Source organism: Schistocerca serialis, chromosome 2 (genome assembly GCF_023864345.2).
Source record: "Schistocerca serialis cubense isolate TAMUIC-IGC-003099 chromosome 2, iqSchSeri2.2, whole genome shotgun sequence".
Taxonomy (NCBI): Eukaryota; Metazoa; Arthropoda; class Insecta; order Orthoptera; family Acrididae; genus Schistocerca; species Schistocerca serialis.
The window spans coordinates 562,844,596-562,916,684 of record NC_064639.1 but is presented as its reverse complement, the minus strand read 5'-3'; the positions used below and the strand labels follow the sequence as shown (position 1 = coordinate 562,916,684).

Below are 72,089 nucleotides of genomic sequence, written 5' to 3'. Positions count from 1 at the left end.
AACATAGATGCAAATCCACTGTTAACAAATCTTGAAAGCACTACAAAAATGAAATATTTAAGTAGCTTTTTTATCAAAATCATTTACGTACATTCTGGGGTTACTCAAGAATTACAAATTATAAGACAACTCATCTATACTAACACACTGGCAAAAACAGAAATCATAATTATTTAAATCTTTACCTTGGTTACACAAAGACTTCTGCTTCCATGTTCAGCAATATTTACATACCTAAGTTAATCTAACTATTGTTGGCTCCACACACCACACCACAAAAACTGCCTACCCCATCGTCTTTACCTCTCAGACAGCTACCTGCAACTGTGCGCCCAGCGCTCTCTTAACTCTAACAAAGCAGTATAATTGGCTCAGCGGTTGCGCGCAGTCAGCGATCCACATTATCGCCCTGTCAGACATTCATCATTTTTAGTATATTAATTTCATTTTAATTTATTAATATTCTTATCTTATTCTGGTGCCACATACAAGTGTGCCCTTTCACAACCCTCCAGTGGGTTTAAACAAATTTCGCTCATATTTTGAAGTACCTTGTACAACAAATGTGTGGTAAATTTATTTAACTCTATAACATCATTAAACTTGAAAGAACTGACAGTGCTTGGATGCACCAGTATAAACCATAATCTGGTTATATCAGTAAATTGTCTTGTAAACAAGGTTTAGCCGGCGGGTGTCTGCCGAGCGGTTCTAGGCGCTACAGTCTGGAACCGCGCGACCGCCACGGTCGCAGGTTCGAATCCTGCCTCGTGCATGAATGTGTGTGAAGTCCTTAGGTTAGTTAGGTTTAAGTAGTTCTATGTTCTAGGGGCCTGATGACGTCAACAGTTAAGTGCCATGGTGCTCAGAGCCGTTTGAACCATTTGAAATAAGGTTTCTGACAAAGAAATCATGTAAAGCAGAATCAGTATACAACCCTAATCATCAAGATAATCGTATAGGATTGGGCAAGGTAAAGAAAGAGTCACGGCTGAAGCCTATGAGCATGTTGAAGTGACTGCATCATAAAGTGCATTTCTTTTTGTTTTGTACAGGTTCAAAAACTTAGTAGTGACTAGTGTGGATTGCATTCAGTGTACCAATACACCTGAACTCTGTATTATTTTCCTCTGTCATGTGCAGGGACACAAGAGGTACCCAGCAATAAGTGTAGTTGGCGATTATCATAATATCAGTAATGTGATGACCAGCATCATTTAGTCATTTATATTAATATATGAATACCAGTAGTAAATTGCTCCAATACCACGAATAGAGGTAGGAGATTGTGTAATGGAAGGTACAAAGAAGTAGCAAAGGTAAGGTAGTGGAACATGAATATTTCTGCCTGTATCAACATCAAGGAATCTATCTCATCAACCATCCACGGTGGCCGAGCGGTTCTAGGCGCTTCAGTCCGGAACAGCGCTGCTGCTATGGTCGCAGGTTCAAATCCTGCCTCGGGCATGGATGTGTGTGACGTCCTTAAGTTAGTTAGGTTTAAGTAGTTCTAAGTTCTTGGGGGCTGATGACGTCAGATGTTAAGTTCCATAGTGCTCAGAGCCATTTTTTTTATCTCATCAGAATAAGTACAGTAGCCTAATGAAATTAAAGACAGGATGAAGCAACAATTCTTTACATCAGAGTGAACAGGCAAAACTGAATGTGAGCTCTGAATAAGAAAACATCAATAAGTGTGGGATCAGGCCGCCAATTAGACAGTGAATAATCTAACATGACAGAGAACATCACTGGTTCACAATTTTATACTGTTACTCTCAGTGGCCATGTATATGCAATATTACGCTATAATTACGTAAGAAAACCAGCAAGATAGTCAAGAATTGAATGGCTCCAGGTGGCGTAGTACGTGAAATACATGCAAATCTTAATATCTAAAACAGTTGAATAGAAAATGTAACCAGAGGTGCCAAGTTGCTTTCCTACTTACATAAATGCTGATCTTAGTAGCTATAAAATGTTACAGACATCATATTTGTAGTTCAAAGTAACCAGGTTTTACAAAGAAATAATTGCTGACCTTAATAACAAAATGGTGACAAAAATGTTCTTTAAGGCTCACAGTGGCCTGGTTTTACATGAAATAAATGCTGTTCTTAATAGCTAATGTGACAGAAAACGTCTTTCTGGTACATGGTGGCCTACTTTTACATAGCATAAACATCAAAGCTAACTTGGCATGGCTTTCTACAAGAGCAAAGTGCATAAATAGCAATATTATTTAAAACTATGGCCTCTGTATGCCCTGTATGAGTACGTATTAGACAAACAGAATCATAGAGTAAAGAAACAATAATTATAGGTTGTGTATCACCCTTTGGGCTTCATAAAAACTATCTATTAAATGACATGTATCTCTAACAATGTGCATATCTACTGGGAAGGAAATGGGAATGATTGTAAGAGGAGTGTACTTTATACGTAAAAAAAAAAAATAATAATAATAATTAACAGTCAATCTAATTTGTCTTGAGTAAAGAACTGATATGGCCAAAGCAAAGAAAGAATTTGATTATAGTATATGCAAGCATAAAGACAGGAGTACTTTGTGATTAGATACATTTGACATATCACTGTAAATATAGAGATAAATATGATTGTGAATTGCAGAAATAGTGGAACCTGTAAAAGTGATTATTAACCTGAAAAAAGGCAATCATGCATGCTAACATTAGAAGGCAGTATCATAACCAATCTCATAGGGAATGGTGAAGAAAAAAATTCTTTTAGGTGTAAAGCTTCTGTGACAATCTTCCACAAACACCTCCAATCATGTGTCACAAGGTAAGACAGATTTTCCTAGAAAGGACACAACATACACAAAATACACATTAACATCACATAATACTATTATAGAAAAATCATCAGTATCAATATCGTACTCATTACTGGAGTGCAGCACGTGGCATGAACACTCATTAAACATCAATGTTCCATCCTTGTACCACAAAATTGGTGCAGCCCAGGATATGAGCACTCATTTAACAATACTCTTGTACCTAACATAAAATGCAAAAGAAGTATCCTGAATCTTTATAGGCAATCTGCCTAATATACCTAGTACATTAGGAGGAAAATGTTTATAAAAGGTCTGCCTGGAAACAGTATGAATAGGGGTAATGTGGTTTAGAATTCCATATAAGTTGCTTGTGTCATGCTTTGTATGTACTGCATTTTCTGCACTTTTATCTGCTTCTATTTACGAGCATAATATCTCATTTGGATACAATGAGACTCTGGTACGTTGGTTCTGCAAAATATAAAAAAAATTTAAGAATATCTGCTATGGATATGAGTTACATGGTACATTGATTTCTTCAATCTACATAGGTGAAAGCAAGTAAATTAGTGACACCATCAAGTACAAGAAGGGATGTCATCTGCTGGACACATGTCAAAATAAATATTGTCTCTTTCAGTTGTTGTTTACGCCCGTATGAAAACAGAAAAATGTGCAAGGCTTTAGCTTATGGTAAGAGAACCGACCTACAAGATTCTTCATATTGGGCACGTTACCACCTAATTAAAATGCTGAATAATTAAGGAAACATGAAAACAAGGTACCAATAGAATTTGTATAAGCATAGGAAATACTTCAGGACATAAGATTTGCGTTTCATCATATTATTATGTACACTCATATGTAAATCGGAATAAGCATATATGGAAGCTGGCAATAGAAATACGTACATCTGTAAAAAAATTGGCAGTTAGCATAGTTACTGAAAAATAGCAAAAAAAAAAAAAAAAAAAAAAAAAAAAAAAAAAAAAAAAAAGATACCAAGCTGAACGGCGAAAACATAAATTAATAGTAATAGTGTAATGGCTTCAGAATGCAAGACGTCGAAGTGAAGAAATAATTTATGTCGTCAAGATTGGTGCATATCAGCAGTGTAAATAAAGTAGCTGGTTACATAAATTTCGTAGAATAAATGCCGTAAACGTTCCTTCTGAAATTCTTGCTGTTGAAATAAGCTTGAGTATAATTTCGTTCATACTCGAGCCGTATTGTTGGAGCTAAAACTTACCTTATTTTTATTTCAGTAATATCTCATTATTGCTATACGATAGAAACTGAAATTCAGTACATATTCAGGTGTTGCATAGCTACAAAAGACGTAAAAATAGACAAATTCCGTGTATTAGTGTCAAAATCGTGTGTAACGTCGCAGTCTGGGAAAGCAAAATGGTATAAAAATTTATTCACGTAATGGCAGAATCTGCTATGCTGTATCTACATAGCGCAATATAAGTCATGGAGATCTGTGTTTGGCTTGGCATATTTTTGAGATGAATGTAGATGTGCTTAGTTTTGGAAATCGACGTTTTCATATAAATCTGCTCGACAGTTTGGGGCTGGACGTATTCTTCACTGGTGGCTTTATTGTGGACTGATTTGCTGCTGATGATTTGGCGACTAATTTCATAGGATGTGTCCACTACTGTTAAATAAGATTGGCTTCACGAGTTTTGTTTTGTTCGGCGTAGTGCAGCACTGCTTTAACCCAGATAACCCTGACGTCCTTCTGGAAGGAAGACGTCACTCACTGTTGAATTTATTTATCTTTGTAAATAACGCATCGTTGCAACGGACTGTGACACATTGTTATATGAAGTAGGCAGAGTCAGTTGCGCGATGCAACAGTCAATTTGACGGTGTCATTCATAGTGAATGAGAAACTGTGTCTGGAAAATAGGGCCGATTTTACCATGGACGAACTGACTGACCTTGTCATCGATGGGTATGTATATTTTCTTTCATATTGCGCCAATAATTCTGAAATTTGTCATATAATATCTTAAAGAATTAACCTATATTATTTATTGGTTCATATTACGATTGAAAGTTTTCGCCGGTTGTAATTCAATAATGTTTTCAACCGTCCTTCCAGAAGTATGTCAGGGTAATATGTTGTCATTCTGTATTCACAGAAAACGATGTACACTGATGCAACTTTTGGACATGTTAGAATCAAAAGATGAGGAAATACCTAATACTGGTGTGAATGTAACATTACACCCTCCTCTAAATTCAACTGATGACGTAACAGATGAAGATTCGGTTGCTGAAGAAAGTCCAAGTGTAGATAAATTACCAACAAGTCAGCTCAATGCTACTGCACTTTGTGATTTGGCCATTTCTACCAATGGTAATGCTCTGAATGCAACAGGGAAACAATCCTTTACCTCTGATTTTGTTCCAGGACCTTCCAGCATTACAAAAACAGCAACAATACCAACAACAACCACAAATAAACCAGCAAGGCTATCGAAGAATAAAGTTCTAATACAGGATGAGAGATAAATCGTAGTTCGGCTTTTGTCCAGTTGGTAATAGTCCGTCATAGTTGCAAGCGTTGTACAAAAGTATGGAAACAAACACAAAAAAACATTATCATGCCTAACACAGCATAGCATGTCCTTTGGAATTCAATACGGCTTCCAGGTTCAGGTAAAATGATCGAGGTGGATAACAATCACGCACACTACTCTCCAGAGGAGATCGGAAATATATATATACTAATAAATATATATAATACAATATATATATACAGGGTGAGTCACCTAACATTACCGCTGGATATATTTCGTAAACCACATCAAATACTGACGAATCGATTCCACAGACCGAACGTGAGGAGAGGGGCTAGTGTAATTGGTTAACACAAACCATACAAAAATGCACAGAAGTATGTTTTTTAACACAAACCTACGTTTTTTTTAATGGAACCCCGTTAGTTTTGTCAGCACATCTGAACACATGTACAGAAGAGACTGGAACAGCACATTACATCCACATGCTAACACCTTTTTATTGGTCTTTTTCACTGACGCACATGTACATTATCATGAGGGGTCAGGTACACGTACACACGCGGTTTCCGTTTTCAATTACGGTGTGGAATAGAGTTTACCCCGACATGTCTGGCCAATAGATGTTCAATGTGGTGGCCATAATTTGCTGCACACAATTGCAATCTCTGGCGTAATGAATGTCGTACACGCCGCAGTACATCTGGTGTAATGTCGCCGCAGGCTGCCACAATACGTTGATTCATATCCTCTGGGGTTGTAGGCACATCACGGTACACATTCTCCTTTAACGTACCCCACAGAAAGAAGTCCAGAGGTGTAAGATCAGGAGAACGGGATGGCCAATTTATGCGTCCTCCACGTCCTATGAAACGCCCGTCGAACATCCTGTCAAGGGTCAGCCTAGTGTTAATTGCGGAATGTGCAGGTGCACCATCATGCTGATACCACATACGTCGACGCGTTTCCAGTGGAACATTTTCGAGCAACGTTGGCAGATCATTCTGTAGAAACACAATGTATGTTGCAGCTGTTTGGGCCCCTGCAATGAAGTGAGGACCAATGAGGTGGTCGTCAATGATTCCGCACCATACATTTACAGTCCACGGTCGCTGTCGCTCTACCTGTCTGAGACAGCGACGATTGTCCACGGACCAGTAATGCATGTTCCGTAGATTCACTGCCCCGTGGTTTGTGAAACCCACTTCATCGGTAAACAGGTAGAACTGCAACGCATTCTCTGTTAATGCCCATTGACAGAATTGCACTCGATGATTAAAGTCATCACCATGTAATTGCTGATGTAGCGACACATGAAACGGGTGAAAGTGGTGACGATGCAGTATGCGCATGACACTACTTTGACTTAGTCCACCGGCTCTCGCAATGTCCCATGTACTCGTGTGGGTTCATGGCAACAGCAGCTAACACACCAACTGCACCCGCTTCTCCTGTGACGGTATATATATATATATAATATTGAGATCTGTTGACTGTGGTGTCTAGAAGAGATGCGACTATTCAACCCTGTGGTGAACGATGCGAGCTGTGTCAACCTGTCTCCTGGAATACATTATCACCATTCGGAAACAAACATTGCACCATGGGATGGATCTGATCAGCCAAAATGGTCACAAAATTCTTGACAGTAATGCGAGAATGCAGAGTAACCGTGGAGCCCATGGAAAATTGCGATATAGCTGCCTAAATAATCTTCCCCGCCAAGTTTCACTACTGGGACTTAAGCTTGGACACAAGTTAGGTACAGTGAGCAGCAAGCCTCATCCTACCCAATGATTTCTTCAATTGCTCCGCCGTCCAGGTGTTATGGCTTCGAAACGCGTTTTTCGGTTCTGGGCATTTGCATCGCCAATGAGTGGTCTTGGAATTTCATCTCGGCATTCAACCCGCTGCTTACGGAGCTCCGGAGCTCTCTTCGTGTTGTTTTGGTGCTGGCGGGATTTGCGAGTGTGACACACAGTTCTGGTTGAAATTTGCTGCTGTCGTCCTCTTACTTTTTGTCCTACCCTCCTGAATCACCGTTTGCCACTATCACTCAAACGCACACTTCCGTCCGCGTTGTTATTTCGTGGATGGTTATTCAGCGTATTTAATATTGACCATGTTTGAAGAGGGTGTTTGGGACTATGTGGTACCGCTGTCTAGTGTTGAATGTTGATGTATAAAACGTTTTATATGAATAAGTTTGATTTAATATCGTGTACTTACCTTTGCAGATGATCTGTCGAAGCAGTAGTCCGGGTTTCTTACAGTTACTTTAAAGTTTAACTATAAAGTTAAATATTTAATCAAGTTAGTAAGTCATTGGAGTGGTGGTGCTGCTGTATGTCATGATTCCTATTGGAATTGTGTGTGTGTGTTGTTTTTTTTTTTTTTTTTTTTACTTTGTTAATTGTCTTAACGTCGGTTCTTACTGTCAACAGATTTCTTTCGCATTTTTGAATTATTACTTCTGCTTTTCTGCTTGTTGATAATGGTTGAGGATTTAGTTTCTCATTTCATATGTTATTACGTAGGGGTATGACGAGGAAATGTACCAGCAGGCCGTTACATGCCACAATGGTCGACGGTATGGCGACAACTGTAAAGTTTGTGCTGTTTTTTGGGTAGACTGCTGAATATGTCATGTGTTACGTTTGTGGCGAATTTATGAAATGAACCAAAATTATTGCGTCAGTGAGTAGGGACGGGTATATGCGGAGGTGTCGCCATGACAATGTTTGGCATTTTATTCGGAGGGGTCCCTGGTTCGAGAAGTACAGGCTAGCAGTTCGTGATACGATGTTGTTTACATATTATTTTTGCTGTCGCTCATCGATTGTGTTTTATGCTGAAGACACGGGTGTTAGCGATCGTACTGTGTTCTATTGGTTTTCCTTTTGTAGGGAGGTTTTTATTTTCATTGTTTATTAGTATAGCAGATGGCAAATGTTGCTGTGGAAATTTATGAGTCAGCATTTGGGCAGGTGAAGTATGTAAAGAAGAGGGAACTGGATGTTCAAACGTGGCTTTTAAGTTCATGGGTAGACGGACGAAACGAGTATTAGTTGAGTTAATTGAGGAATAGATTGAGGAGAGGTCTACGTTTGTATCCTGATTTATTATAGAGATTTGGAGGCATAGGGGTTTCGGCGCTTGGTTGTGAATTAGAAATTGTCGAACATGTTGGGGAGTGGTTAAATCTGTGGTAACCAGGAGGAAAGCACGAATCCCTGCTTGCAGTCTCGCTGAAATGCTGAAGTGGGTACTGCTGGAGAAAGTTTGCACATACTTTTTGTGGTGTCACCGCCAGACACCACACTTGCTAGTTGGTAGTTTTAAATCGGCCGCGGTCCATTAGTACATGTCGGACCCGCGTGTCGCCACTGTGTGATTGCAGACCGAGCGCCACCACAAGGCAGGTCTCGAGATACGGACTAGCACTCGCCCCAGTTGTACGGACGACTTTGCTAGCGACTACACTGACGAAGCCTCGCTCATTTGCCGAGCAGATAGTTAGAATAGCCTTCAGCTAAGTTCATGGCTACGACCTAGCAAGGCGCCATTAGCCTACATAGCTTGTATCTAAGGAGTCTCACTTATATCGTCAATAGCGATGTACCAAGGATGGATTAAAGTTAAGTATTCCAGAAGCCACGTACTTTTCTTTATACCATTCATTACGTATCCTGTTTCAGACCTCACGCACCCTGCTTTGGCTTAGCGCGTGCCTGTCGGCTTCCTCTCATTGTGTCTAGGCTGTCTTGTCTAGACACAACAATTTTTGGCGACGAGTCAACAAAGGGTCTTGTTCTTTCTAATTGCTTACATTTACTTGTGTCATGGCTTCACCAGATGTACTGTCCGAATTTTATCGCTTGCAGAATCAGCAGACGCAGGCGTTATTGGATGCCCTTGGACAGCTCGTCCAGGGTCAATGTGCACTGCAAAACGATGCGGCCGCCGCCGCTTCACCGCTACCATAGCCACAACTCGCAGTTGCACCGCCTTTTAGGCCCTATGAACCAGCTAAGGAAACATGAACGGAGTGGTCACGCCAGTTTGGATTTCATCTCGCCGCCTACAGAATTCAAGGCACTGAGTGGCAGCCTCATTTATTGGCGTGTGTAGGGGTGCAAACGTACCGTGTGATAGTGAAATTATTTCCCCGACGCGACGTAGCAACTCTGTCCTACGAGGAAATTTTGTCTGCTTTAGATGCCTATTTCAAGGAAACAGTTAATGTAGTTGCAAAAAGGTATACTTTCTTTCGTGCAAAACGTATGGCCGGTCAAACTAATTGGGAGTGGGTTGCAACATTGCAAGGCCTTACAAGGGATTGTGCTTTTGAGTGTGAATGTGGACTCCCTTATTCAGATACAATGGTACGTAATGCAATTGCACAGAACATTTCTGATGTTCGTATACGGGAGCAAATTTTGAAACTAGTTAATCCCTCCCTTCAACAAGTGATAGTCATATTGGATAGACAGGACACGCTTGACTTTGCACAGGAATCATTTGCAACTTCACCAGCTGTGTGTAACATTAACCGGCCCGCCGGGCGCGCTGCACGGCCCGGTAAACTGCCCTCGCACACATCCGCGCAGCTGCCGCCACACTCTAAACCAGGTGTGCCGCGACAGCATACAAATGCAGTGAAATCATGCCCGCGGTGTGCTACTAGACATTCGCATGAAAATTGCCCGTCACGCCAGGCTATTTGCTTTTTCTGTAATAAGAAAGGACATGTTCAAAGTGTTTGCCAGAAAAAGCTCAGATCAGACAATCACAACCATTCCAGGCCCTTTGCTTCGCGCCGGAATCGAACCAAGGACACTCAGGCTCGTGGACCTTCACCCATCGACATTCATGTAGTTAATTCCACTTCGTCCAGTGACACTGTCTCTAACAGTGACTGTCTTCATCCCACAAAAAGTGTGCGACGATGTCGCCGGAAATCACGTCAATTAGCAAGTGATGCTGTACCTGTCTCAGTTCAAATTGCACGAGACAGTCGCTCTTGTCGTCAGCAGGACAATAAACTTTTTGTAGATTTGGACTTTAATGGCACGGTCATACCATTCCAGCTCGATACGAGAGCTGCAGTTTCATTGCTCAATCATGACACGTACACACAACTGGGCAAACCTCCGTTGCGTGCCGCGAATGTTAAGTTACATAGTTATTCAGGAGAGCTTATCCCTGTGTTAGGACAGTGCACTCTTCTTGCAACATACAAGGGACAAACAAAACTTGTGTCATTTTACGTTCTTCGTTCTTCTACTGCAGTGAACTTGTTTGGTTTAGATTTATTTCAGTTGTTTAACATGTCTATAGTAAATCAGGTCCTATCAGTGAATCAGACTGTGCCTTCCGCCAGTGTTTCTCAGCTATGTGAAGAATTTGCAGACATTTTTACACCGGGCCTTGGTTGCGCTACGAACTATGAAGCACATTTGGAACTGAAAGTAAACGCACAACCGAAATTTTTCAGAGCGCGCAATGTTCCCCACGCATTGCGTGATGAGGTCGCACGAACATTACACGATTTGGAATCACAAGGTGTGAGTGAATGTGCACAATGCCTCTTCCCTTTCAGCTCCACTTCATCGCTTACGCCGTACAGGTGTTCCGTTCGTCTGGACGACGGAATGCGAACACGCCTTTCGCCAGTTGAAATCGGCGTTGCTTTCAAATACTTGCCTTACGCCATTCGATCCCCAGAAACCCCTGTTGTTGATGGTAGATGCATCGGATTTCGGGATCGGTGCTGTGCTTGCGCACAGAGATGGGTCGCATGATCGCCCTATTGTCTATGCGTCCAAATTGCTCTCGTCTGTGCAAAGAAATTACTTGCAGATAGAGAAAGAAGCTTTGGCTCTCGTCTTTGGTGTTACTAGGTTCCATGATTTCTTGTATGGTCGTCACTTTACCATCATCACGGACCACAAACCTTTGACGTCGCTTTTTCATCCGCACAAGCCTGTACCTCCACGTACAGCGCAGAAATTCATTCGCTGGTCTATATTCCTCTCGCAGTACCACTACGATATCTTGTATCGGTCCACTGCTAAGCATGGAAACGCTGATGCGTTGTCCCGTTTGCCTGTTGCTGAGGATAGAGCATTCGATTCTTCCGAACTTGCTTGCATGTTCATTGATTCGGAAACCGATGACATGATCGAATCGTTTCCGATGGATTTTCGTCGTGTCGCTACAGCCACAGCTGATGACCCTGTCCTTGCTACCGTTTTGCGTTTTGTTGCTACGCTATGGCCTTTGTCAAAGTCTCGGATCGAGGATCCGTTGGTTCGCCGATTTTCTGCTCACAAGGAGAGACTTTTTGTTCGACGTGGTGTTTTGTTGTTGCGTTCTGATAATGATCAGTCCAGAGTCGTGGTCCCACGTTCGTTACAGTCCTCTGTTTTACGGCTTCTTCACCAAGGACATTGGGGTATAGTGCGAACGAAACAACTTGCTCGTCAGCACTGTACTTGGTTCAGAATCGATGCTGCGATTACGAATATGTGTTCTTCTTGCATGGCGTGTGCCGAACAACAATCCGCACCACCGCGGAAAGTCTTTGCATGGCCAAAAGCCACTTCCCCTTGGCAACGCTTGCACATCGATTTTGCTGGTCCATTCTGGAATGCTCGATGGTTGGTTCTGGTAGATGCCTTCAGTAATTTTCCTTTTATTGTCCGAATGTCTTCTATGACGTCATCTGCCACCATCCAAGCGTTGTCTGCTATCCTTTGCATTGAAGGTCTTCCGCAGACTATTGTTTCCGACAATGGACCACAATTCATGTCCGCAGAATTTGTCTTTCTGCAAGGCCAATGGTATTCAACATCTGACATCTGCGCCGTTTTCGCCTCAGTCAAACGGTGCCGCTGAACGATTGGTCCGGACTTTCAAGTCGCAGATGTTGAAGTTGAAAGAGTCGCATTCTCGGGAGGACGCGTTGTTGCTCTTTTTGTCATCGTAGCGCTCTCAGCCCCGAGGTGGTCGCTCGCCGGCTGAGTTGCTCCACGGTCGTCCTCATCGAACCTTGATGTCTTTGCTGCACCCGCCGCATCAGTTTCCTGTTCAGCGGCAGAATTCTGCTTTTGCTCCAGGCGACATTGTATTCTATCGCAACTATCGGGGTTCACGGCGTTGGCTCGCAGGGCGCATTCTTCGCTGCCTCTGCCGCGCGATGTATTTGGTTTTGGGGGCCTCTGGTGAGGTGCGTCGGCATCTCAATCAGCTGCGCCTCTGTCGTCGCACGGGTTCTGCTGCTCCCTGTCTGCTTTCAGCGACGGTGCCGTCCGGTCAGCACCCTGGGGACCCATCTACTGGCTCGCCTCATCCCCAGGTGTTACCGACGATGCCTTCCATTTTGCCCCATGGAGACGCGCCTGTCCTCCAGCCAGCGCCGCCCGCAGTGGACGCTTCGCTGCAGCCACCAAGCGCCTCCCTGGGTCACGTGCCGCCAATCGCTTCCCGTGACCATCTGTCCTCCGCCATGGAACTCTTGCCTGCTCCGGACCACATGGCGTCTTCGCGCGTCGGGTACCCCTACGCAATGGAGGTTGACCCTTCGGGCCCTCCTGTCTCTTTACGGGCGCATACACCGCATGTTGACATGCACCATGGACTAGGTTTTCAGGCGTTTCCTAGCTCCCCTCGGACCGAATGGCCAGGTGCGGGTGGCACAGCCTCGCCTGTTGTTAGGCTCCCCACCTCATCGCATACGTCAACATGGGGTCCTCCCCAGGGCGGGCGGAAGCCTTATAACACGACCGTTCGCTGCTTTGCGGGGGAGGTATGTGGTGTCACCGCCAGACACCACACTTGCTAGTTGGTAGTTTTAAATCGGCCGCGGTCCATTAGTACATGTCGGACCCGCGTGTCGCCTCTGTGTGATCGCAGACCGAGCGCCACCACAAGGCAGGTCTCGAGATACGGACTAGCACTCGCCCCAGTTGTACGGATGACTTTGCTAGCGACTACACTGACGAAGCCTCGCTCATTTGCCGAGCAGATAGTTAGAATAGCCATCAGCTAAGTTCATGGCTACGACCTAGCAAGGCGCCATTAGCCTACATAGCTTGTATCTAAGGAGTCTCACTTATATCGTCAATAGCGATGTACCAAGGATGGATTAAAGTTAAGTATTCCAGAAGCTACGTACTTTTCTTTATATCATTCATTACGTATCCTGTTTCAGACCTCACGCACCCTGCTTTGGCTTAGCGCGTGCCTGTCGGCTTCCTCTCATTGTGTCTAGGCTGTCTTGTCTAGACACAACACTTTTTGTCGAGTCCACAGCTTGCTAAAGGTTATTGAGAAGATGTATAGGTCAAGGGTTGGAAATTGAATTTTTGGGGCGTGTTGAATTTGGTTCGCTTTCCTTTGTTAGGCTTAATTTGCAGTTTGACTGTAAGAGGTGTTATGAAGGTATTTTTTACGAGGGGAGTGGGGAGGATTAGAGAGGGAGTGTCTTAGGTTATTTTTGTATTGCGTTTTATTTTTTATTTATTTTTCATTTCGATAGTATGGCTCATGTGAAGTTTCCCATATCAGCTTTTGGAGTTGTGTCGTGGCTTGTGGTATCATGGACTTCTGTTGAGCTATGCAGTGAAATGTAATTTCCAATATCGGCTATTGGAACGATGTGTGCTTTCGTAGTATCTGGACATCACTTGAGCTGTATACGCCAAGCGAAATTTCCAATATAAATTTTTTGCAGATTTATTTGGCTTTATATGATATCGTAGAGGTTACTTTTTTATTTGTTTTTATTGAGGTTTCGTGGATTTCTCTAGCTGGATTCCTGATTTAGACTTTTGCTTTGGTATATCTTTAAAGATAAATGGAGGATTTGCGTCATCGAGGTCATTAGAGACGACTTACTAACTTGCAGTGTTTGAAGGATGGGGAAGAAAATCAGCTGTGCCCTTATATTATCTAGTTAATTAACCAGATAATTCGCTCATGCACTGGTAAGGGGTTTTATCATTCTTTACTCGGAACAGCGTGCCGCAAGATACGAGGGGACCTCTGCCGGTTAAGTTCCTCGAACAACGAACAAGAAAAAAGAGAAACACAACTCCCGTGTTAAAAGACAGGCGTCTAAAGCTAGCGAAATGAGGGATGCTCAACTATCGGACCTACCGATAGATGGCTCTAGCGCGTGCCGGCAAGAGGTTATATAATTGAGTGTCCGCCATATCTGAATTTGGCAAAAAAAACGAAGTGTCAAAACACGGATGAAAATGTTTTTCATTCTGCGCCCTCATAAGTATTTTATATTGGATGTTCTAGATATCTACACATCAACATAATAAAGTGTTTCTAATCTAGCGAGAAAAAACAGTGACAGTTCTGCTATGAAATTCCTAATTTCGAGTGTGTTTTGAAAGTTTGACAAGCTGACCTATAAATTGTTTACTATTTTATGAGTGCTTTACTTATTTGCCCGTTTTAAAAACACTATTTAAGATTCAATGGAGGTCAACAAATTACCTTTCTTGCCGAAACTTTTAACTACTGGTATAATTCGGAAAATCAAGTGTGGACAACAGTGAAGACGTCTCTTGAAAAAAATTTGACATCGTTTGCTGAGGGATATCTTTACTGACAACAGAAATTACAACTGAACTATTAAAGTATTACTTACGTATAAACAGAAAAAAATCGTTATTTTTTCTTTATCTGAAGTGATGCATTACCGATCTGCATATATGCTGACACTGTAATTGCAACATGCACTTACGAATTTGGCTCTCCCTTTGATCAGTAATTTAAATGCCATGATTTTATTAACGCCTGTACATGACACGGTGTATTTAAACTGAGTGATATGGTAGAAGCACCAGTTTTTAATGGGGCTTCAGTCTTTGATACGAGACAAGAAATACATTTAAATGAGATAAACACAAAGCCCAACGTTAAGGCTCCTCTTAAATGCATGACTTGTATCATTTGGAAGTTAAGCCTAGTAATAATATTATATTGGACTGATCCATGATGATGTAGGAAGAGAAGGAACTTGTTGAAAATAACCTCGATCACAGCTGTAAATTTTAAGGTTGGCGTGTCTTAAAACTGTAATTTTCCAGTCTGACACCCAAACAATTTTAAAATTGAATTCAAAACATGCCAGTGGACAAAATTAATTACACTTTGACTTACAACCATAGAATTCTATTTCTGTGAATCTTGACATGGTGTCAATCACTGGAATGACTGGTTGTCAGTATACGGCCCAAGCAAAAAACAAACCTGAAAGTGAAAGCTGCAGAAGCTGGCCAGACAGTCACCCCAATGGCTGCTACAATCTGGGTGAGACAAGGGTGACGTTATATTGCAAATTTATTGTAAAAAGTTCCATATTGTCTGAATTTGTCCTATACTGACAGGACAATCTAGTCCAGTCGATTTTCTTATCTGCAAAAGTACACTAGCCAATACCAGTGGCACAAAGGTAGTGCCACATTACAAACTGTCTGGTAACAACAGAAGTATTGGTGGACAATGTACAGTAAATAATATGTAATAATCTGAGAAATTCAAAATTGGTTTGAAGAAATAGGACAGTATTTGGAAAGAGAGTAACATTTTGAAAATAACAAATGACGCAAGTAGAGTTTTCAGTTATGAAAGCTCGCTTAAATTTTTTTCCCCCTCTCTCTTTTCGATTGTCAAGGGAAAAATGTGATAACATAAAAGTGCAAGAAAGTTGTGTACAATGTTGGAAATAATGAAAAAGAAAATCTCACTATGCTTCCTCCTCCATGTGAAGAGTATTCCTGTAATAATAGCTAATAGCATACCAAGAACATGAGGGTGTCACAGTGGAGATTGGTTTTCTGGTACAGACACCTGATACAACTATTCCACAACAAAACGTACTTTCAATAGGTGTGGTACCAGTGCACTCCCATAGGATAACAGAATATTATGTCCTCCAGGAATCACATTGGGTACACCACATACAGCATAAACTGTACAGCAACTACAATGCTTTGTGAGCAAGTAATAACAGTCAGTATCTTTAATTTTAACATAACTCTTGACTCCCATAATTATCTGCTTATACGTGTGCTTGTACTACAGGTTATTGGTAAAGCAAATACTGATTGAATACATCTTCACACTTTTAATACTTAGCAGAAATTCTGAAAAAAGTAAATTGTTTTATTACTGTATCACCTCTATGGCGAATTAAGAGGTACTGACTGGTTTCTTTGAACATTTAATAGATGCCTTCTTTTTTACCTGCTATTGATAAAGAGCCATTCCAAGTTCTCTACAGAACAATCTCTCGCATTTTTCATGAGGTTTGTTATTCTGTACACTAATATTTTTCTTCTAAATTGTAAATAATGCATTCAGACAGTGCTGGTATTAAAGGTAATTCATGAAATAAGTTATATTGAAACCATAAAATTAAAGGTTCCACATGGCACATGAAAAGTACCTTGCTACACACATGTATGTACAGATTCCAAAATGTCTGTGAATTTGAGTTACAAGCTTTTTTAAATAGAAATATGAAGATCACAATACTTTGGGTCTGCAATAACTCAAACGTAAAATACTTTAGTTCCCTATGGGAAACTTTGTTCTTTACGTGACTCGTGCAACTGCTTTCACTCTTAATGGAAAACTAAATGGTTTATGTTAAAGTTAACTAGCAAAAAGTGTAACCATTGTTACATAATTTCTGTGAAGTAAGATTCCTTAATGTTATTTGCTTCCTTTGTCATCATAACTCGATAATTGCAGTTCTGTATGGGACATATGAACTAACAAAATGAAATGCTTTTATTATTATGACCAAACAAAATCTTTTTAACATGTAGTACACAGTTCAAATCAGCAAAAAGTGTAACCATATAATTAAGGTAAATGTTGATGAAAATTAGGCATGTAACATGAATACTGAAATTTCCTAGATATCCATGTGTACCTGTAATCACTGTATTCTGTACTTTGTAGTGCTAGAAAGATAATTCTATATGATTATTTGCATTATCTTCCCCCCCCCCCCCACCCCCCTTAACACAGGAAAATATAATAGAAAGACATCCTAACAAAATAAGGACAAAATTCAGAAAATTAGGTTTTGCCTGACTCAGGTCCCCTTATTCTACAATGGTTGTAAAGTAATAAGAATGCTTATGATCAACTGGAACATTGTGTTCATTATAGGAAGTATTTAAACAAGAATTAACAGAGTAACAATTTTATTGCTCTTATGTTGCAGAGTATCCACAAACATTACTGTTTGAAACATAGGGCCACTGCATACTTCATTAGATCACACCCATCCTGTGATTAAACTGTTTTCTTAAAGTGAAAAATTCAAGTTAACATAGTTATTGAGGGACATATTTTCTCATCCTGAAAGCCATCTGTCAAATAAGTCTCAGAACATTTTTTTCATTAATTTCACAAAAATCACCCGTTTTTAATGCAAGTGCATATTTTGTAACACCAAACATCTTAAAATAAGCTTGTATAATAAACAACTATAATTTTGTTACAATATCTACACAGGATGTAAAGACTTAATTTTACTTCAATGTGATTCATCTTTTGAAGTTCATCATTACACAACAACAAATCTATGGACAAAATAGTTTTGAAAAATCTGTCAAAATGTCACACCCATCTGCATGGAATGTCCCATTACATAATTTTTCCAATTTGAGCACTATACATGATTAAACAATATGAGTTTATTTAACTTCTGCCTTATACTTGATTTGTTGTTTAAAATTTTCTCAGCAGGCTTTTTTTCCACATGTTTTTAAGCGTATGCAGGAGTATAGGGATGCAATCTTACAAACAAGTTGAGTCTGATGTAAGTCCTCAATCCTAATTTAACGGTAATCATGACCAAGAGCAGGAAATGGGTAATCTACAAATTTATTTTTAACACAATGCAAAATCTTGGCCTGCATATGTTTCTGTCACATATCCCCAGCAGTCACAAACATCTGAAACAGTTTCTGAGTATTCTACAACAGAGTACACACAGTCACTTGTTTTAACCAGTTTTCCCCGTTTAACAAAATTTACAAATACATTTTTATTGGCCATATTGGGAAAAGCATAGAGAGAATCACATTGTAATGCAGATTTAACTACTGTGAAGACAGTCTTTGCATGTGATCTGTCTTTAAAGGCGCAATGACACATACCCTGCAATATAATAGAGTATGTTTTACTTGTGAAATGAGAACTTAATCTTATCATCAAGAAGTGCACACCACTCCTCTACTTCATTTTCTGCAGCACTTTCATCACTTTCTACTACATGCTTTCTTGCATGAAAATCATAAACAGGTGGCAAACAACACACATTAAAATTTGAGCAATTCCCATTCATTGCAGTGACACTTACCCAAGAGCAACTTTCTCATGGCACATTTGAGCTGGTATGCATTTGTATTGTTGTTCCAACCACATCTGGACCGAATGCAGGGGAAAAAAAGCTCTATGTGGTCTTGTGACAGTTTATATGTTAGCAAATACTTCAAAGGAGATTCAACACGAAGCATACTTGTCAGAGCTATGTGCCTTACTGATTGCACATTGAAAATTATCCCAAAAGCAAAAGTATTTCTTGCATGGAGCAGCAATGGAACACCAATGATTTTTAAGCTTTTGATATAATTTTCAGTGTGTCTGAAAATACCAACATGTTGACTGGGTGTTCTGTGATGTCCTTAGGTTAGTTAGGTTTAAGTAGTTCTAAGTTCTAGGGGACTGATGACCATAGATGTTAAGTTCCATAGTGCTCAGAGCCATTTGAACCATTTTTTTTTATTTAATTTTTTTTTAAATACCAAGCCAATAAGATTTGTTGTTAAGTCTCAGGGGGCTCTTATACCCTTTACCTAATGGATTTCTGGAGTTCAGAACATCAAAAATCCTATCAATATTATACAAAAATTCTACTGTTGCTTCACTTCCTTTAATATTTGGATCACCAACCCTCCTCAAAAACTCTATACTATCTGCCACACTAGAACTCAGTCTGTGGAGCTAATGAAACATTCATTTTGCTATTAACATAACTTATATGTTGTCCTAATAGTTTGTTGGCAAATGTCATACCTTCTTCTTGTTGTACCTTGTTCAATTGCTCAACGAAATGCCATCTAATAATGCCAGTTGGAGATGATGTACCTTGTTCAATTGCTCAACGAAATGCCATCTAATAATGGCAGTTGGAGACTCAATAGCAGATATTTCTGCTAGAGCATTTCTGGCAAACTTAATCATATGACATGTCCAAGATACAATAAACATTGTAGCTCTTAAAATCACCCTTGGAAAAATTTAAAGTACAGCCAAGTGTAAGTAAAGATCTTATATTTACCTTGCAGCCATCACATGTAACACACCAAACCCTAATGCCAGAACTATGCAGCCTCTCTAAAGCGGATTTTATCAGTGTGGCCTGATTATTCGCCTGTACACCGTTGATAAAGAAATATGCAATCGGGCATATAAATTTGCCTTTAATAGAGACAAGCATGAAAACCAGAGCCTCAGATGCCTCTATTACTTCTTTTGACTGAGGCACTTCCCCACCAAACTCTAAAAAACCTGTGTATTGCTTAGTTCCTTGGTCCCAAACTACTTGTTTCCTAAGTGCCACACTGTCTACAATTAGACATGAATCGTTGAACTGGTCCCTTACAATTGGGTTCGAATCAACATACTTAAAAACATCTTTTAAGAAGCCAATTTCACAGTCGACACTTGCCCCCCTTTTGGAAATCAATGATTTATGGGTCAGAGGCATTGATTTTTGCAGGTATTCATATGCTGCTGGTGAATAAAAGTACACAGTCATCGCAAACATTTTCACATTTGTTGTGTATCTATTACCCTTTGACAAGAGAGAGTTGTCCACTAAATTGCACACTAATTCCACTTGTGTTCCTTTCTGATGATTGAGGAAGTCATGTAACTTCTCAGGAAGATGCCCCTTCTCCTTCAATGAACTTATGATGTCATCCATGGAAAACACTTCCTGCTCTCTTCTTCGAAGTTTTTCATGGACACACTTCAGTTTACGTTTTAATTCGTGCACAATGTCTGAGAAAAAATTGCAAGTTTCGGTCGCCTTGTCTTCCATTTCTACTTTCAACTGTATACCACAATCAATTACTTGAGAACCAACTGCACTCTGAAATGAAGAAATAATTTCGTTATATATTATTGAAATAACTCAAGGCTTGATGAAAAAATATTATAAGAAAACTTTGGGGGTGTGAAAACATCCTTATACTAACGATTTCGACACAATTCGTAGCTTCTGCATTGGATAAATGGGACATGCTTTCCACAGAAGAATTCTCATTGACAACATTCTCCACGCAATCAGTAGCTTCTGCAGAGGGCAAATCAAGCACGGATTCCAGGACAGAACGCTACAAACAAAAATATGGAACTGTATTACAACATTGCTTAGACCTATGTAGCCAATTTGTGTCCGTACGAAATAAATTCACAAAAGTCAAAACCACACACATAGCAAGGAAATTAATTAGCTACCTCAAATGGGGAAGCATTGTTGTCACTCAAAATCCTACCATATCGTCGTGGCTGTTTATTTGGTGGAATCAAATGTGTCGGAAAGTCAAAAATTGATGGCACTGCTTCGGGTCTGAGACGTTTCTTCCACGTTCCAGGGCTCACTACGTAATCATCTTGTCGTAAAAGGTTTCCGCAAAGAAAACTGCAAGACGTAGGTTTAAAATCTTTCCGCTTCACGGAAGTAATCCACTTCTTTAGCAGCTCTGGGTGCTTTAGAGGAAACCTGTTCAAAAACATCGAATTATCAAATGCACAAAGTCTGTATTGTTGTCGTATTGTATCGGTAGTCCTATTACCTGTGAAATGGTAAGTCACTTTCCTTACTCCATCGCTTCGTACAATTGAAAGCGGAACAAGAAATCACCATTTCGATAATCCTTAATTTCTTATACACCGTACAGACCGAGAGAAACTTCTTGGCAAATTCAAATATGGCGGGCAATACATACGATAGTAATCAGCTGGTAGAGCCATCTATCGGTAGGTCCGGTAGTTGAGCATCCCTCATTTCGCTAGCTTTAGACGCCTGTTGTTAAAAGTGGGAAACACAGACCGACAGCAGCGCCTCAAGTGGTATCGAGATGAACTAAAATATGTAAACAGTGCGGGTTGCATCCCCCCCCTAGTTTACTTACATAAGTTACATTGTAGGTTTTTATTTTTCTTTTAAGTCTGTTACCTTATTTTTCTCGGCCTGCGATGTAATTATTTAGGCTGGAATCATAATGAAATAATTGAAACACAGCTATAGCACACTTTACTACAGCAGAGAGAAACTTATTCAGTAATATTTTCGGTCTATTTTTGACGTTTGCGTCTGACAGACAAGAAAACATGATAGGAACAGCGACTGTCAGGTGCAAACGTCAAAAATAGACTTTTAAATTGACATGCTTATATTGTTAACTATCAACATGTAAAAGCTCCAGCATGTTTTATGGCTCATAAGAACTAGATGCAACACTTGAAAATGAGAGTAAGTTGAAACAAGCTTGTAGTGTAAATAATTGAAGCAAAAGAAAAATAACATTGTAACAGCTAAACTGGACTACAAATATTCCTGAGTAATGTCATAATTTTTACATGATACAAGCTGCTGGACCAACGGAGAAAAAAAGCCTATTATTAAGAGAATAAGCAACAGTTAAAGAGGTTCAATTAAGAAATATTTATCACAGTATTAATTCATGAAGAATTGTAAAATTTGTTACAACTGTGTTGCAGGACTATAAGTTCTGAGTACGTGCCCAGCAAACTTGCACTACTGACCATTAATTTCTTGAAAAGGTTCCTACATCTTCCTACTGTAAATGCTTCAACATAAAAAAGAAGACATCAATACCAAGTACCAAAAGCAGGAAAGGTGGATGAAAACAGTGAAATGAAAACAGTGAAATGAAAACAAAACTTACTTTTTATTTCTCAAGCTCACAAGAAAAAATTTCTTTTAACTGTTATAAAGCTTTAAACCGTTTACTGAATTTGTCTTTAACAATATCAAGTCTTTTATTACTGATGGTGTGTTTCCAATCTTTCACATACTTGTAAATCAATAGAGGTACACATTGTCTTAAGATACACTGTCCAGAAAAACAGGCCTTGCAAAATATTATTTCCTCTGGGAACTTAAACAGTGAATAGAATGTATTCTTCAATTGTTCCTGGTGTCCACATTTATCTAAGAATGCATACAACTGACTATGAACATTTGCTACAAAGGACATTAAGCTGTCACTGGCATACAATAATTTTGAGTTTAAAGCATCATATTCTTTGAAACTTGTAAATGAATGATGCTCTGTGGGTGTTGGTGAGAACAGAGTTGTTTTACAGTCACAACAGTTGGTTTCAAGTGTTACACCCATCTTTCGTAGGATGTAACCAGCTACATACGCTAGTGCTTGTCTGTCATTTCTTACATCAGCCCCACCACTACCAGCAGCAGCTTCATTATCAGCAAGGGCACAATATAAAGCACTTTGATCTATAATGGTACGGTCTGTTGTGGAGTCAAGAACGTTGTCATCACTAGCTCCCAAAAATTGTCTTAAATTGCTTAATGGCATGCATCTATAATCCTCACAATAACCAAGTGACTTTGTAGGTAAGCACATGTTGTTGACTATAACTGTTTTCAATGCTGCTTTTAACTGAAAGCAAGTTGGGTTGGTGTTTGCAACACCATGCTGCCTCACACAACAAAATACATTCTCCACTGGGTCTTGATTGAAAGCCCTCACATTTAAAAAATTAAAGCCATTTTTTAAAAATCTGTTCCAAATGAACATCACTGATGTTATTGTAGTTTGCCACCCACTTATGAAACTGAACATATTTGTCTTATCTCTCCCTATGCCTAGCTCCGACACTTTCAAATTTTCCATTTCCTTTAATAGACTGTACCACATTTCAATATGTGGAGACTCTGCAGAAAGGGCACACTTATAAGACTTGCCATCTTGTGGATAACAATAGGAACTGTTCAGTGAATCAAATAAACAATCCATCTTTTCAACAAATTCTGCAGTGTATATTGGCTCAGCAGGTAAGATATTATATGAAACATTAGTTTCAATAACTGCAGCAACTGTATGACTAAGCTGGGCTGCAGTTACCATGACTTTCATTTTAGTAAAAGAACCCTTTAATTCAAAATGATTCCTATGTAGTTCTGGCACTGTCTTAAACATCTTCTGCTGACCCAGAAGAAAAGCCCTGTGAATATATTCAAAACTGGCCTCTTTTTTAAACCAAAACTGTATTTTATTTCCTAGCAGAGCATTTCTAGTATTTTTAATAGATGTGGGACATCATAAATGACTGCAATAGGTTCATCTCTGACTACAAAATGAAATGGACTGGGCTCAGTAGATTTCTCAGAGCAGAGTTCCTTCAGTGCTCTCTGGTTGGTTGCACCCTGGTCACTAACTGTACAAACTACCTTTAGCCCTATTTCTTGCAATTGCCTTATGACATAGGTAATAAGACTTTTTAAAGTGATACTTGAAACTGAGATGTGAGTGAAATAATAAGCAACAACCTGCTTCCAGCTTTTATGTGTGGCACTAACCATGAAAACTAATGCATGATTTGCATGAACATTTGACCTCCCTAAATGCCTAAATCTTGAAACCCTGATTTTTCTTGTTTGATTGCAATATAATACAACCCTCTTTCTAAAGACGTTTCATCAAACAACAAAGCACAATATTTGTCACGTTGTTCATTACTTCAACTCCTGCTTTCAGTACATTCCTGACCAAAGTATTCAATCCTGGTTCAAAAGGTATAGAAGACAACAGATATTTCAAGTACCTTACAGAAGGAAGATGAAAATGAACTGACAAATATTTGTACAGGCGGGGACTTCGTTTGTATAAGGATAAAGCAAATACTTTGTCCACAGGTGCCCATCGCCTTGCATTTGCAGATCGATGAGCATTTCGCAATTGGCTGTTTATGAAATCTTTGGCAACAGAGATTAAATTAGATTCTATGACAGAGAAAGTATTGCTGTCATATAAATCCTTAAGTGCTTTCAGTTCTGATTTTTCATGATGTAGCTTTCCTTTCAGTTTTGATAGCCTTGTTAGAGTATTGCTTTGAATCTTGTACATTTTTTATTTTGTTGGAGTCAAGTCTGCTTTTGAAACCCCTATACCTAAAACCTCACTTTCCTCATTGCAAAATGTTCCAGATAAGAATGAGTACTCACTATCTGCAGATTCATTTTGAGGGGAGATAAGAAATTTAAGAGGTGCATCACTCAATGAATTACTCTGCTCAGCACAACTAGTGCTAGGTAATTCTCTAACACCAGTTTCACCTCTGGTATTGGCACCTGTATAATAAAGATTTTCCATGGTACCACCAGTGCTAGGTAAGTCTAATTCACTATTAACACCAGTTTCACCTGATCCACTTCTGGTACAAACACCTACATGAGAACTACTTGCCACAGCACAACTAAGGCTTTGTAGTTCATTAACACCAGTTTCACTTCTGGTATTAGCAGCTGTAAAATGAACAGTTGCCATAGCACCAATAGTGAGTGCTTGGTAGGCCCAATTCACTATTAACAACAGTGTCACCTGATTCACTACCGATTTTGGCAATTTCACAAGTAACACCTGTCACATGTTTTGGAAACACACCCCTGTTTAGCCTATGCCTACTTTTATTCATAAAATCTTTTCGAAAAAATGATCTTCACTAACAAAATAAGAAGCACAGTTAAACAAAAAATGGCTCTGAGCACTATGGGACTTAACAGCTGTGGTCATCAGTCCCCTAGAACTTAGAACTACTTAAACCTAACTAACCTAAGGACATCACACACATCCATGCCCGAGGCAGGATTCGAACCTGCGACCGCAGCAGTCGCGCAGTTCCGGACTGCGCGCCTAGAACTGTGACACCACCGCGGCCGGCGCACAGTTCACATCTGGTAACAGTTTACAAACACTCTTCCACTTTAGAAGCAACTCTTGAGGTTGTTTTGGAAACCTGTAGAAATGCTTGTTGCAAATTTTCTCCGTTGAACCCACGTAATAGCCAGATGAACAGCCGATGAACTTGCAGGAGTATTTCAACATCAATCTGTTGTGTTGAATATTCTGAAAAAAACATAAACGTCTTCATTAAATAAAACTACTACAGACATATCAAAGTTATTTAAATAAACAAACCGAAACCACACTGCTTAATTCACGAGAGGAGAGAATACATTTCATTTATAGGCTATGAGATTATTTAATGAAAAATTAAATGTCTTACCTTACAATTAATCGTGGACATTTTTCAGCGGGAAATTTCTTCAATTCCATGGTGAGCTTTATGAATTTAAAGTCAAAAATCTGTTTATAATGAAGATGAGTAGTACGTAAATATGAAACAAATACAAAGACGACTGTAACTGAGGACCACAGACTTCAGTGCAGAACAAGACGATAGAATATTTCAAAACAACCACCACTGGAGTTTAGACAGCTCTCATTGGTCAATTCCAGCTTCGTTTGACCCCTAGCGCCTCTTTTGATCTGGACTAGAACTACGTGGCTTGTTGCCTCTTCGCCCAGATAGCTTTCACCCCCGTGCCTCTAACCACTTCTCGCCAATGCGGTGTTACGGCTTAGCGCCAACAGAGGGCGTTGATTATGTGCAGCAGTATGTTTTCATCCATTGGGCATCTTTAGCTGTTTGTTTTGTAATTTTTATATTATTCTGTGTACTCGGAAAGCTGTTTATTATTTATATCATTATCTATAATATCGCCACTTGAGTGTATGTCAATTACTGTATCTTTTTTTCCCCCTTTTTAACAGTCTAAGTTTTGTCGTTTTTGATGTCATTGCTTTTTATTACAGTAATGCCTCTTGCACCTTATAATTCCATTGCAGACTTTACTGACTGTACCCCCCCCCCCTTTATTTTACATCGAAAAATTACACTGAAGAATATGTGCACACCTACAGTAGCGACATCTGGGGAACTTGCAACACAATATTTTGTGGCTCCTGTATTGCAGTTTGTTTTGAACAGTAGTGCTGCTGACGAGATGAGTTTTGTTGTATACTATTATTTACACATGTTTGAGGATGTTGGCATTGACTTTGTTTTTAGCATGTGACATGTCACTATGGTTCCAGTATATTAGGGCATGTTTTTATAAAACGAATATGCCACATCATATTTAAAGCGCACAAATGCACATGTATGTTAGTAATACTTTCCATCATGGTCTGTTTTATTGTGTTAAGCTATAGAAAATCCGCTAGTTGTATTTGTGTTTTTCCCATATTTTGCTGCATATCTGAAGATGGTCATTAAAGACCGAAACTGATGACATAAAAACAAGTGACCATAGAAGTGAAGTAAAGAGAATTCAACTTAATATATGGCTGAGATTAATTTACCGATACCTTTTAATTCTTTTTCAACCGTCCCAGTTATGTCTATGGTATTCATGCTGACTGGTAGCTTGTTTTACCATATGATCAGCTTGTTTTGAATATTTAGTCGCATATGCATGTTTCACGCATAATTTGTAAATTATTAAGAGTGGCAACTCACTCCTAGAAAGGGTGTTCTAATATGTAAATAATATCGAATATTACAGAATATATATCACTTAAGTTAATAAAGTCCCAGAATTTTTACAAATGCAAATATGAATGAAAAATTTAGAAATAGCAGGGCGCAAACCAGCTGATTTGGACTTTGTAACGCATCTTCTAACCAAACTGCGTGCCTGTGGAATATCGCCTCATTTGTGCGACTGGAATCGTGATTTCCTGTCAGAAAGGTCACAGTTCGTAGTAACAGACGGAGAGTCATCGACTAAAACAGAAGTAATACCCGGCGTTTCCCTAGGAAGTGTTATACGCCCTCTATTGTTCCTGACCTATATTAACGACATAGGAGACAATTTGAGTAGTCCTTTTAGACTGTTTACAGATGATGGTGTTATTTACCATCTTGTAAAGTCATCAGATGACCAAAACGAATTGCAAAATGATTTAGATAAGATATCGGCATGGTGCGAAAAGTGGCAATTGATCCTGAACAAAGAAAAGTGAGAAGTCATTAACATCCGCTAAATTTCGATTACGCGATAAGTCACACAAATCTGAAGGCCGTAAATTCAACTAAATATTTAGGGATTACAATTACAAATAAACTAAATTGCAATGGTCACATAGCTATGTTATCGGTAGAGCAAACCAAAGACTGCGATTCTTTGGCAGAACACTTACAAGGTGCAACTTGTCTGCTAAAGAGACTGCTTACACCAGGCTTGTCCGCCCTATCCTGGAGTACTTCTGTGCGGTGTGGGATGCATATCAGGTGGGACTGACGAATGACATCGAAAAAGTTCAAAGAACGGCAGATCGTTTTGTACTATCGCGAAATAGGGAAGATAGTACCATAGACATGAAACGTGAATTGGAGTGGCAATCATTAAAACAAATGCGTTTTTCGTTGCGACGGGATCTTCTCATGAAATTTCAGTCACCAGTTTTCTCCTCGGATTGCGAAAACATTATGTTGGCTCCTACCTACATAGGGAGAAGTGATCATCACGATAAAATAAGAGAAATCAGGGCTCGTTTTTCGGTGCACATTTTTCCCGCACGCCGTTCGAGAATGGAACAGTAGAGAGACAGCTTGAATGTGGTTCACTGTACCCTCTGCCAGGCACTTTATTATGAACAAGTTGCCAGAGTGACTTTATCACACTCCTCCTGAAGGCTTTAATTGCCCATATGTCATTACTTGACATTTACTTATATCAAATCTTACAAAGGGCTACATGTTGCTGATAAATCTTCCATGTGCCATTTTCTTCAAATGGCGTACTTCTACAAAATTCAAGTTCTAATATGAAAACGATCAAATACAAAATTACTTTAACCACCAATATGTTTTGTTACAACAATCTTACCAAGACAGACTCGTTTTCAAGAAATCTGTAATGCACTAGTACTTGGAAACAGCACGTAATTATAGGACATAAGCTATATTATAAAACCTGCGAAATACGAGCTTCAACTAAAAACGACTGATTCTTCTACTGCACCTAAGGATCACGAAATTCCATAGACAGTTGCTGCAACCTTCGTGAGTGTGACTTGAAAATGACGTCACGTTTGCCTCAGGTGTTTTGTGAACTGTTACCCGTCGCGGCATCGGACGTTTCGCTATTTGCTGAGAAAGCTAGCGAGAAACGGAAATAGGATCATTATCCGTTAATGTAATAATTTTCGAAAATCCACTTCAGCAAATTCAAAATGAGTATGTCGCTCCACAGACTTGTTGCAATATTTGTCATTTTCCTCAAGATTCAGAATCGCTTTGAAAGCCATTTCCTGACAACAAATCTACATTTGAAATACACAGATCGTGAAGGGGAAAACTCTTTTCAAACAGAACCTAACAAAACTCATGAGACCATCTTTCCGGATTGCAGACATTGTCCTTCATTAACGGCCGAAGTGCAATCATACCACGCCACATGTAAAATAGGAAACGTTACTTGCCGTTCGCAATACTACTAGCTCTTTCACTCACTCATGTACTTCAGCTGCGACAGTTCTTCGATTTTGACAAAGGTAGATGTTTCATTAATAACCATTCTCCAACGTCCATTCTTATCATTCGTGCCGGCTGTCACTACATAAACTGTCAACGTCCTACACATGCCGATTATGGTACAATCTGTAGCGCGTAAACACCTTTCCTATTAAAGAATCGGACACCCAAAATTTGAAACACGCGTGGTACGAGTACTGTACCTTCGAGTGTGTATTTTTTTAAATGAAGTAATTCAATTAAATCATATAATATAATCAGTGTTGACTAAGGCACGGTTAATGATTTATAATAAGCTCTGTCAGCACTGCATTTATCTAACAAACAACGTGGCCACAGAAAATCATTCACATACACATTCTCACTCACACTAATTTACCAGTAAGCATGCAAAAAATGATAATGTTCCAAACTTCGAAAACAACATACTATCGAAATTACTGATCAGTTAGCACAAAAGACTGAAATGATTCTGGTGACTTTTTAGTACGTAATGTTCCCCAACTTCCTTGTGAAGTGACAATATTGTTCTTTAAAATAAATTTTAGTACCGAACTGCATGAAATAACGTTTATTATTTTGAGAACCAATTTTCCTCCTTCACTAGTATTCTCGAACGTATGTCTTCGGACCTCCAACACATATTGCCCTCACATCGCCAATGCAACGACTGTCGACGTGTAATAAGTGTAAATAACCATCACATTACAGCGCGGAGTGCAAACTACTCTTTTTAACTGCTCCAACTACCTAACCCAAATGAACTTTCACAGAGTGCAATTGTTTTTATGCAGTATTTGTCTTAGTCTTTTTCTCAAGAGTATGTTATATTTTCTTTGATTAGTATTTCGACCATTAGTTAATATCTTCAACCCGCCAATGATGTTCCCACTGTACGGATCACGTACGTTTGTTCTTACGTTTTATCGTGTACTGTATTTCTGAGTATAGCCTTCTCGGCTCAGAGTTTTATGATATTTTTCATACCATTTTGTTAACACAGACTGATCTGAAGGCGGCTGTTACTGATTGAAACCAGCACTCAAATACAATATGAAAAAAATTTCTGCTGTTAAATACTACCAAAACATCCGGTCCCAATACATTCATTATGACTATGTCCTACTTCATCAGTCACCTGCTGAAGATAGCATAAAAGATCCTACAATATGTATCGATAAAATAAGCAATTAGGTCTTGTACAAGGTCAGATATTTTAACGCAACGTCTGTTCGAAAAATAACGTTAATGTATTTCCTTGGTGATTCATATCACGTGATAACAGCAAAGGCAGTGCATTAGCTTAAAAACTAATGTCCCTAATGTCGGTGTAAACACACTATTTTTTGGCAAATGAATGTTTTCCATCACAGGAGAGATTGCTGATGCGATATTTAGTCATTAAAGCAGTGCTTTTTGGTCGTATTCGTCTTGCCTCCAAAGTGTCTGTAGATAAGCCAATAATGTCCCTCTCTGATGGCGCCATGTTTATTGGGTGAAGAGAATACGAAACAGTATACAGTCGACACTCAAGAAGTCCTGTTGAATGGGTGAAGAGAGGACAAATTTGATGAGATGGTAAAGGATCCACATGGGGGGGGGGCGGGAGGGGGCGACACGTAAACGGATGTGACATGTGAGGCACAGTACATGGCTTTCAGGGATTTAGAGGGGTATATAGAACCTAGGTGGAGCGGATATCAGTGCAACATTTGCCCAAAATTTGTGCAAAGACAGAGAATTTTAATAGTGGTGTGTGTGTGTGTGTGTGTGGGGGGGGGGGGGTGTAAGATGTAAGATTACATGTGTTACTGAACATAATTACAGAAAATGTAAGAAGAATATCTACTATACAAGTCATAATCTATACATATATGAGGACATGGCATTCAAAAATTATCAGATCTGTGGAACATTCTGTCCCAAGACAAATGATACAAACATTACAACACTAAAATATAGACATGTCTTGTAATGATACAACATTACAACACTAAAATATAGATATAAGTGCAGAGGCAATGTAAATTACTAGAATTACAAATTGTAAGTCACACCTTCAAAATCGTCAAAAGGGAAGAAATAAATTCAGAGCGTAAGTGTGTGATGAGTAAGCTGATTCGAAAAACTCACAACAATGGGTACTGACCAGAGGAATACAACAAAGATATCAAGATGACACTTTAACACAGTGACATTACAAACATAATGAGTACTGGATTCAAAGCGTTTGAAACTAGTATTTGTCACTTCTTCTTACAGTTGTTTTCAGAATGAAGTGCAAATATGCCAATAATGACACACTCTATTGCAATTAATAATACAAAAAAGAACTATTTTTTCTGGAAACCTGATGTCACTTCTATGTTTCATTTATGATAATATTATGAAATGGATAGATTCCTACTCACCACTCTCCCCAGAGCCACGATCCTCCCTGTCTCCCGCCTCTCTCCATCCCTCAGACCACCCCACCCTGCACCTCCACCTCACCCTATTCCAAAAACTAGCAAAGCAAAGCTCTGTACCTTTTGTCTGTGTGTCTGTTGATGAGGCAGAACTTCTGCCTTCTGGTGAGTTGTCTGTTTATTCCAAATAATTCATCATTCTACAATTATAATTATTATGTAGAACAGAGAGGAGCGAAATGAATATCAAATTCACTAATTCAGTAAATTATGTACAAAAGGTTATTAAAATATATTTTATTTATGCAGGTGTGTTTGAAAATAGAAGAAAAAAAATTCTCTATTAGTTCAAGGCTGATAATTTCACTCATATTCATTTAACTTACTGTGGAAAAGGGCAGGAAAAATCATCCTGAAACTTGTGCTTACTGTTTAGTCACATAATCACAGACAGGCACAAGAAAAATACTGCCAAAATTTCAGCTTTCAACCAGAAAGAATTCTTCTAACACAGAAAACACATACACATTGACACAGGCGCAACTCACACAGGAATGGCCTTTGACTCTGGCTGCCAAGGCCATACTGCAAGCAACTGCACCTGAAGCGAGAAGTGGTGTGTTTCATCACAAGATTATGTAGTCCAGATGAGAGTTATGGAGATGCTCAACAAAAGTAAGTGGCGGATGCTACAGGACAGGCTTTGTGCATCAGTGAGAGGTTTGCTATTGAGATTTCAAGAGAGCACTTTCTGGGGAGAGTGAGACAACATAGTACTTCCACCCAGATACATTTCGTGAAATGTTGAAGACAAGAAAATGTGAGAAATTAGAGCTAATACAGAGGCTTACCAACAATCATCCTTCGCATGTGCTGTTCAGAAGTGGAACAGGAGAGTGGGAATCAGTTAGTGGAACTACTGGTAACGTCCATCACACACCATTAGGTGGCTTGCGGAATATGATGTGGATGCCGATGTAGAAGAGACAAGAGTGAAACAAATACAAAATTCAATAACTCAGTATATTATGTATAAACATTTTTCAAATATTAATGCACAGAAAGTTCTGGTTGAGTATAACGAGTTATTTTGAGTGAGGCACTATTGGGTGAGGGTGGGGGTCCTTAGTCACCTGAGGACCTTAGTTACCTAAGGTAAATTAGTTACCTAAGTAACCTTAGTTACCTAAGGTAACTCGCTGTGTCCCCACTTGCCACACAATAGTGTGTGTGTGTGTGTGTGTGTGTGTGTGTGTGTGTGTGTGTGTGTGTGTGTGTGTGTGTGTGTGTGTGGCCACACCACCCCTTTAAAAATCCCCTTCCCCCACCAAATATTAGTCAGCTAGTTGTGTGCTGCAAAGCAAAGCACTGTACCTTTTGTTTGTGTTTCTGTTGATGACGCAGAACTTCTGCCTTTTGGTGAGTTGTCGCTTTAGGTGAAATAATTCGTCATTCTACAAATATAATTATTATGTAGAACAGAGAATAGTGAAATTAATCTGAAATTCACTAATTCAGTAAATTATGTATAAATGTTATTAGAATATATTTTATTTATGCAGATGTGTTGGAAAATAGAAGAAAAGAAAAATTCTTTATTAATTCAATACTGATAATTTCACATATATTTCAGTTCATTTAACTTACTGTGGAAAAGGGCAGGAAAAGTCATCGTGAAACTTGTGCTGAATAGATTTTTAGTTAAATCATTTGTTTCTGTGTCAACAGCATGTAATATGACCACTGCAAGTATGTTTCAATTAAAACCATTTTGGAATAAGATCACCTGTATTTACCTTGCAAGTAAATGATATATGGGAGGATTATATTAATAGCTTTTGAATTAATTGTGAACCCTCTTTTTGAGGAACCATCTCTTGGAGTACCTTCCAGTTCTGCTAGGGAATGTGTCATAAGGCAGATGGCAAAAGCAATTAATGTGTAGGGATGTAGAACCACTGGCTCTACTTCCACAATAATATTGCTGCCCTACCACAGTAAGAACAACTATATCTTTACCAGATCAGTTCTCTGTAGTACACACTCTACTATGCTACATGCATTGTGTCTATGCTGAAAGAATAAAAGTATTCATAGTAAATTAGGGGAGTGCAAGTGATTATTTATCTTAATAATTACCATGCCCACTCCCCACTGCCTACAAATATATTGAAAAAGGTTGTGTTCTTTGATTAACTTGAATTATGGCCACAAAAACAGTCTGCAATGTGGTTTGTTTGTTATCTCCTCTCCTCTATGAATGTCACAGCATGATCCTGGGCTGCAACAGAAACCAAAAGGCTGAATTTGGTTTTCAGAAGATTGAACAGTTCATTTCCATTGACTACTATATACTCTACAGAGATCTGATTCGAATGACAAGTTTTTAACAGAGATTCTTCACAGTAGTCTGAAAATGTTGTCAATGCACTGCACCTAGTTACTAATTTAGAAGCTGTAAATTATTGTGTTGAGGCCAGTTTCAAGCTCATGGAACACTGCAATAAAAAAATTACAAAAACAATAAGAAACCAAAGCTGTACATATGTTGTGTCTGTATATTCCGATAAAGTTAAAGCGAAAATAAGAGAGACTTTGCTGAAGAAGAAGTATGTTGAAAAGAAAACAGATTTTCTTTTTCATTTGCCTCACACACTCAGTAAATAGCAGGTTTATAGCTTACATTTTTAAATTTATTGCAGTATTTCAGTATTAATAATTGTGTTGTAAGTCATAAAATTTTACACCAAAAAGCTATTTGTAAACAATATTACTTCAGATATAAAGTAAATACAATTTTATGTCATTCTATGAGTTTTCAAATGGAGAGGCATCCCTTCCCCTCTTCCTACCGAGCCAAATTCATGCACAATATATATTCTCTCTCTCTCTCTCTCTCTTTCTCTCTCTTATACTATATACTACACACTTACAATATATACTTTCTTACACAGCAACTAAAAATTTTATTTAATAAATGTTATTGATGAGAAGGGAGGACGAGGGTGAAAACTGGTGCCTGCTCATAGTGAACTGTACCAAGGGGGTTGCCAAGCATTACGTTCACATCTGTCGGATGGAACACGATCAACAGTGTCATATTCCATCACTTCAAAAGACATTGTGAAGAGGTTTGGTACTTAAACCAGGACATTGGCATGATGTTAGGTGACCAGGAACTTTATGCCCCAACCTCACCCCCACTTGTGAGCCAAATACTGGCAGCAAAAAGTTTTTTCTAACACTAGGATTTGAAACACCTTACCTCCAGTATGCATTTGCCATGGAGGTGGGTTGGATTCTACAATTGATCAAAACAATGGTGTGATAAATACGAGGGCCGTTCAGAAAGTAACCTCCGGTTGATTTAAAAAAATACACCAAGTTAAATAAAAATATTTTAATATATACATCTTACAACTACATCTTTGCACTATTTTTCTACATAGTCTCCATAGCGATTGAGGCACTTATCGTATCTCTTCACAAGCTTTGAAATTCCTTCTGCATAAAAATCACCCGCTTGTGCCTGGAGCCAGCCTGTGACCGCATCTTTGAGCTCTTCGTCGTCATCAAACCGCTGTGACCCGAGCCATTTCTTCAAATGCATGAAGAGGTGATAATCACTTGGCGCCAGGTCTGGGCTGTAAGGTGGATGGTTGATAACGTCCCACTTGAGGGACTCAAGAAGGGCTGTTGTTCTGCGAGCAGAGTGAGGACGGGCGTTATCGTGCAAAAAAACGATACCGGAAGTCAGCATACCACGGCGTTTGTTCTGTATAGCCCGTCGTAACTTTTTTATTGTTTCACAGTACACGTCTTGATTAATGGTCGTACCACGTTCCATGAATTCAACCAACAACACCCCTTTGGCATCCCAAAACACCGTTGCCATCAGTTTTCTGGCAGAAAAATCTTGCGAGGCTTTTCTTGGTTTGGTAGGTGAATTTGAATGTGCCCACATCTTTGATTGTTCTTTTGTCTCAGGGTTCACGTACTTAATCCAGGTTTCGTCACCGGTCACAATTCTGTTTAACAATGGTTCTCCTTCGTCCTCATAACGTGACAGAAAGTCTAATGCAGAGGCCATTCTTTGAGTTTTGTGGTGGTCGGTAAGAATTTTGGGCACCCATCATGCACAGAACTTATGGTAACCCAATCTTGCTGTCACTATCTTGTACAAGAGAGTCTTAGAAATCTGTGGAAAACCAGTAGACAACTCCGACATTGAGAAACGTCGATTTTCACGAACTTTTGCATCAACTGTCTGAACGAGTTCGTCAGTCACCAATGATGGTCTACCACTCCTCTCTTCATCATGAACATTTTCTCGTCCACTTTTAAATAAACGTACCCATTCACGGACAACTCCTTCACTCATAACTCTTGGTCCGTACACGGCACAAAGCTCACGATGAATAGCTGCTGCAGAATATCCTTTGGCTGTAAAAAACCTTATGACAGCACGCACTTCACATTTGGCGGGGTTTTCTATTGCAGCACACATTTCAAACTGCCACAAAAACTAAACTAGCGCAGGTACGACGTTCACTCGACCACGGCTTGATGCCGACTGACCTGTTGAGTGCGTGAACGCACAGATGGCGTCGCTGCTCCCCCCACAACCCGCACTGCGACCAATCGGAGGTTACTTTCTGAACCGCCCTCGTAGATTTCTGTTTTGTTACCTGAAAAAAGGAATGTATTAAGTACAACTTAATTTTTATATGAGTTATATAATTATAAAAAAGTTGACATGAAACGAGGACTGGATGACAACACAAAGAAGAACGAGACTGGTAGAATGAGACTGGGTCTGGAATGACAAGTGTGTGAACTGAAATGAGGAATGAGACTGAGCAAGTGAGACAGAGGCAGGAACAACACAGGCTGAAGTGAAAGGTGAGCAGCCATTGTGGGCATAAGATCAACTGTGACCGAAGTGGAGGGTGAATGACCATTCATCTGTCCTTCCGTTTGATTTAGTGAACTGTTCCTTTGGACACTTTCATTCATGAATGATCCACCTTTAATGATAAGCTCTTGTTTAAAAAATGAAATCATAACATTTTGACTCTACTACTATGGACATCATGGTAACAAAATGCCAATAACCACTGGCCAGAGTAAACATAATTAGTGGCTGTCAAAGTGTTGCACAGAAGGAAACACATTATTTATTCTTAGTTGTACATCAGTTACGCAGTGCTGCATGCCACATACAGGACACGTTACTGAACTGTTGCAGATGTTGCAACGCATGCATAAACATACTGTAATACCATCAAAACAAACATATGTCTTGTCCATAATGCAGAAAATGTATGCTGATGTGCAGTCACAACTCTCACAGCAAAAATGCTACAATGTATGTCTGAAGATATGCCATTTGCTTGGTGCTCTGTCATGGACCCACACATGGCTCTCAGTATTTGTGGTGTTACAGCAGCACTCGCAGTGGTAATACAGGCTTTCATACTATGACAGGACTGACATACCTGGATATGCTGAAAAATTTTTTGTTTCCTAGGCTTCACGAAGATTCAAAAGATTTCATTTTCATGTATGACAGTTCACTGTCTCATTCTCCACTAGAGATATGGTATTATCTTAACAACATCATGCCACAACTTTGGATTAGCAGTGGTGGACAACAAGATCTTGTTCATCTCTTTTTGCCTCTCAGGTCATCAGACATCACACCTTGTGATTTTTTCTGGGGGGGGGGGGGTTCATAGAAGACAGAATCTTTGTCCCATCTATGGCAGCAACTCTGCAAGAGATGAGGGACAAATTTTATTGAGGCTGCCAAGCCAATAAATAGGGATCTGTTGATTCATGTGTGGAACAAAGTCGACTACTGTTTGATGTTTCTTGAACAACACATGGTCTCATGGTATAGTGACTGTGTGAATATAAAACATTGAACCTTTCTCTACCCAGTGAAATGCATATTGTGTTTCTGTCTTTCATAACTGGTCTGTAACAATCAATTAAAATTTGTTCTTTAACATCAGTTTTTGTGGCTCGTAAACCAATTTATGATGAGAACTAATTGTCTTTGACACAAGAATGATATGAAATGATGACTCTTCTTAAATAAAGTATTTTTCATATCCTTCTCTAGCTAATTCAGACTGCTCTCTAATAAGTATCTTCATGGGCCGTAAGAATATTTTACCTTCAAGTAACTTCATCTGGGAGTTAATTGTCATCCTATTAAGAATAATGTAAAATCATAATCATTGCCTTAATAATGATTACCTTAAATCAGTTATTCCCCAGCAGCCATTTATCAGGTTCAGAAGTGCTAAATTATCTCAACATGAAATATATAATTACCTGCAAAACTTGATCTTTGTTTTATCACATGTCTTATCTTACAAAAATGCATTAGAGTAATAAATAGCTCAGGTATAATTAGGAAGCAGAAAATATTTAGATACAGGAACTTATCTTGATGTATATTTTATCTTAGAGCAAAATTATAATTGTTCATACACATCTGTATATATAGTAGTTGAGAGGAACACCTCTCTGCCTAGAAAATCTGTGCTTTGAGAGTTTCTCACAGACAACAATGCCTCACATAAAAATTGTGTATCTAGCCTTTGCGCTTTCCATATATAGTCTAGTGAAGCAAACTGAGGTAAAACAGCAATTAATTAACATTTACTATTAATTTTTTGCTTTATAACAATTGAAACATTTTATGCTTTTTATACCATCTGTAATTTTAAGCTTAACACCAATTGTTTAGTAGTAGCATGCTTTAGTAATGATTATGTGTGTTCCTTTGTCAGTATTTTCAAAATTAATTTAATGACATAGGTTTATACTATTCATGGGAACTATAGCAGTTTCTTTTGGTTCATTATTTGAAATTTACATTTCCCTTCTTAATATACTTGACATTAACATTTTGTGTAGGGTGCACCACGAATATTCAAAACAGTTGTCACACCTCTGGGTCCCATAAGAGGTCGACAACTTAATACCACAACTGGCAACCCTGTTTATACCTTCAAAGGAATTCCATATGCTGAACCACCAGTCGGATCACTGCGTTTTCAGGTGAGGAGAAATATTCTTTAAAATAATGTAATTTTTTATGTATGTGTAATGCAACACTATTACTAAGTAATGCAAGGGTAGTATTATCACATGTTTCAATTTGTCTTTACAAGAAGTAAATTAAAAAAGAAGGACTGGCTAAAATTATTTCTTTTTTTTATTTTGAAATATGCTTGATATGTTAGTTTAGTGTATTCCCGTAGAATTATGTTATAGCAGAATTCCCATATTTAAATAGCAAACCCAACATGAACCATAAAATATAATATACAACATTTTCAGTTTTGCATGTAATTGTGTATTTGTTTCTGTACATGCATCTACTTTCATATCCCACAAGGCACATTATAGTGTTTGGTCACATCTACAGTTTTCAGTTCTTGCCACAAATTGGCTGCAGGAAGAACATCTGTTTTTAAGTTTCAATTTGGGCCCAGATTTGTCCCATTTTAGCTACATGGTCTTCTTGTAAGATATATGTAGGACGACACAATATATTGTTTATCTCTTCTGTTAGGTTACATTCTCAGAATTTCAACAGTAAAACATAACATGACACACACCACTTTTCTTGTAGCATATGCCTCTGAATTTGGATGCAAATTTGTGTGATGCTTACATGTTTGCTATATTACCTCAAGATGGAATGTGCTCCTTCTGTTTGTTGATCTCTGGTTCCTTTATGAATCCTCTCTGATATTGGTCACAGGTTGAGAAGAAATAGTGTAGTGTTAATCAAAAGAAAGTTTTGTAAGCTTCCTGCTTCATGGGTGAACTACACTACAAGACGAGTCTTTGGTTCAGTCTCTGTCTGTATTTCCTACAATTAGTTTTAGGTGATCATTTCAACATACATTATCCTGTGCACATACTCCCACACATGTGACAGTTGTGACTCTTCCTGTAATCTGATTCACAAACTACGTTGTTTCATGCAGGCTCAGTCTTGGATGGTGACTGTAGTGTTGCTGGTCACAAGTGTAGTTGGAGTATAAAAACATATGTGTTCTGTGTTTGGAGAAAGCGTGTACCTGCAAATTAGTCTCTCACTTGCTTATGAAGAATTTGTTGCTAACCATCACATTCAGCTATGACAAGCCCAAACATATGGAGGAACAATTTACTAAACAATTCACTATGATCATTTTTAATGTTTGCACTGGCAAGAAAATTCAAAGTGGACTATCAAATTACTAATGAATCCTCATTTGGTGTTGGAGAATGCATGATGCATGTGTGCAGAACAAGCCTAAACTTGACTGCTATTTCTCTTGACTCCAACTATTATGATTTTAATGTAATTGTGTAATCAAACAGTAAGGGGTTTTCCTACCTACTTTTAGTACAGGATATTAAATTATTTGATGTTTTATCCTTGGAAAAGAGGTCAGGTCTTCCGCATTTTATTTTTCATTGCAACTTCCCCTGTATGCAAACAGTAACAGTGCTGTGACACTCCCTTGCCCAACTACAAAATGGTTGGATACTACTCCATACTCTTGTATTTTATTGTTAGGTGACAGTGGATAACTCTGTCAATGGTCCTCCAGAAGTCAAGGGAAACAGCATCAACTTGGGCACTGATCTGACTGTCTTCCTGTGTGTCATTGGAAAATAGGATGAGCTGGATTTCATATAGTGTTTCTTTGTTGAAACAAAAAGTCAAGGAAAATAACATCAACTTGGGCACTGATCTATACTGCCTTCCTGTGTGTCATTGGCAAATAGGTTGAGTTGGATTTCACGTAGTGTTTCTTTGTTGAAACAGTATGTTGATTTATAGAAGAGATTAGACTCCAGAATCATCGTAAACTGTGATCATAAAACATATTCAAAAATCTTACAGTGAACTGATATCAATGGTATAGACCTTAATTGTGTGTATCTGTTTGATGACTTTGTTTGTGTATATGAACGCCCTTCAGTATTGTTCTGCTAGCAACCCATTATAGGCTGCTGTTAGTAGAGAAGAAGGAACTTTCAGATTTCTATATCTATCCCATCTGTTCCAACTCACTTTTTGTGTTGAGCAGCTGTAGTTGATTTTCTTTCCTATGGTGACTTATTCCAATATCTGTAATTTTTATGTTCATGTGATGCTTCAAATAAAGCATGAAAGTAAAATGTTCTTAAATCAAACGACCTTGTAAAGCAGAATTTAGTATTTAGTAGGACTTCTCTCTGTCATTCTATAGTTTGGTGGTAGTATAATCAGTGGACATATGCTTTTGATCTCTTGGCTGATTTAATTTAAGATTCCTGAGATTTTGTGACACCTCAGTGGATAATCATATTTTATTTTATTTGATTTTGTGTTTTAAGCATATCTTCCCATACTTCTTATTTTGTCTTTGACTAGTTTTTGTTTATCTATGATTTAGCTGCATTTAAATTTATGGTAAATTTCTCTTTGGTTACTCAGCAGCTTTCTGACACAGTTGTTGAGCCCTGACAAGTCTTTTTCATCACCCATGTATCTGTATAAGAAGAATTTTACAATGCTTTTGAGCTTTGTTCATTTAGACCATACATTTTCAGTATCTGAGATTAATCTTTGATGATGTCTGTTGTAAAACTCTTCTTGCTATGATGTAACAAACAACCAGTGTTCAAATTTAAATGCTGTACCTTCCATATTCAGATTTGTATCATTTCAATGCACAACATAAACAGAACTTAATGATTTTAATAATTTATTAATCTAATACCTATCTCATTATATAATGGCTTTGTTGTCTTCATCATGGGTTATGAGTGTTAGTTTAGGTTTTTAATTATGAAGAAGCTCAAATTATTTTAATAAACTGAAGTGGATCATGCAGGCATCATAAGCTATTAAATAATGTTAGCTCAATTTTCTTTTGAGTTCTCTATTCTGTATGCTGCCTTTAAAGTAACTTTCTAAATGATAATATATTTCATCTTCACAACAATTACATTACAATCAGTTTACAGAAAAATAAGCACCCAACTATCTGCAAACAACTACCAACTTATACTGCCCTTATACCAAGAATGGCATGAAAATAACTATCATCCAAACAATGCACAGTTTTTTTGCTTACTGTTCTGTATAATTTACTGTAAACTTAATCATCATAAGCAAAATAGATAGCAATTACATTCAAATTATTAATAGACAAATTAATTGAATAATATGTCTATAATTTTGACATAAAAAATATAAATTTAAAGGAGACATCATTACAAATTGTAGCATACTTTTATATAATTTAATTTTTGCAAATTACAAATTATAAAAAAATTACTTCATCCATAATAAATGAATGCAAGGGCTCAAATTTAATTTACTCATATTTGGAAATAAATTTTCATATATTTTTATTATTCTACTGTAGTTGTCACAAGATGAAGGTATCACTAGGTACATAAAGAGTGCTGGTCGTGATTAAATCACACTGCTCCCTTAATATGAAATCTGTTTCTTTTTGCATGTACTAAGCAAAAACCCTTCCTATCCTTTTATGAAATTCTATTGACACATTTAGTCTGTGATACTTTATTTGTCTTTCTTTCAATGTTTAACTCCACTAAATCAAAAAGTTTGGGCTTGTTTGTAACCAGGCTATTTAAGTCAGGTTCTCTGATTAATTTAGGGGTAAGGTATATAGAACATTATCGCCTTAATCCCTGTTCACAACATTTGCCTTAATATCTTGTCTCCCAGTCAACATCCGATACCTTGAACTCTCCTCTTAATATTATAATATAATGAGGAAATTTACACACAATCTTTTGAAAATTGTCCATGAGAAGTAATACTACTACAGTTCTTGAGGCAGAGGACATATAATAAAAGCAACTGATTACCATATATGATCCATCTTTAATACTTGTCATCACCCAACTTCTTTTTCAGTCAGTATGTAACCTAATAAGCACTACCAACAAATAAATAAAGACATAATACTCACTTCTTTACAGAAGCATATAAGGAAATTTCTAAAGGAAATACTGTGTGCAAAAGTGATAGCCTACTATTTCTGCTGCTGGCTGCCATATCTTGAAAACTGAATCACAACTTTGCATATGTTGAAACTTAAAACCTTGCATCTTTAGAAATGACCATTAGGATTCATCTGTGTTCAAAAGTCTGAGATATAATACTTTATGTAATGGAAGGGAAAGTTTTTTTTCTGTGAGAACTAAAATGTTAATATATGTGAAAGAAAAGTAGTATTATGTGAATATTCAGTTAATTAATGATGACCTATCTTTTGATCTATATATTCCAAAAGTGTTTGTAAGTTAGCTTATGTTTTAGTCAAACATAGCTATACACAGCGCCAAATTAAAATACATCAGTACAAATAGTGATGAACAGTATAACTCTTTAATTTCATTATTCTTGTTGTTTAGCAGCTAAAAGTTGCGAACTTTTCCTCTGAAGAAATTTAGTCTGGTATACTGGTAATTGTGTTTCCATTTTTAACTGAGATTTAGCTCTTTGATGTAATTTTACACATTTAGCACAGTTAATCCTGTCCAAATAATTTTCTGATCTTTTATGGCATGTGATAATCCTATCACTCAATATATCATTGTGAGTTCTATTTAGAAAAGGATGAGATACTTTACAGGAATACTACTCATTACTGGATGAAGTGCTCATTGCTTAGAAATATGAGAAATTAAAGTAATTGAAGTGGTTGAGTTGGTGGCAGGGGATAGTACACATGTGTGAAATTGAATAAGAACTTCAGTACACTCAAATACACAGAAGAGCCTAAGAAACTGGTACACCTGTCTAATATAGTGTAGGGCCCCTGTGAGCATGCAGAAGTGCTGCAACACAATGTGACATGGACTAAAATAATGTCTGAAGTAGTGCTGAACTGAAACCATGAATCCTGCAGGGCTGTCCATAAATCCGTAAGAGTACGAGGGGCTGGAAAGCTCTTCTGAATAGCATGTTGCAAGGCATCCCACATATGCTCAATATTGTTCATGTCTGGGGAGTCTGGTGGCCAGCGGAAGTCCTTAAACTCAGAAGAGTGTTCCTGGAGCCGCTCTGTAGCAATTCTCGATTCTAGGGAGTCTGGTGGCCAGCAGAAGTCCTTAAACTCAGAAGAGTGTTCCTGGAGCCACTCTGTAGCAATTCTTGATGTGTAGGGTGTCACAATGTACTGTTGGAATTGCTGAAGTCTGTCAGAATGCACAGCAGACATGAATGGAAGCATGTGATTTGACAGAATGCTTATGCATGTGTCACCTGTCAGGGTTGTACCTAGATGTAGCAAGTGTCCCATATCAGTCCAACTGCCCATGCCCCACATCATTAAAGAGCCTCCACAAGTTTGAAGAGTCCCTTGCCGATGTGCAGAGTCCATGGATTCATGAGGTTGTCTCCATATCTGTATGTGTTCATCTGCTCAACACAATTTGAAACGAGACTTGTCTGACCAGGCAACATGTTTCCAGTCATCAACAGTCCAATGTCGGTGCTGATGGATCTAAACGAGGCATAAAGCCTTATGTCATACTGTCATTGAGGGCTTTGGCTTCAAAATCCCATATCAATGATGTTTCATTGAATCGTTCACATGCTGACACTTGTTGATGGCGCAGCATTGAAATCTGCAGCAACTTGCAGAAGGGTTGCACTTCTGTCTTGCTGAACAATTCTCTTCAGTTGTTGTTGGTCCCATTGTTTTAGGATCCTTTTCTGGTGGCAGTGGTGTCAGAGATTTGACGTTTTGCCAGATTCCTGCTATTCCAGGTACATTCATGAAATGGTCGTATGGGAAACTCCCCACTTCATTGCTACTTCAGAAATGCTGTGTCCCATCACTCATGCACTGCCTGTTACACCACATTTAAACTCACTTAAATCTTAATAACCTGCCATTGTAACAGCAGTAACCAATCTAACAACTGTGCCAGACACTTGTCTTATATAGGCATTGCTGCCTGCAGTGCCGTATTCTACCTGTTTAAAGATCTCTGTATTTGAATACACATGCCTGTACCAGTTTTTTTGGCATGCCACTTTAACTGAAATGCTTACAATTTCAGTAATATTGTTCATTGCAGTTATAAACAAAAAATGAAATACAAAAGACTAAAACTTCTATGCATTTGTTTCAAAGGTACTCATTAGAGATAACTTTACCTGAAAAGAGAAGCATGGAGGTATTAATAATATTTCTGGAGAAACATGATTGATTACATATTTACCATTAGCAGCAGTGCAATCCTGCTAAGAAATTAAACTAGTGAAATATTCAACATAGAATTTTTTGACTGAATTAGTAGATTTCTCATTTATATGTAAATTCATTATACTACCATAGCTAACACTTGTCATCGTGCATTTTAATTACTGACGTTTTCTTTCTCCGCATGTATTTGATGTCACACATACAGCTTTTGGTCAAAGCCTGCTTCAGAAGAGGAAGCAACACCATCTCCGACAGCTCAGACCAACCTGCCAGAAATGATAGTCGTGTGTGTGAGGTGTACTTACTTTTTTGAAAATATGTGTGGATTTTCTTTTCTGAAGAATGTTTTGGCCAAATGCTGAATGTGTAACATTTTTTTTGTTGTGTCTGGCTGCATATCTACATTATCCTTATGGTGAGTAGCAACCTATCCCTATTCTTACTATTGTCGATATTTTAACCTGGAGTGTCCAGTGTTTAAAATTTGTCTACTAATAAGAAATGTGAATTCAATACTGCTTGTTATGTAAACCTGTTGATCTAAAAGTTCTTTATGAATATTTGTATAATGCAGAACAACCATTACCAACAATTATTGATGGAAGAATTGTTGTGCTTGCCATTTAAAAGTGAAGGCACTGTTTGTTGACCAATGCATAAGGTAGTATTTCTGAAAATATTAAAATTTTAGGAACAATAGTGTAACACTCTCTTTATTAATAAAAGGTACACAATGAGACTGTTACTGATGAGATTATTACTGAACAGTTTGGTTGCCTGTCCCTATGGAATTACCTAATCTATTTTGTTGTCACTGAAATGACAAAAGTTCTAGTTTCGTCTCCATCTCTCAACATGTCTTCCTCTCATCCTGGAGACTTTGCTCTTGCTTATCCTTTCTAGCCTTCTCTTACCTATTGCCCTTTCCTCTCTCAGAAAGGAACTGAGAGTTCCAAAAGCTGTGAGCAGATTTCTGTTGGAAGTTAAAGAATTTTGTCTTCTAAAGCTAGTAGACAGTTTATCTGTCTCTTCATAATTTTGCGGATTTTTCAAGTGAAATTTTATTTTGATACAAGTTCATATATTTCTATAATCACAAATATCCACTTTCATACTGCAATAAAATAATTTTTATTAATTGCTTCATTGACACATAATTTTCTGTAAATGAAATCATGAATGAGATACTACTTCTACTCCAAAGTTCTGTCATAATTATAATTTTGCATTTTCACTTTCTTGTATTTCGTACTCAAATGCTAGTGATGTCTTCTTGCAAAGTCATACACAAATTCCACTTCAGGTCATTCTGTTGATTTTTAGTCCTCATTGCCTCACATAGATACCTTTTACCACAAAATATTGTATATGTAATAGAGAGAATTTTAAAACAAGTCTCTTGTGTCTTAAGTGTTGTGACTAAATAACTATAAAGTTCTAGGAGAAATGTACGTATAGAAATTGCATAATATTGTTCATACAGTGTGTAATTGTGATTGTAATTTTATTGTAATTTGCAGCCACCAGTGCCTGTGTCTTCTTGGACTGAAGAAAAAGATGCTTTGATAACACCAAACAGATGCATACAGATGGATGGTTGGGGAAACATAAAGGGAGATGAAGACTGTCTGTACCTGAATGTCTTTAGTCCAGAGGTAATTTCACAAGAGATTATCAGATAATTGCAGTTAATGTTTGCTCCAAAAATGATTACTGTGAGGGATATTCTTGTTCAGTGTAGTAGTATTCCATCTATCACACAAAAGATGAACTTGTCTATGTGGCCTTTCACTAAATACATTGCATTTCAGAAAGTACAATAATAATTTGTTAACTGTTTCACATATGTATTCCATATGTGACTATGAAAGCTATAAAACTGTAGGATATGCACAGAAAGATTGATGAAATGCATGAAAACTAAAAGAAAACTACAATGACCAAAATAAATTCAAGTTTTCCTTTTTTGCCAAAGCTTGTGTCAATGTAAGATACCATACTGAATATAAACGTTAACTTTGCAGTTATATTGGATTTTTCATTTTCATTATTCTGATTACTCTTCGTTTATAATTGTGATGTAGATGAGTAAAGTTAAAGGTAGAACTCTTAAATTTTACATAACATATTGTTGTTGTTGCACTGCAGTTACCATCAGATACAAGTGTTCCAAGACCAGTATTGGTGCTGATACATGTTGGCTGCTTCAGAACTGGTTATGCTCAGCAGCGTTCATTAGATTATTATATTGATCATGGAATAGTGGTTGTAACCATTCAGTACCGTCTTGGAGCCTTAGGTAAGAACACTGACCATATAAGATATAGTCTTCACTGTTATAGGTAATTATTTGCAAATAATAACTCTCTTATGAAATGTAACTATACTATAAGACTGATTGATTGATTTTTATTTAGTTCCATTTATTTATGTTATGTACAGTGTGTACTTTGAATGTAAGACAAATCATGTTACCATAATATCTTAAAATACTTAGCCTACATATTAAATATAAAACAGCAAATTGGCAACAGCAGTAGTAACATTGTACACATATTTCACTTGATTAATATTTGTGGCTTCAATTTATTTACATGCTATGTACTAAAAGGTCTTTAGGTGGTTGCTGTATACAAATGTAGGTACTAATAGCATTCCTCTTTCATTACGCGCCTACACCTCTACACCAAAAAAATATTCTTCTATTAAATAATCCTTCAGAAGTTTCTGGAACATATTTGCATTCATACTGTCCTCTAGCCTCTTACACAAAAAAACTTTACCGGTACAATTGAGTATCAAAGACTTTTTTCAGGGCTATCAGTCTGTGTGGTATACTTCTCTGCTGGTCTTGATTTCTTGTGTCATATGAATGACCATCTGCACTCTCTTCTAGTAATGAAATGCCTATGATTAATGAAAATATTGTTCTATACATATACATGGATGAAAATATCAATATTTTTAGATTGTTTTTCAATACAGAAATTAATTTTTTATTATTGCTGTTGGAGCTCTCCCAAATAGTAATTTCATTATGCATGCATGGTTCAAATAGAGTATGGTACACTGTATCTAGAAGTTGTCTGTCAACATAACATGTCAGCTATTTCATACTAAATATTACAGTTCTTAATTTACAGTAGTCATTGTCTATATCTTGTCTGCATTTGAGCCTATTATCAACATTGTTTCCAAAATTTTATAGAGGTAACTTTTTCCTCTATGAAACTTCCTTTCTTCTATTAATGAATACCATGAAGACTTTTTAAGTGATTTATTACTTTTAGCTGATACTTACAAGGAAGTATGAGCTACTGCACTGTGTTATATGTTCACATAAACTCACCTCTTTCCAGTATTTCCAGATTTTTTTCTGAATTCAACAGTGTCATGTAGGTTGTTTTGTCTAATGCATCTATAACAGATTGTGTTAGGCTTGAGATAGTGTTTCCTGTAGATTTACAATTTTGAGAATCATGTTGTGCTAGGATCACAATACTGTGTTACTCAAGGAATGCGTTCATTCTATTACACATGAGAATTTATAGTATGCTTGAGTAACCAGAGGTTAAAGATATTGGTCTGTAGTTATTCAGGTCATCTTTTTTACCTTTCTTATATATTGGTTCTACTTTGCTTATTTGCAATTTTTCTAAAAAGACTCCTCCTCTAAACAAGCAGTTTGCTATAAACCAATGGTTTCAGTTATTTCTCCATTTACATGCTTTATATTTCATCTTCCCCTGCAGACATCTTGGATTTCAATTAATGGATTATTTTTAGGTGCTTTGACCCCCAATGATTTCTTTTCCCCTTTAAATCTTTTGCAGCACCTATAAAATTATTGTTGAATATATTACCAGTTATCATTCCATCTATAACTTTGTTGTTCTCAGTTCTCATTGGCTTAATAAAATTTTTGTGATTTACAATGTTCCAACTACATCTTTCAGTGTTGATTATGTCCCATGCCATTTCAATTTTATAATTGAAATTGCCTTTGTGTGTCTTAGTTATTGCCTGTACATCTGATACTGTTTATATGCCTCCATAGCCCCTTGTCATGACTCCACTACCCATTGCATTCTGTGACTTATTTTTCTGACAATGATTCTATGGAAGACTGCATTAGTGCTTTCAGAAATGCATTATACTTCTCATTTGTGCCCTGCACTTGCATTGTTCCTGACTAGTCTTCTTTATACTGTCATTTAAAAATATTCATGTTTTGTTGGTTGGTAATCCTGACATCTCTCTTGTCTAGCTTTACTTCTATTTTTGAGCTCTTGTTTTTGTACTTATAAGGCTTTAACTGAATAAAACTGACTGAAAGAAGAATAGAAAATCTTTATAAGAAAAATAACATGCAGGAATAATTATTTCAGCACATGCACCGACAAGCAGACATGCCTCCTGGAGAGATGTGCACTTTATTTTTAAGTTTAGCCCTTTCTGGTAATATTGAATGCATCATCCTTTGTTTGTAGGTCATAAGTCATGGATATCCAGTATTCGTGTTCTGGAGTTCTCTCAAGTGCATCTGAGTTCAAGTATATGTACTCTGATACTCTATCTGTGCTATCTTCAATGATTATCCACAGCTGTCTTGAAACAACTCTTTTATATTCACTGTAATGACAATCACCCATAAATTCTACTTGTCAATATTTTGATGCACCATGCATTGCTTTTTGTGTCTTAGAAATTAACACTCTGCTACAGCTATTAGATGTAATGAATTTTTTAAATGAGTTGTCCTATTACTTTTGGTTCTAAATAAGAGTTAAAAAGTTGTAGTATACTAAACAAGATACCATATGCCTGTTTTCAAAAGAAGATACTCATTATTTTAGTAAGAAAGATTTTAACTACATACTGAAATTCAAAATTACAGTAGCAGGACAGCCTTCTTAGAGATATTACCAGGTGTGCACCAATTTCAATATCTCATGATGACTGGAAAGTGCCTCTCTTTTCTTTATTTATATAATTATGTGACTTACCAAATGAAAGTGCTGGCAGGTCGACAGACACACGAACAAACACAAACATACACACAAAATTCAAGCTTTCGCAACAAACTGTTGCCTCATCAGGAAAGAGGGAAGGAGAGGGAAAGACGAAAGGATGTGGGTTTTAAGGGAGAGGGTAAGGAGTCATTCCAATCCCGGGAGCGGAAAGACTTACCTTAGGGGGAAAAAAGGACGGGTATACACTCGCACACACACACATATCCATCCACACATATACAGACACCAATATGTATATGTGTGTGTGTGCGAGTGTATACCCGTCCTTTTTCCCCCCTAAGGTAAGTCTTTCCGCTCCCGGGATTGGAATGACTCCTAACCCTCTCCCTTAAAACCCTCATCCTTTCGTCTTTCCCTGTCCTTCCCTCTTTCCTGATGAGGCAACAGTCTGTTGCGAAAGCTTGAATTTTGTGTGTATGTTTGTGTTTGTTTGTGTGTCTGTCGACCTGCCAGCACTTTCATTTGGTAAGTCACATCACTTTGTTTTTAGATATATTTTTCCTACGTGGAATGTTTCCCTCTATTATAACCATATCATATATATATATATATATATATATATATATATATATATGGTAAGTCACATCATATTTGGTAAGTCACATCATCTGTGTTTATATATATATATATATATATATATATATATATATATATATATATATATATATATATATATATATATATATATATATATATATATATATATATATATATATATATATATAAAAACACAGATGATGTGACTTACCAAACGAAAGTGCTGGCAGGTCGATAGACACACAAACATACACATGAAATTCAAGCTTTCACAACAAACCGTTGCCTCATCAGGAAAGAGGGAAGGAGAGGGAAAGACGAAAGGATGTGGGTTTTAAGGGAGAGGGTAAGGAGTCATTCCAATCCCGGGAGTGGAAAGACTTACCTTAGGGGGAAAAAAGGACAGGTGTACACTCGCACACACACACACATATCCATCTGCACATACACAGACACAAGCAGGCATTTGTAAAGGCTAAGAGTTTGGACAGAGATGTCAGTCGAGGTGGAAGTAAAGAGGCAAAGATGTTGTTGAAAGACAGGTGAGGTATGAGTGGCGGCAACTTGAAATTAGGGGAGGTTGAGGCCTCACGGATAACGAGAAGAGAGGATATACTGAAGGGCAAGTTCCCATCTCCGGAGTTCTGACAGGTTGGTGTTAGTGGGAAGTATCCAGATAACCCGGACAGTGTAACACTGTGCCAAGATGTGCTGGCCATGCACCAAGGCATGTTTAGCCACAGGGTGATCCTCATTACCAACAAACACTGTCTGCCTGTGTCCATTCATGCGAATGGACAGTTTGTTGCTGGTCATTCCCACATAGAAAGCTTCACAGTGTAGGCAGGTTAGTTGGTAAATCACGTGGGTGCTTTCACACGTGGCTTTGCCTTTGATCGTGTACACCTTCCGGGTTACAGGACTGGAGTAGGTGGTGGTGGGAGGGTGCATGGGACAGGTTTCACATCGGGGGCAGTTACAAGGGTAGGAGCCAGAGTGTAGGGAAGGTGGTTTGGGGATTTCATAGGGATGAACTAAGAGGCTACGAAGGTTAGGTGGACGGCGGAAAGACGCTCTTGGTGGAGTGGGGAGGATTTCATGAAGGACGGATCTCATTTCAGGGCAGGATTTGAGGAAGTCGTATCCCTGCTGGAGAACCACATTCAGAGTCTGATCCAGTCCCAGAAAGTATCCTGTCACAAGTGGGGCACTTTTGGGGTTCTTCTGTGGGAGGTTCTGGGTTTGAGGAGATGAGGAAGTGGCTCTGGTTATTTGCTTCTGTACCAGGTCGGGAGGGTAGTTGCGGGATACGAAAGCTGTTTTCAGGTTGTTGGTGTAAAACAGTTCCTTTCAGCTATTAAACAGCCATTTCGGCCAGTTCCAATAACTTTTTTTTTTTTTTTTTTTTCCGCACATCACTGATCTTCTTTAGCCGCTTCCCACAGGTTTTAACGTCATTATTTCTTCGTCAGAAAATTGTTAGCCTCATTTTCACAATCTGCCACCACAAAACCACTCCTTTTAATACATTTACACGCAGTTGTTTCGAAATTTTCCCGAATTGCTCCACCCTTTAACGTGTTTTGGCGGCAACACAACCACATAACTTTTGTGCACATCGTTGTCTACCAACCCAAGTTCACCACAGCATCAACATAGCCCAGCTATAACCAACACCTTTTCGCCTTTTTTCACACCAGATCTCCAGTTGCTTTCTAGTTCACCTTATCTCTCGCCATATATTTTTATTTTCATTTTCGTTTCAGCCTCATGTTACACTTTCGACCTTCTAATACCATGTCACCCTCACAACATCCCCACAATTACCCCATTAAGTTTTATTTACATTCCCTCCGCAAACATGCCTTCGCCCTAGCCAGATTACACTCCCATATTTTATTTTCCCAGGCTTGTCTGACGTTTGGCATTACCCCCAAAGGCCTCACACTTAAAGTTCCCATCTCTGGCTGTAATCCTTCTTTCCATCAGTCCCTATACCAGTTCCAAACTGAACAATCCATTGCCCTCACCCACCTAATCCATCACCTACACATCAACTCAGCCAATGAACACACCCGTCAACTCCTATCCTTAATAGAAGTCCTCAAGCTTTCATCTCCCACATCCACACCGGCTGTTCAGAGCATCCTCCTACAGGCCAATCGCAAATTAGAACAGCATGCCACCCTCCACCTCAAAAAACTATCCAATCTCCTGGTTTCCCACCTCCGGAAAGGCAACTCACTCACCCTTCACAACCTTTCCAGCAAACCTCAACCTCCTCTCATTGCACACAGACCCAGTCTCTCCCATCTACTCATCTCCCACTTCCAGCTCCACTCCCCCCAATACCTCAAAATTCCAATCAACACAATCTGGAACCACAACACCCCAATTCAGTAGTTAACCTTTCCTCCAAACCTCTCTCCCAATCCGAAACCTCTGTCCTATCCAAAGGCCTCACCTTCAGCCCCACTCCCAGATTCAACCAAACAGCCCTTGTCAAAGATTTACTGTCCTACACCCGTACTCTCTGCTGGAAATATCACTTTGCCACGAAGAAAAATGATCCTAATCCTACTCCTAATGGTCCAACTCCCCAAGACACTATCCAAATTGAACCCAGCCTGGAACAGTTCCATCCTCCGTCACAGCGGGACCCACCTCCTCTTCCTCAAAATCACCCTCTCCAAACTTTCCAGAAATTTCTGACTTCCAGCCTTGCCTCTCAATCCTTCTTAAAAAGCCTTAATCCTACTCCCAACATCACCACTGCTGAAGCCCAGGCTATCCGTGATCTGAAGGCTGACCGATCCATCGTCATTCTTCCGGCGGACAAGGGTTCCACAACCGTGGTACTTGATCGTCAGGAGTATGTGGCTGAGGGCTGAGGGACTGCGTCAGCTTTCAGACAACACTACATACAAATTTTGCCAAGGTAATCCCATTCCTTATGTCCAGGCGGAGCTTCAAGGAATCCTCAGAACCTTAGGCCCCCTACAAAACCTTTCACCTGACTCCATCAACCTCCTGACCCCACCAACACCCCACACCCCTACCTTCTACCTTCTTTCTAAAATTCACAAACCCAATCATCCCGGCCGTCCCATTGTAGCTGGCTACCAAGCCCCCACAGAATGTATCTCTGCCTATGTAGATCAACACCTTCAACCCATCACATGCAGTCTCCCATCCTTCATCAAAGACACCAACCACTTTCTCGAACGCCTGGAATCCCTACCCAGTCTGTTACCCCCAGAAACCATCCTTGTAACCATTGATGCCACTTCCTTATACACAAATATCCCGCACGTCCACGGCCTCGCTGCGATATATATATATATATATATATATATATATATATATATATATATATATATATATATATATATATATATATATATATATATATAAACCAACGGTTGCTTCGTCAGGAAAGAGGGAAGGAGAGGGAAAGATGATGAAAGGATGTGGGTTTTAAAGGAGAGGGTAAGGAGTCATTCCAATCCCGGTAGCGGAAAGACTTACCTTAGGGGGAAAAAAGGACGGGTATACACTCGCACACACACACACATATACATCCACACATATACAGACACAACTTCCATATATATATATATATATATATATATATATATATATATATATATATATATATATATATATATATATATATATATATATTTTAAAGTAATGGAGATATTATTGGGTTGTGATAGAGTACACCCTCTAGGAGAGCCAATATGTAGTATCAGCGATATATGTGTTTTCTAACATGATGAATATGTTGAAGCTGTTGAGTACCAGGGATCCATTTCATTGTATTAGGGAGCTCACTTTTGCAGTATGTATGCCCTAAAAATCATTACAGTCTTAATATTTTCTGGCATAGTAGCAATTTATGCCACGATGCCAGGAATGATCTGTTATGTGTAACAATTGAAGATACAATGCATCTATTTTTAGCCGGCAAATAATTTTATTTTTTCAAAAAATACAACATCATAGTTCTCTCTCTCTCTCTTTCTCTCTCTCCCTATGTCCCCCCTCTCTCTTTCTCTTTTCAAACCAGAAAAGGAAAATAGAATCTTCCTTCCCAACATCCCTTCCACAACTTAAAACAAATATAAACAGCCTAATCATTTTTTCTTACTTTTTCTATTTGTAGCATGTAATTTAAGCTTCACTTGCATGCAAATGGTGACTTGTTGTCTGTTATAAATGACATGGAAGGTAATATTTGCAAAATAATTTGTTTATTTTTCAAATGGCATGTATTCTGTTCCATATTGAAAGAATTTTTGTTGATGACAGGGTTCATGAGTACAGGTGACTCACTTCTTCCTGGAAATCTTGGAATGAAAGATCAAGTCCTTGCACTGAAGTGGATAAAACAAAACATTAAGGCATTTGGTGGCAATCCAGATGAAGTTACTATTGCTGGTCAAAGTTCAGGAGGATCTGCTGTACATTACCACTTGCTGTCACCATTATCAAAAGGTATAGCAGTAAAATCATACAGTACAATAGATTTTAGAAGTAAAAAGAGAGCAGCATACTGAGTATTCTGAATAGCTAATTTTAACACGTACATGACCAACACTTATAAGATCCTAAGAAAACTAATGTATTCAAACTGTTTACTCAAAAAAGTCATACAAATAGTGGAAGACAAAAAGTATTAAGATTACAATGCTTACTTGAAAAGCTAAGGTACGACCATTCAAAATATTTTGAGAAATGGTGGTACACACCAGCACAACAAAAATGAGTCCAATAAACTTGGGTCACAATATGCAAACTTTCCATCTGCAAGGAGAGAAGCTGAATGTAATGTTCATTTATGATACTTTTCCATAGAGGTGTCCAATGATATGTCTATCCATGCCAGAGCATCACTCTACCTTATTGCTTCTCACTGTTGAGATTGTCGAATTATATGACTTCTACTTTGTTTAGCACTAGGATGTTACAGATTTTATGATGTCTTCCACTAAAATATTTTTAAGATGTAACAAACTTCAAATTTGAAATCTGAAGATGGCAAGAAACAACCAAACTGCTATTTCCATTTGAAATTGTATATGATCGTGCTGAATGATAAACAAACTTAAGAAGAATTTTATCAGCTAAAGTAGTCTCAATTACCACTGAAATATCATTATTTCCAAAAAGACTTCTCTGCATTGTTCACTGTGTAATCTCATCAAATTGCATGGTCTTCAGAATAAAACTCCACGTCTCTTCAATATGGGTCAAAATTAGTAATAGAATGCAACTATATTTTTTTCAGCAACTTGTTTTGAAATATCCAGATAGTTTCATAAAACTCTCCAGGCTATTTTACAGTGAGACCAGCTTCCTAAGAAACAAAAGTGAGGCTGATGCATGTGAAAAGAGAAATTATTTAGCAAAAATACTTGTGCAATGGAACAAGGTTGGGTAAAAAGCACAAGAATTTTTGAATGATATATCTATTAAAAAGGAGATTGGAGCTTCAAGCAAAGTATTGTAAAAGACTGACAAAAACGCCAAATTTCATACAGATATTTGTAAATGTCTTCAAAAGGATGTGGAAACTGTAAAGAGAACTGCATTGTCTGCAAAAAGTCTGAAGTTATTACCATCTTCAAAGTCATAAATAAACAGCATGAACACCAAGGCTCCTAACAAATTTTGCTGGGGTGCACATGAAGTTATTTATACATCTGTCAAAGTCTCTCCACCTTAGATAATCTCCCTACAATTTAATCCCCAGTCTAGTCACAAATTATGTGTGATTTGACTGTATTTTCATTAATAAGAATTGATGGTGTCCTGAGTAAAATGCTTTTTGGGACCCAAAGAATACTGCATTCACCTGATTACCTCTAACCATGGCTTTCAGGATGTAATGTGAGGAAAATCACATGCTGATTAGTCTGTAAATGACTTACCCATAAATATAAACTCCCCATCAGTTCTGTTTGCAGACGATACTTCTGTTTTAATTGAAGAAACAATTCCAAGCTTCATCATAAGAACATTGGATATCTTAGAAAACTGGTTCCAGTTAAATGTGCTGAAACTAAGCTCTGCAAAAACCCATGCAGTGCATTGCAAAACAAAAGATTCAAAATATGTGGAGCTAAAAATACATGGTAACAATTAACTTATGACAGAAGCTGACATGGTCGAATTCCTAGAAGTAAATATGGACAAAAACTTAAAATGGAATTCACATATTGACTTCCTATCAAATAAATCATGCTGTTTTGCATTTGGGGTGCCAGTACTTGCAAATTCCACTGCCTTGAGTTCATGAAGAATTGCTTACCACACTTATTTTGAATCTGTTATTAGATATGTTATAATTTTCTGGGAAAGTTCAAGTAGTGTATCTGAAATACTGAAAATGCAAAAGAAAATTGTCAGATACATGTGTAATGCGTGGCAAACAGAGCCTTGTTGCCCATTATTTCAGAAACTAAAAATCCTAACTGTTCCCCCCATACACACTTATGAAATTATAATCTTCCTACACAACAGACAAAAATGATTTGAGGAGAATCATTTTAACCACACATAACATGAGAAATAAATATAATTTTATCCTGTCCATAAACCAGTTGAAATTATATGCATGGACTTCACAGTATATGGGGAGTATATGTGGATGACAATATATAACAAGTTAATGGGCAAAAACATATTAAATATGAAGGCAGAAATTTTAGGAGTGAGGCTATAACAGATTCTGTGACAGAAATATTGCTGTTCAGTAGAAGAATTCATAGAGGATGGAATGACAATTCGAACAATTAATTGTTACAATTGTTAACAATTAATTGTTACATTTTATTGTATGTATATAGAAAAAATTGTATTACTGTTATGATGTTGTTTGTTAACACCAGCTGTTCTGTGTTCCTGGTGAAAGTTTACCACAATTTTGATGTGTCTCCTGTACCTGAATCAGATAATTTAGATTATGTATGCTATGAGGCAAACAAGCCACAATTTACAATTCACAGTTCACAAATGTGGGAGAAGTCATTCTGTTGAGATACATCATTGGGTTTTAGGTCATAATATGTAAATGCTCTACAACAAAGGGATGTCAAAGATACTGAACATCAGTTCTGCAGGTGAGTTTGGCTACTCTCCATGCAAACAGCACGGTCATAGTTTTTCTGTTCTAAGGACTTATAGTATACTATGGTTAAAAGATGTATGACTCATGTGTAAATTTGTAATCAAGTGAATGATTTTATCAGACTCTGAGGCTTCATTTAATTTTAGCAATCACAAATTTTACAAAATGCCACAGCCACTAATATTTATACATCCATATTTGCAGTAGTGCAAAATTTAAATGGGAAGAATAATCCTTCATCTTACTTTGAAACGTAGCATTTGAAAACAGTTCCCATTATAGTGCTTTTTCTTTGCTTTCCTCGATTTCAGTTTCTGTGATGTCCTTGAGTGTCTGAATCGAAACCAGTGTTTTGTTGACACCATTTACAGATGATCAGAATTTATTTGTCTTGAAAGAGGTGCTTCGGTAAAACTGTAGGGTGGTAATTTTTGAAGTCTTCATTCATTGCTGTTATGACACAAATGTTTTTCATTCAGAATATCTTTGTCTACAGCCGTATCCTTTGATAACACCTACTGTGCAGTGTCACTGTTTCTATAGATCTTTTTACAAAGACCAGATACCACAAAGAATTCCTTCTTCACAAATTTATCCGCTAGGTAGAAATACATCCACAGCATGAACAACTGTTTTTCTAGAGCTGAGCCAAGTCCTCTAAATGCTCATGCACACACCTAAATACGCCAAGTTTTTCCTTGAGATACAACTGGTCCTGTAGAAACCTGTGTAACTTTCCATTCTATTTGTATCTTCTTGTGACTGGAAAGATCAGTAATTTAAAAAGTCTTTCAAATAATTTTAAAGTAGTAAACCCTTGTCTTCCTGTGAGTGCATACATCCTGTTGTTTCTTATTTTATAATTTTCATCCTCAATCAGGACTAAATACTTGACATCCTACACAGACAATCCAGAGCAAGTAGATTTTGTTAACTGGGTGGTCAGAAAGATTCTGAATGGCTTGTGAAGGTGTTGCAAGGGAGGTTGTGCTGGGAACTAATTGTTAAGAAAAAATTTAATATGTTACATTGGGTCCCTGCTATTTAGCATTGAAGTTTGGCAATCAGGACCTGGCATGAACAAATTCAAGCAGCTTCCAGAGACAATATTGTCAAAAGTGTTATTTACTTGGTTTTCTCAAACTGAGCAAATGTATCTTTTGCTCATCTTGCTTAAATTTATCACTTCTGAAAAAGGCAGTTTTTACTGGTAATGTGTATTCCAGAAAGTGGTACTCACAGAGCCAAAGATGTCTGTGATTTACCACTTTTTAGTGCATGCAAGTGCTTTAATTTGCGTACAATGTTCTGACTGGTTAAATTCAATGGTAAATAACTAAAAAATGACACAATGTATCAGTATTTTACTTAACAGTTATTCTTCAGCATGCCCTTCCCTAAAACACCCTTACAAGCTTTTCAGACTCTTTCTGACCAACCTGTATATCTATGGGTCAATAAATAATATACAAATATGCATCTTTATGAAACTTCAGGGGAAATGGTTAAGGAAATATTAAATTAATTCCATAAAATATGAAGTTACACATCCACCAACTCAAACTTGAATTACAAACAAATACACATATTATAGCTACCAAAAATGATTATGTTCCTCTTACTATCACTCTCCAGTTAGGCAATGTTAATATACACTGAACAGCAAAAATATTATGACCACTGCTCAACTCGACATTGAACACTGTCTGGTGGCACTGCAGTCACATGAAGTGGTGAGAAAAATACATAAGCGGAGCAGAGATGGATGGGGAATCACCCTAGTGAAGAAATGGAATGCAAATGGGGAATATACATTGAGATAAGTGACTGTGACAAAGGCCAGTTTATTATCATGCAGAGCCTGTGAATGAGAATCTTGAAAATGGCAAAGCTAATCAAATGTTCACATGCTACTGTCATGAGCAGCTATGGAAACTGGTAGAATAACGTGGAACTAACACTACACACTATGTGATTAGATGCCCAGGACTCTTTGCAGAACATTGGGTTTGGAAGCTTGTATCCTCAGTAAAGTAGGATAGACAGTGGTCTGTGGTATATCTGCTGAAAAAGCACAATGTTGTGGCATGCACAAATGTTTCAGAGCACACAGTTCTTTGTATAGTATTGAACATTGAACTCCACAGCAGGTGACTTCAACATCTCCAAATGTTGACCCAATTACATTAACAATTATGACTGAAGTGGGCACAAGATGATCGGGATTTGATTTTGGATTATTGGGAATCCGTTGGCTCTTCGGATGAATCATGTATCTTGCTGCACTAGGTCAATGGTCGTCTCCACAAATGCCATCATCAAGGTGAACAGTGGCTTCAAAGGTGCACCATGCCATGGTCACAGGCTGGTTGGAGCAGTATTATGCAATGGAAAACATCCTTCATGCTTGATGTCTTTCCTGACAGTGATGTCATTTTTCATATAACTGTCCATGTCTCCAAGCCAGAATGGAGAAATGTGCTGCAGTGGTTTGATGAACATTGTAGTTAAATAATGTTGATATCTTGGTCACCAAGTTAGCCTAATGTGAATCTGGTGAATCTGATGGCACCCCTCTGGGTCACTATGAGATGCTGCCATCATATACACAAATCAGTAGCCTATTATTTATGGGAATTACATGACTTGTGGGTAGACATCTGATGCCACATCCTTCCACAAACCTGCCAACAGATAGTAGAAGCCATCATGTGCTGAATCGGTGGTGTATTGCATTCCAAAGATGGACCAACATGCTATTAAGCATGTGGTCACAATTTTTTGGCTCATAAGTGTATATGTGGAACACTATGTACAAGTGCCAAAAATTTAATTAATGCCTGCACAATAAATTATCATGACATATATTAACAAAAGAATTCATGTATTTTCTTATGGAACAAAGGTCTAGAATTGACCCAAAGGCCCTTATTTTCTTCCTTTTACATACTGAATGAGCAACTTTTGTGCATTCACAGGTCTTTTCAAGCGTGCTATAGTACAGAGTGGATCTGCGCTTAGTCCGTGGGCATTTACTACAAATGCTACAGATAGAACAGTACGTTATGCTTCCTACTTGGGATTTATTGGAGAAGGCACTTCAGAGCTTATGAGTTTTCTGATGACAGTTGATGCTAAGGAGTTTGTGAAAGCAAGGGGGCCAGCTCTGGATCCAGAGGTAATGTTCCAAATTTGTCAGCTGTTGAGAGTTTTCATAGACAGAAGTTGTTAGATTTATGTCCTTAATTTGAACAACCTACACCATATTTAACTTTTAAGAGATCAAAACGTATAATGTTTCATAAGAGTGTGAATTAGCACAATCTGTGTTTATTTTTCATGTGTTTGTTCATCCAAATAGTCTTAAGGAGATGGACAGAGTTCAGGTAAGTGATGGAGTGCAATTTAATAGCTCTTCAGTCAACATGATTACAAGATACTTTAATAAATAATTTAATATTATTTAATAGGAGAAGCAATTAATGATGCACATTATCTCATTTTTGCAACTGAAGATCAGAGATCAGATATGTCATTGAAATTCTCATTTAAACAGTCCCTCACTATGCCTCTCACTGCACACATGATGATTTTGTTTGCCATGTTAATTCATTTTTGATGAGTCCTGTGACTAGCTTCTGATGTATTAAGATCTGCTTTTATGATACCGCCATCTTACCACTTCCATTCTGTTTTGTGATAGTTAAGGATACTGTATAGCCCGTATCCTTCCCAAATTCCCAGCAATTGTTCAGTTACGAAACAAAACATAAATTATGATTCTTTGGGTTTAGTCATTAAAGCTCAATTTCCATGGATAATCATTGTGGAATTAAAGGATGAAAATTAGTTCCATATGAAATAATACTAATGTATCAGTGTGGTTCTCAACATTGGTTTCTGAATTTTTCTTCCACTTCTGAAAACTCATATATTTTATCATAAATGAAGCTAAAACTGGACCACAACATTTGTTTGAGGGGGAGATTTAACTTTTAAAAATTTTTATCATCTCCCCATACTAAAAATAGAGAGGTTATTTGTAGATGAAAATACCATGAGACAGGAAATGAAATAAGAAAGGAGCAGGTGTTAGTAGGGCATGCAAAATGTTCACTTACAGAATTGAAAAAAAAATATCTTTGCAATAGATAAATGGGACTGAGTTTATTCTCTATGAAAGAGACACTAATATTAAATAATTTTCTACTTTTTTGACAAGTTCATCAAAGGAAAATGATGAGCAGATTTGCCATGCCTTAGTCTTTAATATACATTTTAAAATTTCTGTAATCAAGCCCAGACAACCGCATAATGCTGGCTGTCCACCATCATGAACCTCTGAAATATGGTGCATTTGGTTGCAGTATGGGAATACATGAAGTCACACAACTCTCTCCCATCTTTTGTCAGTCTTGTAGACAATGTGGGTACCATTACCCACTCAAATACCTCCTCAGTGGGTCTCATAAGGCTGAGTGCAACTGTTTCACTGCAGCCACCAATGTAAAGATCTATTATAACACTGGGGATTGAAGCCTGCTGATCAACATGACAATTAGATCAATGACCTCTCAGGTAGAGAGGCTGTCCCTTAATATGTATACATGAAACTATATTTCCTCAGCAAAATTATGCCTCTAGATAAAGCAAAATGCAACTGATAAAAAAGTGAGCTACTAGGGATTTACGTTTCCCATGATCATATCATTCTAGTGTAAGAAGGGAAAAAGGCTTCATTATATTTCCTTGTGGATCTATCTGTGCTTCAACTGTTTGTACGAGATGGATGTTGAGCAAATTCCCTTTGACTATAAAGACAATTAGTTACATAAATCCTTAAAAACATCCTGACAGTGACATGCACACTACTTGAACCATGTAAGACAATTCATGATTTTGCAAAATACTGGCAGTGTCGTTATTAATAGTTCCATGTTAATGCAGTACCACTTGCATATGTAAATTAAGATTAATTTTTGTGTATAGATGATAGGAATGACTACACTCACAGAGATTTTGGTTGTACATTAATTTAAGCAAATGAACTTGTAACATAACTTGCAGCAGTAGATAATAAACAAATAAGTGTCATGCACCTTTTTTTCATTCCAGGACCGTAAAAATGCCCTTATCTGTGTATGGGCTCCACATGTGGAACCAGAAAATGAAGGTGCATTTCTGACTGAGCATCCAGCTAAACTGATATCAGAAAATCAGTATACACATGTGCCATACTTAACAGGTGTAACAAACTATGAATTGCTTGTTAGGACACAAGGTATGGAAATAGATTATACATATGTTTGTTGGTTAAATGATGGGATGTAACACTTAAGACAATATCTGCTTCATAGTAGGGCTAAATTGCATTGCCTATCAGTCTTTTCAATGTAAGGGCATGTGAAATGTACAGAATGGTAGAAAAAGCACATCAAAAAGGTCATATTACTGGCAATGACAAAATTGCTTTATTCAACCCCTAATAAATTTTGATTTCAAAATAGGTTTCAGTGCACAATAGAATGATAGCTAGATCAGTTATGATTATGTAACCTTTTTAACATAATGAATGCAAGAAAACTGATAATTTATATTGATATATTTCTAAATGACATTTGAAGTTTTGGAATTGAAATTTTTCCTATCTGTCTTTCAGTAACACTAAATATCTTCATTTCATTGTCCAATGTTATTCAGTGATGAAGCAAAATAATTGCTATCATATCACTCCATGCATCTGCAAATCTAAAAATTCTCCAAAAAAGAGCAAATACACAGTTTCTAATTCATCAACTGGGAAACCTAGCTCATACAAACAGATCCTTTATTAATAAATTTAAGAATGATTTACCTCAACTTTGATGGTGGTTTCAAATCATCATTGCTTTTGGTATTGCTAGTGGTATTTTATTTGCTGTCTTTTCCATTACATGTACTACTGCACTAAAAGCAGGTAGTTGGGGTTGTCAACAGGAAGGCAATGCTTTATGAATGCGGCAAAGAGTGTACCTCTGAATATCACGAATGAACAGTTTGGCTGAGCAGATCCATCCCATGGTACAGAGTTTGTTCCCCTGTACTGATGGTGTGTCAGGATGGCTGAGCCATTGCACATACAGCTCACACAATCTGGGATTGTTTTTCTGAACACAAGGACAAAGTGTCACAGCTCCTGTGGCAACCACAGTCACCAGATCTCAGTATCACTGAGCATTTGTGGTTTACTTTGGAGAGAAGTGTGTGCCATCACTGCCCACTTTCATCATCATTATCAGAACTTGACACTGTTTCACTGTTCTGCAGGAAAAACTGTATAAGATTGCCTTGAAAATCATACATGATCTGCATACATCCATTGTGAGGTGGCTGGAAACTGTTTCAAATGCCAGTAGTACTACTGCACCATATTAAGCATGGTAATATATTGTGTTCTTGGTGTTTCCATATTTTGGTCTACCACTTATACAAGGGGATAGTAGAAGCTTGCATAATAGCAATCACCATCAATGTGAATGTGAATGAATGAGACCTTTGAGATGATGCTAAAATGTAAGTGGTAATACATTATCTATACCCTGATGAAGAGCTGAAGTGCAGGGATTCAAAAAATTAGATAAAAGAGATAACAACAGATGAAAATGGTAAAATACCACAAAGTATTAAAAATGAATGTGCGTAATACGCTACAACATATACAAGGTGTTGTCATTGCTATTAGGTATTCTCAACCATGACCTTGACATTTTTTTGCAGAGTGTGGATGTAAGTATGGATGGGGGTGTAGATATAAATGCAGTTAGTGTAACTGACATGGTTATTTTATAACAGAATATAATCTACTGATGTAATAATTCACTATGTATTACAGATCAAAATATAATATTAAAGACAAAGAGTACTCAAAAATAATAATGAAGTAAGAAACTGAGGCAAATGTCCACTTGCAGTGGCAGCCAATGAATTGGTAGGTAGAGAAAAGCAGAATACAGTATGTGTGAGAGTAAATACCAGAATTTTTATTACAGCATAAGAGATACCACAGTCATAGTACCTCCATTTGATGCATCAACTTCTTATGGGAGTATGAATTCCAACTGATGAATGTTTGAGTACAGTATAATGTTCCCAATGTTTCATCACAGTTGTTTTTTCCTTAACAGTGATGCCATTTACCTGCATATTCTTTGATGTGTCATTAACATTAACACTTCTTCCAAAAAGTACAAAAATAAACAATCCCTACACCTAACAGTTATACCCTTTTCTATTAAAATACTTTCTGTAATATTACTGTTTTATTCAGACCATTCTCGATATAATCTTTGCACTGATTCCTGTCCTTACCATTGCCCTATCTGATTGGCCCAGGTAGGAACTGTGCTCCCTCTCACACTCGAACAAAAACTAACAAACTGGGAACAACAAAGGGTGTTAATTTCCTTTTACATTGAAGGCTGTTTCAGAAATAAAATATTACAACATAAAGTGACATATTTAGTCTAGTGATGCCTGTGCAATATTTTCAGTGGCTACATACATTAACTAAATTATTACTTACAGCCGATGGGCTATTTGCATCTGAAGAAGGTGCAAAGAATTTGAATGACAACTTTGATCTCTATGTTGCTGATGAACTTCGATTCTCAAGTAAAGAAAAACAGCTGCAAGTAGCAGAAGAAGTCCGGCAGTTTTACTATGGAGACAGTGAGATCACTCCTGCAAAGAATGACTCAACTGCAACTGTAAGAGCCAATCTTTAAAATTTGGTGTTATATGTATACTATTTGGAGAGTTCTGATTTTGTGTGCCTTTAAACAAAAGAGTAGTTGATGACTTGTTTCCAATATCAGAATACTTGTTACAGTTCTGCGAACTTCATATATGTGAGATATCAAATCAAATTTATTCCATCATAATCCATTAAAGACCACAGGGTCCATGTATCAAATAATTCATAAAACACCCTTAAAAACATTTTCATGTTTGTCAGTAAATTATGGGAAGGAAAACGTTTTCAGGATGTACTTTTGTTTAGTATTTCATCCCATAATTGCAATTTCAGTCTATTACGTTGTTCTCAAGTGATGCCTCATTACATATTGTGTCAATGCATGTCATTCCTTTTAAGATGGCACTGTCCTGGTGAGTACCATTATTCACTAATTAATGTTGTTCATGTTCATTTCAGCACAACTTTAAATTTTTTTTCAGATGCTCTCTGATCTCCTTATTGTGGAAGGAATAGATACCACCATGCGGAATATGAGTAGAGATTCTTCAGAACCTGTTTACTACTATCAGTTTTCTTTCAGTGGACCACTTAATGCATTTCCAGATTTCCCAGGTAATTATTGTACATTCATATAAATATCGATGAAATATTAACTCATTTTCTTCTTCCAATTTTCAAAGCTCAATAAAAGCAATTCAATACTTCTAAATTGTCGGTAATTTCACTTCCATAAAAGAATAACTTTTTATACTATCTAAATTTCACAGGAGCTAGCCATGGAGATGACAGGAGATACATGTCTTATTATGACTCTCTTGAATCAAGTTCAGCAGGACACCAAACAGCAGTGCAGCTGCTACAGATGTGGACAAATTTTGTCAAATACAGGTAAAGAAATTCATTCCATTCCATCTATTGCTTGATGTATTTTGAAGATCTAATTATGAATGAGGTCCTCACTTTTGTTTATATGTGCCTAACAGGCCAGTATCCATTGCAAAGAACTGCTAGAGGCCTATTAGTTACGATTAATTTGGTGTTTCTTTTTAAGTTGATGATCATCATTATCATTAATTTGTGGCCACAAATTAATGGTAATGATGATCATCAACTTAAAAAGAAACAAGCAGATGCTTGTACTCTCAGTCTCTTCCATTTCTTTCTGTTGAGTGCAGTGTTTGTCCATTTTATGTTGATGGTCATTCTAGCTGTCTCCTCTTGTATGTTATCTCCTCACCTAATTCAGTGTCTTTCTTTTCCTTTCATTCCATCTGACGTCCTCGAGAGGGCTGGCTTAGTTCTGTGTCATTCTTGCTATTTGGCCAGCCCAGCTCAGCCATCTCTTCTTTAGTACTTTAATGATGTTACAGTGTTTGTAATTCTTCATTTTTCGTATCCTTCATTCCATGTCATTTATAACAGATACAAGCCCAAACATTATCCTTGAGACTTTTGTTTCAAATATTAACAGTTTCTCTTTATCTTTGTTTCTCAATATTAATATTTTACATGCAAATAATGTTAATGGTATAACAGACAATTGATACAAATGAACTTTGATGTTAGTACGAAATGTGCTTTTTCTTAAGATATTGGTAAAATTAAGTGTTTTGTTCACTGTTATTTGAAGGGAATCTCTATCTGTATCCATTCTATTTTTGTTACTAAGAACGATCCCTAATAACTTGAGGCAGTCTAATGTCTTGAAAGCTAATCCATCTACAGCCAAATATGCATCATTTGTGAAATAGTTTTAATAAATCCTCTGTTGATCTCTTGTATTTATTTATTTATTCATCCGTGGAACAATAAATGTTGTATGGATGTCGTCAGTCTACAACACATGAGCACACATTTACATTTACAATGAAACAGGTTTCTCATGTTTTGTGTAGTTTTTATAACTAGTCATACACACATTTATAATTACATAATATTTTGGTGATAATGTCATATGTTGCTAATAATCTACATCTATGTTAAATATTCTTTTACAGTATAACAACTTTTACTTACTAAAAAGGTTTTAAGCTTTTGTCTGAAAGTGAGGGGCTCATTTATTTCTTTAAATTCTTGTGGTAATTTGTTATACAGTTTTATCCCATTATAAAATATACTTTTTTGCGTCTTTGCCTTGTTCTTTCTATCTAGATGGAGGTGGTGACAAGCTCTTGTTTCATGGTCATGTATTAGGCTGTTTGTGTTATACATGTTGAGATGAGAGTGAATGAATCAAGTGAACTGGGTGTCACAGTTTCTCAGTTCAGTGTACACCTTAAATAGTCAGTTTTTAAAGGGATAAGGAATTTTTAAAAAAAAATCCATGCCAATCTTGCAAAACTAACCTCCTACATTATTTAAATTTTGAGTTAGACAAGCTGCATTAATATATTAAGAAGTCACCAGATTTTGTCATGTGTCTATAATTTTGAATTATCTCCTTTCAGTGATCCTAATCCATACACTGGTGGAGTAGTTACAGCAGACTGGAATGCATATAAGCCAGACAACCCTAATTATCTAGAAATTGGCTCCACTATTGAACCTGGTACAGCACCCAACAAGGAACGCATGGATTTCTGGCACAGTGTTATGCCATAAATTAGATGTAGTAAAACATGAAAGTTATTGATGTGTGTTTATCTTTTTGTCACAAGAAGTGTTGATGAAAACATATTATGGAAGAGCAATGAAAAATAAATAAAGAAATGATGCACAATAAGTAACAGGTTGATTATGCCTTTACTTTTTTCATCATCTTAAATCTATTAATATTTCATTTATTTTGTGTTGTAAGTGCGGTACCTACCTATTTAATCAGTTCTGACATCGACTTACAAATATGAGTGGAAGTACTACTGTGTTGAAATGAAGTCATTATTTTTTAGGTGTCTTCAAAATGCCTTTACTTCCTTTATCCAGTATAGTGATAAAGATTTCTAACATTTGTGTATTTTAATCAGGTCTTGGGATACACTGAAGGCTACTACATTTTACTAGTATTGCTTATATGTTCCATTACACATGACTTGACCTTGCAGTCAATAAAACATTATCACTATCCTAGAGTGATAATCAGTGTAGTGACACTGTAATTCACTTGTAACTAATTGTAGTTAACAGTATGATTATCATCACCATAAACCAGTTGCTGCTGGAACATGTCCTCCTTTGAAGCCAACTGATTAGCAAACTCAACACATTCACACACTTGCTGTTACAGCAATCTTGCTGTGACTGAACAATGTGTCCCAACATCCTATACACTCAAAATTCACAACCTCAGACCTTATTTGCATGACTGACTATATCTGCTTCTCCTTTGAATAAAGGATATGTAGAGAATCTGGAGGAACCCCTCCTAATCACCCATGATCTTAATATGTGTGTCTGGTTCAGGTTGATTGACAGTTGCTTCATGGTTTGATTCCAGTGTCATCACCTCTAATCATATTTGTCCATGCCCTTATTCTCTAAACGCATTTCATCTGGTCTTCTACAGTTTACTTGCTACCTTCCAGGATGTTTGTCCATCTCCATAAAACTGTCGGTTGATACAAAGCCAACTTCCCATCAAAAATAATTCCACTTCAGTAGCTGCTACTCCTTATATACCAAAAAGTCTCTCTCATACTTGATAGGCATCCATGGGTGACCTATCTTCAAAGAGAAACAATCTCTTGCCACATACGCTGAGTGCTTTAGTGGGACCTTCACAGTCAGTCATTACCATCAAAAAATAGTCCAAAATAGTATCCCATAAAATATATATATAGGCTCTTAGTTCTCCAAGCACTCCCATTAATCATCGGTGAAGGAACAAACTCTCACTTTCAGTATCAACCTAGACTAGTACAATTCAACTGCATTGGAGTGTACTGAGAAAATTGACACTTGTTGAACCTTCAGTAACAGGAACCAATGCTACTTTTCCACTGAAGGTGCAAGTGAATAACCTAAAACTAGTAGATGGCTCATCTATTGAGGGGAGCAGATGCCCGCCAACACATTTATGCTCTTATGTGCATGTTAACAGTTTTATCAGTTGACCAATGAATCTCAGTGAATGAATTTGTGAAAAACACATTAACACTTTTGAAAACACTTGATTCAATGATAATCATTCACATTCAAAGATTTATCAGTATGATATTACTGTGAGTACCAACTGAGTTGGTCACAAGTCTGCCAATGTATGGAAAGCAGTTTGCTGGCAGTTGCATATATGAGAAAAAAAAGAAAAAAAACCTTATTTTGTGCAGCTGGTATTTCAATTCTAATGTCAAAACAGACTTCCAAATGCCATACTCTTGCGCAGCACTTTTCTGCCTTGAATGACTTACCCAGTTGGCATCCACCAGCAAAAGGTGCTGAAAACATCCCTGCATGCTGTCAGCATCATGAGTCACATGATCTGACCACTACCCTTGTCAAAACTCCATCTGTGGCCAACCACATCTGGTCACACAATCAATTAAATTTAACAAATTAAATCATATTGGTTAAAATTATTTATCACAAATTTAAAATATTCTTCGATTCATAACCATTATAAAATTCACTTTTTTTGAAGATCATTACATACCCAGAATCCACAAAAATTAATCAAGGGTCTTACTACATTTACAGCTTCAGTTTCAATATTGCATTATTCAATTCTTATTTTTTCTCTATAATACAATTTTCTACCTTCTCATTCAAAACACAATAAAATTTGATATGGATTTAAAAAGAACAGTTTCACTGTTGGTGACTTGTATTGACACTTACTTTTTTTTCCCTCTCATCAGAAAATTATTGGTGAAATTTCCCTCAATACATATGTTCCAGCAAATGGTGCCACAGCTACGATATGTATTATCATGCAACCCTGTACCATTATCTTACAATATCCCTACCTCATGAAGACATTATCTTAGTAATTGCTTCATGAAGTAGCACCAAGACTTCAATGCTCAAAGCAAAACCACACCAAAATGTGAATAGGAACTTTGGGTGGTTAACAATTCAGCACTGAAATAATAGATATATAGGTAATTACACATCTAAAATACAAGTTATGTTATTACAAAAGTGTTTATAAATTTCAATAATAATTGGTCTCCATGGCATCAATCTAATCAGTTTAAACAGAAATGCATATTTTCAATTCTCCATGTTGTTACACATCACTTCACTGATTATGGCCTCACTACAGTTTTCCAGTTGCTTCCACAGCATTGATCTCCTCCTTGTGTCCACATAAATCTGTGCATCAGCAGACCACCTCTCTTGCATTGAAGTACAGCCACTAACGCACTGTACTCATTGTCAGCCATACCATATCCTGACAAATGTCAAACAAGTGAACCAAACCAACAGTTTCCTGTAACTGTGACCCCATGGCTCTCCAGTGATCAGGCTACTGGAACCAACCTGGTTTACCATGTATATGCTGCAACACCTCACAAGTGAAAAATCTTAAAGCACAGGGAAAATTGCAAAGACAAACTTCAAACAAATGTGGATTGTTGATGAACCAATCTCAGAATCTAATCACATACACAGACTTCACAACTGGTAAACATTTTATTTAAATAGATAAATTATTTGCTCTTTTTTTTTCAGCAAATACTCGAAGTCACAGCTCATTGCATATTTTCACATTGCATTCATCACTTAAACAAAAAAAAAAAAAAATACACATATATTTCTTCTTATGAAATGGCACTTGATTTTTTCCCAGCTCACAATCAGCACCATACCCATGCATATGCCTTGGTCCTTTGGGTACAACTTTCCTTGCCATACTAACAAACAACCTATTGCCCCCCCCCCCCCCAACTTGCTGCCCCTCCCCCACCCCACAAAAAAACTTTCTTCCTTCACCCTAGTGTAATTACTGAACAAACATGTATAACAATCCTTCCAAAATTTCTTATAATTGTACATAATAAATCATAAGTATTTCAACATTGATACATTTCTCTTCATCAATTTTTAACCTATTCTACCTCTTATCTATCCAAAAACTGCTGAACTCTTTCTGTAGAAAGCAAACAATAATCAGCTCTCACAAAACCTGTGCTTCCACTTCTACCTCATGGAAGATTTCATTAATAGCACATCAATTCCAATAATTATTAAACATTTCACTAGCTCATTCAGCATTAGCTCCATATTCACCAAGTAGTGCACCCTTTGATACTGACAAATCTATATAACTCCAAGAAGATAAACACCATCTGCTTCATTAGCACCAACAACCTTAGTATCAGGCACAGGCTGCAACATTACTGGCTCTATTACAGACACCAGAGTACTTGCAATAGATACCAACCCACATGATGCCAATTTTCACTTCATTCTCTTTACATCTTGCATACAATTTTAAAATAATATATACAAATCCACTACTTTCTAATTATTACTAAAATAGCATATATTTCTTCTATTAAGATATTCCTCTGTTCTTTGTGTCATTACATGGCATGTTGGAAAATCCACTTTTCAGCCTTTAAAATTTTCAAATCTGTTTTCTCCATTAAACCAGCCTCAATTTCCATTCTGATCTCTCTATCAATCATACATGCACCCCAACACCTATCCCAATTTCAGTCTCCATGTTGTTGTTGTCTTCAGTCCTGAGACTGGTTTGATGCAGCTCTCCATGCTACTCTATCCTGTGCAAGCTTCTTCATCTCCCAGAACTTACTCCAACCTACATCCTTCTTAATCTGCTTAGTGCATTCATCTCTTGGTCTCCCTCTACGATTTTATCCTCCACGCTGCCCTCCAATGTTAAATTTGTGAACCCTTGATGCCTCAGAACATGTCCTACCAACCGGTCCCTTCTTCTTGTCAAGTTGTGCCACAAACGCCTCTTCTCCCAATTCTGTTCAGTACCTCCTCATTAGTTATGTGATCTACCCTCTAATTTTCAGCATTCTTCTGTAGCACCACATTTCGAAA

The 72,089-nt window shown here is 37.6% G+C and overlaps 1 protein-coding gene across 1 annotated transcript; it reads left to right on the top strand.

Moving 5' to 3' along the window:
* The first annotated feature begins 38,022 nt into the window (after positions 1 to 38,022).
* Positions 38,023 to 55,227, top strand: LOC126456213 (esterase SG1-like). The gene is made up of 8 exons (XM_050091967.1): positions 38,023 to 38,091; positions 38,184 to 38,240; positions 38,373 to 38,516; positions 46,219 to 46,353; positions 46,847 to 46,997; positions 54,583 to 54,768; positions 54,879 to 54,981; positions 55,131 to 55,227. The coding sequence occupies exons 1-8, from the start codon at positions 38,023 to 38,025 to the stop codon at positions 55,225 to 55,227; spliced, it is 942 nt and encodes a 313-aa protein (XP_049947924.1).
* Positions 55,228 to 72,089: the final 16,862 nt, after the last annotated feature.

Excerpts from the sequence above, each read along its gene's own strand:
- LOC126456213 (XM_050091967.1), top strand. The coding sequence starts at position 38,023 with ATGCCTCACATAAAAATTGTGTATCTAGCCTTTGCGCTTTCCATATAT. Across the intron at positions 46,998-54,582 it reads GTACCGTCTTGGAGCCTTAG|GGTTCATGAGTACAGGTGAC; the intron begins GTAAGAACACTG and ends TGTTGATGACAG. Across the intron at positions 54,769-54,878 it reads GCTGTCACCATTATCAAAAG|ATCCTAAGAAAACTAATGTA; the intron begins GTATAGCAGTAA and ends AACACTTATAAG.